Below are 72,089 nucleotides of genomic sequence, written 5' to 3' on the forward strand. Positions count from 1 at the left end.
TTCCAGCTGAAAATCTTGATTATGTCAAGAGTTTACCCATGATTGATTGATAAATTATCAATCACTCAACTAGGATAAACTGGCATACTTGATCAAAGTTTGCAACAGAATGAAAGAATGAATATTCGGTTCACAGACTCCAAGTTCAGGAGAAATGATTTGTCGTAGATGGTAGATAAATGTGGACGAGTGACGTTTGTCAATTGCAGAAGTGCTATTTTTATTTACACGTTACGTGTTTGCCTTATGTTCTGAAAAATGTAAAACGTTCAGAGGGTTGCATTAACCTTCAGTGATAACGATTTCGTTAGTGTGGCAGTGACGTAATTTCCTATTGAAGGATGTAACGGCAGTCCCTGGTGCAGCACCCTCACTGACTGTAGTCCCTGCAAAGTATCCGCTGCCATCGGGAACTGGATTACTCCACACAGGGTCGAACTCGTTCTCTGGTTTTACCGTCACCTTCACTATCGCTGTCCCCGTGTTGGCCTCCCCCTGGTCTGGTGTGTCAACTGCTGTGATGACCAGGGTGTACATGTAGCCTGATGATCCGACAGCTTCATAGTCCGTGAGAAGCTGAAGTCCGGACATCTTGAAGATACCTGCTCCACCATCTCCACTGGCAACCGTGACGTCATATAGAGCGTTGTTTCCTGTATCTCCGTCAGAGCACGTCAGATCAGCCAGCGATGTATCTGACATAAAAATATATTCACCAAAATTCACCAAGGTGGAAATAAAGCAATAGGGTTTGATTAAGTCAGTTTTCTTTTACACTGCAGATTGTGGTATTTCAGCTACATTTGAACGACCTGTGATACCTAGATGATCAAGACATATAATAATATTAAAAACATCTTCCCGCATCTCCTTCGATATGCATGGTAGGATACTACAGAGCTATCATTCCACTATGGGGCAATATTGAATAAATCTTAAAACCGTAAACCGATGATAACAGTTTGTTGTGTATCTGCCATACTGTAAGTATCACAAAAATACATTTCTACATACATAGAGAGGCGGTGGGGTAACCTAGTGGTTAAAGCATTCGCTCGTCATGCAGAAGACCCGGCTTCGATTCCCCACATGGGTACAATTAGTGAAGCCCATTTCTCGTGTTCCCCTCCGGGATATTGCTGGAATATAGCTAAAAACGGCGTAAAACCATACCAGCACTCGCACATACATAGATGATCCAACAGCCTGATGATTCGACAGCTTCATAGTCGGCAGGGGTAGAGTCCGTGGTATATCTCTCCTGCCCTCAAAACCCTACATTGGCTTCCAACTCGCTTCAGAATCGACTACAAAATCCTGCTCCTTGTTTTCAAGTGTCTAAACGGTCTAGCTCCAAAATACCTCTCGGATCTCCTTACACCATATCACCCAACTAGATCACTCCGCTCAAGGGACCAGTCTCTCCTTGAAATACCACAAACTAGAACTAAGTCATATGGGGACAGGTCTGCTCCTTGTTTTCCAGTGTCTAAACGGTCTAGCTCCAAAATACCTCTCGGATCTCCTTACACCATATCACCCAACTAGATCACTCCGCTCAAGGGACCAGTCTCTCCTTGAAATACCACAAACTAGAACTAAGTCATATGGGGACAGGTCTTTCTCTAGAGCAGGACCCTTCCTCTGGAACCATTTACCATCCATCCTTCGTTCCGAAACAGAACTGTCCAATTTTAAAAGTGGACTCAAGACGCACCTATTCACCTCTGCACATGGATAAAGTGGACTCAGATAGCGTTTTTGAGCAATTAGATTGATAAAAAGCGCTTTACAAATATTTGTATGTATGTATGTATGTGTACTTGACAGTAAAACCAGACGTACCCATTAATTATATTTAGCAATGACATAACTTATAACCCCTAGTGGCGTCATCTTATTCTTGTCAGGTGTATCCTGTTCGTAAGGAATATCCCATGTCGAAGGTATATTCTTCACAAATGCCTGCACTTTTAATTTGTGATTGTACACATTTCATACAAGATGCAAAATACTAATTTAGGGAAATATGCAGAATTGTGTAAATTAATACGAAACTAGTACTTATATTTCAGTGATTCTAACCTACAGCCTTTGTATTTGTAGCCTGATGACGGAACTATGCTAAAACACTTTAAATTGCATACTTTTGCAAAATGACCTCAAACGGATTAAGGTTGTGCTCTGCGTTTGAGCATGACAAACACAATGTCGTAGTTTATTCACTGTTTTTCAAAAATCTAGGAGCAAAAAGTCATAAACAACATCATCATGTGTTTTCATTTTCATTTCATCTGTGTATTAACAGTAGGGCACTGAAAACCCACAATGCAATGTACGCCCGCAAGAGCAAAGGTTTGAAATGCTTTGGAAACACCTGTAATCCATGTTTCAAATGTTTCTATTCTTTAATAAGTTGAAAATAACCTCCTCCGCTGTCAGAAAGGAATGACATGCCCGTATTCCCAAGGCTTGTATTTCAGAGGATGTCAATACTGGGTATTCTTTGCACTGACGTTATGCACATGTATTACATTTTCAGTCAAGACATCGAAGCAGCTGGTTATAAAATTCACATACTGACTGAAAAGGCTACGTATACCTCCTGCAGTGTTTTCTGTGATTTCCACTGTATACACGGAAGGGCTGAAGACCGGAGGAAGGTCGTTGATGTCCTCCACTGTGATGGAGAAGGCTTGTGTTGCCGTGAGTCCTGACGAGTCAGTGACTGTCACAGACAGGTCAAGCTGAGTCAGTCCAGTCTCCAGATCAACGTTCTGGGAAACTGTCAGCCCACCAGTACTGGAGTCTATACGGATGTACGACGCGTGGGTCCCTGAAATATATAACCTTGCAAATATTCAAGTGAAAATATTCATGTAACCATTCGTATAATATGCATGAAAGATTAACCAAATGTAAAGATAGATTATAAAATACAAAATGTTTCAATTTGGTTTTTACTGTAGATGCAATGTAGCAATGTTGTCTGATTATTGTGCCCACGATCGGTACAGTAGTGTTATCAGTGTCGTAACATTCATACTTTGCAAAATTGTGATGATTGACATACACTGACGAGTACAAAAAATATACACCCTAAAATATTACAAACGTTATCAAGCTAGGCAGATCTGTTGTGAGAAGAAGAATGGAGGAGGAATTTATTCAGTATAAAGGCCACAGACTCAAGTACAACAACGAGAATGCAAGAGATATGTATAAAGGTTGCTTTAGTTCGCAATATATGTAAAACATATACAGTACAACCAGAAATTATTGAGAATTTAAGATTGTAATTTTTATATCTTTTCCCTCATTACTCACGTATTAAATGTGAATATTAGCAGAACATAACTCCAGATTCAAAGACAGGGGAACAGTTAGTATTTTGTCAAGTCACCATGGGCAGCAATGCAGGCTTCAAGGCGAAGGGGCATACTACTGATCAAAGAAGTTAGAAAGTCGTGATCCATGCTGTCCCAATATCGGACCACCTCTTCTTTCATTTCAGCAATATTTGTCATATTTTTCTTATTGACACGTTCCTTCATAAGTCCCCAAAATGGGCTTCACACATTGTACCTATGTTGGGAATCGATCCCAGGTCTTCGGCGTGACGAGCCGACGCTTTAACCACTAAGCTACCCCACCACCCCTAACGATTCATAAACACACGAGTATAGTACAGTACGAATCGTACAGGGAGCCTGTATGACAGACATTTCGCTTTTCCTATTGCTCAAAGTGGAATCAGTGTTGGAGGAGGATCGAGACTGGTTGTTTAATGGCGTTGACCTTTTGTATATTATAGTTATGGCAAGGGTTTTGTTGGTGTCTTGATGAGAAAGAGATGGGTGAACTACTAGTAATTAATATACATGTATATTGACAGAGACTGCCTCATACTGGCCTCAGTATCAGAGGGAACCAGCATCTTTTCTGGCCTGGTCACATTTGCTGTTCTCGGGGTGATGGCACAGAAAATGGGTGTTCCCATTGCAAAGGTAGTTTCATCAGGTAGGGGAATTTTTCATTGTTTTTAAAGGCAATCACATTATTATATTTGTACAATCGCAGTATAAGATAGCAGAAAATCTTGAAGAACAATCAAGAAAAGGGTTTTTCAGAGGATAGTAGGTTGTTGTCCTTTGAGGTAATTAGCTACGATTTACAAGCGGGCAAGACCCAACAAACCAACCAACCAACCAACCAACCAACCAACACCCTCCCCCAACACAACACAACACAACACAACACACACACACACGGCTCTAGTTGATGTGTGCAGAAATGGCGAATTTCAGGTCGAGTTTGTTGACAGATGTCACCATCACTATTTGATAATTCTTCATAGACACATGCTCATGATGTAGGCAAAATCGGTCAATCGAGCATTGGTATGGGTATGGAATGGGTTTTACCGCTTTTTATTTGTATCAATATTTTAATACATTTGATGTTTCTGTTGAAGGTCCAGGTTTAGGATTTGTAACCTATCCAGAATCTCTGGCAAAACTTCCGCTTCCTCAGCTGTGGTCATTCCTGTTCTTCCTGATGCTGCTAATGGTTGGTTTGGATTCGCAGGTACTAATCTAAGTGCTCAACTGAGCACCTCTCAGTGAACTTGACCTTCACTGACGTCTACCGCATAAAGACAAGTTCACCCGTTTCGCAACCATCTGATTTGTTGAAGGTTTGCATTTCACAATGTCAAAACAAAACAAATGAAAAAATATGAGACAACAAAACCAGTCGCTTTGGACCTTACAGATGAGGTCTCAGACTCATGTTGTAACAGAATGAGTTATATTCACACATTATTGAAAATTAGTCTTCAGAGAGAAAGCACATATATCTATAGCATAGTAACATTTTGAACTACATATATCCTAGACTGTTTTCAAGTGGAATCCTGAAAACCCTGATGTATAATGTAGAATCTCTAATGGTAAAACACCTGTCGTAAAAGCTGAGGCAAAACATATTACATACACGAATCTTTGGCGATTTAATAAAAACCATCAAATGCATCCCCACGGAAAGCCCATGTATATGCCTCCTACATACATCGAAGATATGGACAAAAGCTTTTGATACTTGTGAGACCTTTAAAATACGATATATTCATTGACGTTTGCGTAATTGTCCGGTTTTCGATCATGTCACCATATTTCTATGATGAACCTTTATGTATTATAGAGTAGGGGGTGTTGATACTAAACCGGGGCCTAGTTTATCGATTTTCTGACCCGCAGTGGGGGCCTGTGTCCCGGTCGTATGTTCAACGTGATTCGTGAATGTTCTCCAGTGGATAAAGAATGTTCTAGACTCTCTTTCAATCTATATAAAGGCTGGCTGTTGATTTGAGACAGGACTAACACACGAAATTACACATGGACTTTTTATATCACTGGAGTTGTGTACATCTTTCTGCCGTCTTCTGCCTACCGTGGTTGTCTGTCTGTCAACATCGTCAAGACAGATTGTCTACTGACATTGTAAACTACCTTCAGTTAGAATATCCGCTCTCGTTGTAAATGCCAAGACTCTGGTGAGTTAATATTTCATATTTGAGACCCATTACTTTAGATTTGTGACTCAATTGCATTGTACTAGAAATCTGTATTGACTATTGTGATTCATTGTAGCTTGCTCATTGGTTGTTCAGTATATTATTGAATATTTTAGACTTGTCTGTGTTATACTTTGCTGGTTCAAAGAGGACTCTTAAACCTTTTTGTCACGGCAAATTGTTAACCGTAACAACCTTTACTTTAAAAAGACTAGTATAAATATAGGGGCGTTGGGGTAGCCTAGTGGTTAAAGCGTTGGCTCGTCACGCCGAAGACCCGGGTTCGAATCCCCACATGGGCACAATGTGTGAAGCCCATTTCTGGTGTACCCCGTCGTGATGTTGCTGGAATATTGCTAAAAGCGGCGTAAAACCAAACTCAGCCAGTCAGTCAGTAGTATAAATATAAAGGCTGGAACCATATGGACTTAATATGTATATGGTCATAACATAACGAGGTGAATGCATGCTTCATTCAGGGGCAAAACAAATGAGCAGGGACGATGAGATGATGACTGGCAAAGCACTATCGTCACCAGTAAAGATCCTCTTGGCCTTTGTGACACCGGCAATCTTGATGGTAGGTAATACAGTTTAGAGGAGTCATGATAACAGTTCCGGCATCTCGGTAGTGCCTTCAACACTGTGTATGACATTTTTTCTCTTTGTATTAATCCAAGAAAGGTGTAATTATGAATTTACCAAGGAGAAGAAAATCTGCCGAAACTGTCGCCGCTGGGCGTTAAAGACAAAATAGCTGAGAAAAGCGTATGAATGGATCACTCAGAATCAAGACACCGGGTGTTGCGAGAAAGAGTACAACTGTTCAAAATATTCTAAACAATGCACCACAAGACAACTATAACCACACTGAATGTAGTGTTTGTATCTTTGTTTCAGACAGTTTTCATCCTGACACTAAACAACTACCAGCCACCGACCTACGGCAACTACGAGTTTCCCAGCTACGCCAGTACAATAGGCTGGTGTGTGGCCGTCATCTCCACCCTCCCTCTCCCGGTCTACATGGTACTGGGTGTCAAGAAACACATGGCAATCCATTCTCTAAAGAAGGTAATATATGATTTCATGTTTGCGGACCGAAGGATGATATACATTATCGGGCTATTCTCCTAAGAGATAGCCAGTAGTATTTTCATTTATTATTACATGTTATACGAATGAGTGAGTATGGTATTACGGTGCTTTTAGCAATATTCCAGCAATATCACGCTGTAACCATGTCGGAATCGAACCCGGTTCGTGACGAGCGAACGCTTTAACCACTAGGCTACACTAACGCCCCCAAAGTGAAGTGTGAAGAAAGTTATGATTGTCGTAAGAAAAGGCATCTAATCGGGCAAGTGGTCGGTCACACGCGAGTCCGATACCATGGATAGTTCCTCACGTTGTAACCATGTGGGGATCGAACCCGGTTCTTTGGCGAGTCGAACCAACGCTGTAAGCCCTAGGCTACATCACTGCCCCATATGTTATACGAGACCATGACGAACATATAATCTGTGGAACGACATTCTATGTGAGATATTCTATGTTGGAGTTACTTTGCGTGTGTGATTACGGCCACCAATAGAAATCTTAAATGGTATATATCATGTCATAAATGGTATATATCATAGATAGATGATAATAAATATTTTGGATATATCAATCTTCCAGCTGGTTACAAATATTTTCAAATCTAAAAGATCGGAAGTATATGAGATCTGGAGCTTTGACATCTCTGTTCACGAGGTATTGTTTGAGGCGTCAGTGGAATGGAATGTCCCGTTGGGCAAGGACACATGTACAAATGCGGTGAAACTTCAAAAGAAATTTGGTAACTTTAAATCTCAATCTTTTAAAACTTATTTTAGAAGTAGCGAGGGAATCGAAAACTGATGACTGCCAAACTACAGGCAAAGTTGAAATATGGATGCCTATGGGTAGCAGAATGCTTACAGTCTTTGCTCGGCACACCAAAAATAGGGATTTGCTGAAAGCAGCGTATCACTCCTTACAGTTTCGATATTGCCCAAAAGTCATTTTAGTCCACCTTTAAGTCCATCTCTTGGTGTCCACAGAGATGAACATATGTAAATATAGTTTTATGATCATATGTTTCGAATTAGTGGATGAAAAATTACTTGCATTTGGGAAATAAAATAAAGTTATGTACGGGACGAGCAACTGCTGCATCCATTGACCTCAACCTCAGCCTCTAATTAATGCACATTTGTTCACCTTGCAGAGTATAAAGCTGGCCTTGAGGCCTGCTAAGGACTGGGGTCCAGCAAATGCCACATACACGATGAATCAGCGCACAGAAATACCTTCGCTCAAGGATAACGTCATGGACATGTTTAAATAATTAGACCTGAACTTACCTAAACAGTGTAATAGTTCACTGAATGATGACATACCAAGGGCGTGCGTGCGTGTGCGTGCGTGTGCGCGGCGTGCGCGGGCGTGCGTAACCTGACATTGCATCGTTTTGACGGTATTCCTGAACCATAGATACTTATTGATATATTTTGATGGAGGTAATGATAAAAATTGCATTAAACAGCCATGAAGGCATAACTGTCAGTTATATTTGTGCGTGTATGTGTTATAATGAATATGTTCGTACGTGTTAAATACCATGTGATAAGGTGATTATGATTATGAATCAGAACGTATAACGTGATTGATGTTGAATTCATAGTGCAATTCATAGTCCTAACGTGACTATTCCATTATTCCATTACACTGATTTTATGTGCGCTTTCCGCCATAATGCGTATTTCACACACGGAAAATCAGAGCACCGACCAAGCTTATTGCAACGTATCGATTAACAAGTTGAAAATAAAACATTATCCTGAATCGGTCCTTACAGCAGCTAGCTGTGAAACCAACAATCAACGAACCAATGGGATGTAATTAACAATTTATTCTTAAAGTTCACAAATTAGCATGAAGGCATCACAATGACAGTACAAAATAGCGTAGCCATACAAATTCAAAGGTAATATAATCCAAGCACACTGAGTATAGTTACAAAGACAATGGTGGTAATATTCACCTCTCCGTAACAGTAATTCAACTGTTAAGAAGTTAGGTCTAGGCAGAATATCGTAGGGTAGAGAGTGATCACACAAAATGCTGGCCTTCTTATGAATGGATATCCTCTTATGTACACACAAATAAGATTCTAGAAATTGCTACTACGACACATAAGGTTGTAGTACCCTATAGCAGCTTCCAGAACTTTCTGTCTAAATCTAGCACACAACAGCTATAATATTATATACATTTAATTGAGAGTAGCAAAAATAACATAAGGGTATGCATGAGACTGTTTAACAACAACCATGGATATTTGTGATTAATACAGTTACAACTGGAAGAAGCCAATTGTACGTGAAGGGGAAATTTGACATTGTTCCTATTGGGTAACATTTCAACCTTTGTTATAGCCATGATGTAACTTGCCTGTTCATTATGTTCTGTTGTGTATAACGTCTATTTAAAGGATATGTTTGTGAATTGTAAATATGGCATCTTTCCTATCCCGTAACAGTCTAACGTTTACTGTTATATTCCTGTTCATAATGTTCTGTCGTTTTATATAAATTGTGTGGTATAAATGTAACATGAATTTGCTTCATATTGATATATTATTATTATTATTATTTTTACATTAACACACGGTCATGCTTAAATGTGTAATCTTGGCTGCTTGAATAAACGTTTCATCCTGTACTCTGTCTTCCATCGTAATCGACTGACTGACTGACTGACTGAGTATGGTTTTACGCCGCTTTTAGCAATATTCCAGCAACATCACGGCGGGGGACACCAGAAATGGGCTTCACACATTGTACCCATGTGGGGATTCGAACCCGGCCTTCGGCGTGACGAGCCAACGCTTTAACCATTAGGCTATTCCCACCGCCCCCATCGTAATCGAGGGGAGAGAGACTTTGAGATCATGTTCAGATCATGCCACTCAGTGTGAGTGACTGTCCGGTGGGTGTGTTAACACGATTTTAACTGTATTCTATTTTATTCCACGTTATTACTCAGTGTTTGAGTAAAGGCCAAAGTGGTGCAGGTCTCAGACGTGTACCACTAGGGTGAAAGGGCACAAGGACTGACTGACTGACTGAGTTTGGTTTTACGCCGCTTTTAACAATATTCCAGCAACATCACGGCGGGGAACACCAGAAATGGGCTTCACACATTGTACCCATGTGGGGATTCGAACCCGGGTCTTCGGCGTGACGAGCCAACGCTTTAACCACTAGGCTACCCCACCGCCCGAAAGGCACAAGGAAGGGTATAATGCTGACAAACCAAGAAGCAGTCAGGGCTAACTGGGATTCGATCCCCAAAAGATAGGTTTCTGGGACACCCAAGGGACTGAAACGATCCCCGTACCTCCTCGTTTTTACGTGGTTATAAAAAGGGTTCAATGCTTTCATTTAGACAGCTATTTAGATTTTCAGCTTAAAGACAAATGTTATTTTACAACTGCTGTTGCAAAACGTTATGTTGTATCATGCTTCTGGATGTGCTCTGAACGTGATGCTTGGGTTTGTGGTATGGTCTGCTGTTGTATAGCTGTGATGAAGAGTGAGTGAGTGAGTGAGTTTAGTTTTACGCCGCACTCAGCAATATTCCAGCTATATGGCGGCGGTCTGTAAATAATCGAGTCTTGACCAGACAATCCAGTGAGCATCGATCCTGTGATGAAAAATTTGAGTTGGTTAAAACAATACCAGCTAAAAAGGACATCCGTTGATCTAGTGAAACATCCAGTGATTAGGACTAGGGGCGATGTAACTAGTTGCTTGGATATGTGCGCTATATAAATATCCTGTATTAATACATAATTTATAACAGAGCAGGTGTTCAGTTGAACCCTACTTTTTATACTGGAATGGGGCCAACTTTCTGAGGCGTCCCAATTTGCTGGTCAGTTGTGATATATACCAAGGCCAAATGTCGGGTTTCGCTCAGACTATGAACTTCCGGTTGTCGGCACCATATCAGTTAAACGATTTTTGCGACCTTTGGTAAAAGATTTCTTGCAATTATTGAAACGTTCTTTTCGCTGTATGTAGTGTGTGTATGTGTTGAATGATGTACATATTACATAAATATATAGAGTGAGTGAGTTTGGTTTTACGCTGCTTTTAGCAATACTCCAGCAATACCACGGCGGGGGGCAGTAGAAATGGGCTTCGAACCCAGGTTTTCGACGTGACGAGCGAACGGTTTAACCACTAGGCTACCATAACGTCCCTCATGAAGAAAAGTGCAGTGTATATTGATATGAGTGTTGAATGTAAATCTCTTCCTAAATCAACAGTCAAATAGGTGTGTTAATGGCTGTAATTTGATATACATTCTTAATCAAATGGGACTAGGGGCGGTGGGATAGCCTAGTGGTTTAAGCATTTAAGCAGTATTGGCAATACTACAGCAATATCACCAGACAATGGACTTCACACATTGCATCCTTAAGGGAATCGAACCCGACCTTCAGCGTAAAGAACGATCGCTTTAACCACCCCTTGTCCATACGGATATATCATGTAATACTATGACAGTTTGAAATATGAATATGGTAACTAGCAGCTAGCATGGTGGTATGAACGTATCGCAATATCAAATCACACATACCGTAATAGTTAAATATTTATCCCGTCAAAATGATTTCTATTTCAGACTGTCTGAATGTGCATGTTTATATGATCCGGAATAATATATAAATCGAAATTGTTTTTAAGTTCGTCAAATAAGTGTTTTTCTCAAAATGACAAAATTACAAAATAACTTAACCTCAAATTAGCATCAGCTATCAAGCCGAAATATATGATAAACATATTTGGCATTTTTCCGATAGTAAAAAACTGTTATTTAAATGAGAACATTCGCGATAATAGCACAACCATGTTTTTAGCCTTTGAGTGTGTTATAGAAATCATATTACGAAAGCTTACTTTAATACTGACTGAACCCGAAATAAGTACTATGAATAACCACATATATTGATATATATATATATGTATATAGAATATTATCAACAATGTGTACATACATCATACAAGTCAGCTGTTGAAATATCTTCGTACAACATGTAGCGTTATCTAATATAGCAGGTATTACTACTATAGGTGGCAGTGAAATCATCATGTTTATAAATGTCTCATGCATTATTACATTTCATGAACACAACTTTCATATCATTTACATTGCAGAGGAGGTGTTACAGTAATAAATATCTCAACACTCACCATTCACTAAGATGTACGTACCTTATGGCTGACCCCAGGCTTCAGATTATGCAGCCGCGTTGACTTCGCACAACATATGATCGTGAAACATAGTGAAAGGTGTAGAGAAGTATTTATAATTACATTTCCTAAAATTGGTCGAAGCGCACGTACAATCTCCATAACAAGCCCGCAAGATAGTCAGAAATACACTCAGTTGGACCCCATTCGTCACCACTCGCCCCTATCCGTAACCTCCAAGAAGACTCGTCCCCCACGCGATACTTGTTATGTGCGAAAATACGACAAACCAACCAGAACGCGCGTAAATGAGCGCGGTGCTTAGATAAAAATAGTCCTGAGTACTTAAATCGTTTATGGCATTATGTCATTGTTTAAAAAATCATGAAAAACATATATCGAGTAATATATACAGTAGCGGTACGAGATCAAGTCCAACAAAAGACTCTGTAAAGTTTCATTTATGAAATAAAGCTTTTGTCAGGCCCTTATCTCTCTCCGCTTTTGTATATACCAGGTTCAAACCCCCAGTTAACTTCCTGGTCACTATGACCGCGAACCAAAACTTTCCTGATCACGTGACACTATGATAAGCTCTATGTCGTGTTGACCTCGAGGAAACAGTTTAATGTGAATCGCCTATGATCTCTTTGGTGTTCATAATGAAGGCTTGCCGGACTTTTTTTGTACCCCTTGTTCTATGTACTTTTTCTCGTCTTCGCTGATAGCAGACTTACGAGACTTGGACCGGATTTCTTGTTTCATCCTATGGTACTTGTCGAGTTCAGAGAGGACTCAAACGAAACTCCTCCTCGGAGACTTTGCTGTCAGTGAGTGCGGTGGAGATGTGCTCACTTACCGTGTTCAGCTTTGCTTCGGCCAGAACCCTGTTCTTGTCGTGCTTCAACGCTTTACACATGCAGTCTGTGGGATGCAAACTTAAACACCAACCCCGCCACCCCTACCACCCCAGCTGTTATTTCGATGCCTAGCACTATGGGTGCGGCTACGATGGTTGTCATAAGGGATGTATCAACCCCATCCACGACATTGAAAGCCCCACGGTACTTCTTACATAATGGGGGCGGTGGGGTAGCCCTAGTGGTTAAAGCGTTCGCTCCTCACGCCGAAGACCGGGTTCGATTCCCCACATGGGTACAATGTGTGAAGCCCATTTCTGGTGTCCCCGCCGTGATATTGCTGGAATATTGCTAAAAGCCGCGTAAAACCATACTCACTCACTCACTCTTACATAATGTTGCCCGTCTGTCACGGTCTTGTTCTAATTGGCGTTTTATGTCACATAACTGTCTCAAAGCGGAACCCGTCTACGGTTTCCAGTGTCCTCGCTACTTCCTCTACGACTGGGTACAGCCCCATCCTGTGTGCATATAATATATCTTATGAGATATGTTCTAATTCGGCTTCATTTAATAGGTGATCAATGTACTTTGAGGCTTATAAGGCTTAGATTCTCGTATAGGAAGATACGGGAAAGGTCAATAGGTAACTCTCTGGTCTATACTAACCCACGGAGTCTATTGAGGGGAGCAGTGGGAGGTCCCACCCCAATTGTAATGACGATACGGCAACGTGTGGGGATTCGTATTACAGTGTCGTCCCAATGTACTGTCACCCCAGGTAAAGTTGCAGGCCTGAACTCCTTCATAGCGCCCCCAAGAGCGACTTCTATGATGAGTGTCGAGCCTGGTGCCATAGTCATAAAGGCCTGATAGGGTAACTTTAAACATCAATCCTGCCAACCCTACCACCCCAGCTGTTATTTTGCCCAGCACTCATAGGTGTGCGGCCACGATGGTGCCTGCCGCACTATAAGGGTCAGCGTCCACGATGCTTATGCTATAACTTTTAATTGTGTTTCCTATAGATCACCTGTTCCGCCCCTAAAGTCTCGTGCTGGGAAATCTGGTGAGAGTTTCTTAATGGGTAAATCTGCGGATTACTACTAAGATTCCCTTGTAAGTGCAAAGGTGGCTATGAAGGCGGGAATGTTGTCCGACCCCCATCACAATACCAGAAGCAGGATAGTACTGGTTAGTCACATGCAGGTGATCACGGGTTGACTGTTGAATGATGTACATTACATAAATATATAGAGGAGGAGTTTTGGTTTTTACGCTTTCGTTTTTAGCAATACTCCAGCAATACCACGGCGGGGGCAGTAGAAATGGGCTTCGAACCCAGGTTTTCGACGTGACGAGGCGAACGGTTTAACCACTAGGCTACCATAACGTCCCTCATGAAGAAAAGTGCAGTGTATGGCTGATATGAGTATTGAATGTAAATCTCTTTCCTAAATCAACAGTCAAATAGGTGTGTTAATGGCTGTAATTTGATATACATTCTTAATCCAAATAGGACTAGGGGCGGTGGGATAGCCTAGTGGTTTAAGCATTTAAGCAGTTTTGGCAATACTACAACAATATCACCAGAGAATGGACTTCACACATTGCATCCTTAAAGGGAATCGAACCCGACCTTCAGCGTAAGAACGATCGCTTTAACCACCCCTTGTCCATACGGATATATCATGTAATACTATGACAGTTTGAAATATGAATATGGTAACTAGCAGCTAGCATGGTGGTATGAACGTATCGCAATATCAAATCACACATACCGTAATAGTTAAATATTTACCCTGTCAAAATGATTTCTATTTCAGACTGTCTGAATGTGCATGTTTATATGATCCGGAATAATATATTAATCGAAATTGTGTTTAAGTTCGTCAAATAAGTGTTTTTCTCTAAAATTACAAAATGTACACCTTAACCCCAAATTAGCATCAGCTATCAAGCCGAAATATATGATAAACATATTTGGTATTTTCCGATAGTATAAAACTGTTATTTAAATGAGAACATTCGCGATAATAGCACAACCATGTATTTTAGCCTTTGAGTGTGTTATAGTAATCATACAAAAGATTACTTTAATGCTGACTGAACCCTAAATAAGTACTATGAATACCACTACGTATATATATGTGTATATAATATTATCAACAATGTGTACATACATCATACAAGCAAGTGTACATACATCATCTTCGTACATCATGTAGCGTTATCTAATATAGCAGGTATTATTACTATAGGTGATAACATCATGCTGTTTATTAATGTCTCATATATTATTACAATCATGAACACTACTTCGCATCATTTACATTTACATTTACATTGGAGGAGGTGTTACGGAGTGAGTAAGAAATATCTCAACACCCCCCATTCACTTAGAAGTGCATACCTTATGGCTGACCCCAGGATTCAGATTATGATCCTGAAACATACTGAAAGGCGCTCAAGGTGTATGCTTGTGTAGAGAAGTATTTCACTGATTACGTTGTAACATGACCCTGAACCTGTACTATAACGAACCACGTCATCTTCCACTTTACTTTTCTCTAATAGCTTCTCCTGTAACAATGAAGTTCCATGTACTTTGACACGTATCCATGTTGCATTCGAGGAGTGTTTCGTACGTCCCGAGTAACATAATCTAGATTGTGAAAATTGCGGATTTGGATTATACAGTTTACAGTAATGATAGCTATGGCAAGTACTGGGCCTTCCTGGTTGTTACTGAGCTGCGCCTCACCACTGGATTGTAAACCCATAAAGATAACAATCTAAAAGTCAGAATATTTTTCCTCCTCGTTAATTCATTTCCTCAATGGGTGATAAACAAAGGCAGTGTTCAGGGAAACAGACCCACGTTGACCATTGCACATACTGAATCAGTAGCTGTCCACATTGTACGTGAGTTTGTGGAGTTAATTTTCTAATTACTATTTCCTAATTTACTATCTAACTTTATATTTATCTGTTTTGATTATCACATGAGTAATTAATCTGAGTACATCTAGGAATCCCAAATCTCAGACCAGTTCCCATTCTAGGAATAGTGCGAGATTAATGTATCAAACATGTTATATGAGTGATAACGGGGATAGTTATAACTATGGAATACTGTAAGGGACATTCTCGCGGTCTCGCATTCTCGCCATCTCGACCTTTGGAAACAAGCTAAAAATGCCAAAAGTGCGAGGATGCGAGATCGCGAGATTTGGCCAAAATCTCGCGTTCTCGCGTTCTCGCGATCTCGCATTCTCGTGTTTTTGGTACATAGCACTTTTTGTCAAACGTCGACAACGCGAGAATGCGACATTTGTACATGCTGTCAAATCTCGCAATCTCGCAATCTCGACTTGTCAAATAAGGCCACAAAACACGAGAAATCGAAAGAAAGGGAAAATGGAACAATGCAACATTTCATTTTCTCGCGTTCTCGCGATCTCGCGTTTTAAACACTTAAATCGTTATTGCATGCGTAATATCATAAAGGTCAGGCGCACGCGCATCTTAGTAGTGCTATGGTCATGCTTCCTTCATGCTTTTCATTTCCCCAAGTAGCATTTAGCAAACTTATATCACATTGCTTGAGAATGCTATGTAATTTACATACACGATGTGTAGGGTAGTGTATATAAAGTCCGCTCCTCCGTTGTTACAATTTCCTATGTACTTAAAATTCTCCAACGTGTTAAATTTTTATTTAACAAACGAAATTAATGAATATGAATGTCAATAAAAGTGAAAACATGAAAAGTGTCCGGAAACTGTAAAAATATTAACGTCAGTGAGTGATAAAATAGTGCATAAAGCCGCAACAATTTGCAGCTACACCGTCAGTTATAGAAATAATCACACACCAGGTGAGTTTCTCCATGATGATGCGATATCATATACGGCTAGCATATTCATTCAAACAAAATTCTAACCGACCAATTTGTAGCAGTCGGCTAAAATGAGCGTGTCTGATGTTTTCCTCGACACCATATTCACTAGTTTTAGGACATAAAATATTAATTGATAGATTTTCTTCCGCTCCTGCCAGACTACAAAACACTCTGTTTTGCATGATTAATTCGTCTCCAAGTCCCCAAAAAATAGAAATGCATTTGTACCAATAATATTTGTGTTCCTGTGGCAGCCATGATATAGTGGAGCTTCAATGTGTTATTAACCACAGACTACGGGTTATGAGTGACATATCTGTTTATTTCCATATCGTGGTGGAAGAAGTACAACCTGTAATAACAATAATATACACGATATACACAACATAAAATCACATCTGATGAACATGTCATCATAATAAATAGAGTGCATAAATGTGCCTATCAACAATCATATACAGGTATTACGCGATGCAATATCACAGGTAACTTACGTGATCACGTTTATGGTGATATACAAAATGAGTGTTGACATAAAGGCTTATAATAATACACGGTATAATAATGAAATGAGACAATAGATTCTATACAAAGAAACCTGTCCTGTAGATTTGACACGAGAGTGTGTCTGCACATCCGGCAGCCGAACAGTCAACGCATGCAATAATCCCATATAAGTACCTCACACTGATCAAATGTAATCTTTGTCAAGTACATACAATATACACGATAGATGAGATATATCAATCTTACATGATACAGAAAATAGTTACCAAACAAGAACTACTAGCCAGCATATTGACTACACATATAGAAAACAAACCATAAGCACATTCATACAAGTTAAATGGTATACTGTGTATTGACTTTTATTTTGTCATCATGGGCATATTTATACCTATTTTGTGTGTAATGATTAATATTAGGGTTTAATTTACTATGTATGTAACAATTAAAATGTATAATAACTAACCTTTGATTCTGACCAAACAGTGACCCAGAGAACTGAACATGAAACACAAAGAGACCCGTAAAGGTCCGGGTTAGAATGTATCTTCAGTAACCCATGCTTGTCGTGAGAGGCGACTAACGGGATCGTGTGGTCAGGCTCACTGACTTGGTTGACACATGTCATCGGTTACCAATCTCGCAGATCGATGCTCATGCTGTTGATCACTGGATTGTCTGGTCCAGACTCCGTTATTTACAGACCGCCGCCATATGGCTGGAATATTGCTGAGTGCGGCGTAAAACTAAACTCACTCACTCACTCACTAAAACACAAAGACAAGAGGCAGCTGAACTGACAACTAATTGCAACTTAAATACATAATATCCTCATATAAGATAATGATAATTTGTTATTCATTTACGTACACAATATACAACCACTCGCGCGGTGGGCCAGCTGGTTAAAGCGCCGGCTAGTCATCCAGCTAGGTTGAGGTGTCGGGATCGAGCCCATCTGTGACCGGGTGTAAAAACCTTGTAGTCAAATTTGTGTGCAGACTCTTTCTGTGTTGTCACAACCCCTAGTGTACAGTACACAACCCTGTGCACTTAAAAGAACCCACGAATCCGTTGGTATATGACAAGATGAGGTGGCCACATGAATACGTGCGAACACTTAGTTGCGGGTACATCAACGTGCAGTCAACTACGACAAAGTACTGTGTCCCAGTCCACCCAGCTGTGAATGGGTACCTCGTCAGGATGAGAAAGTCACAATATACTCGGTGCGCCTAGAGGCAGCAGAGTTATATACTCCCAAAGGAGTTGAGATTGATAATACTATGTGCCGTTGAGATTGACATCAATGATCGAGGAAAAATATACCAGCGCCTTGAGCAAGCAAGGACTAGTTGCGTGCATATGTGCGATATATAAATATAAATTATATAGTATGACCAGAAAGTATTGAGAATTTTAGGAATATGTTTAATTGGATATCTAGTATAAACAACCTTGACCAGCTATCAAGTGCTTGGTTTCATTGAAGAGAGACTACTCCGTTAATCCTTTTTCATTAGTTTGTGAAGAGTTATCCCCTTTTGTTTACTTGCTAGCAGACGACATTTTCAGTGATCCTCAGTATGGATGATTTAGAGAAGAGGAAGTTGATTTTAGAGTATTATAACAAGGATATCAGATCAGCTTAAGTGGTTTCAAGTAGAACAGGCATCCCTTTGTCCACTGTTTATCGTGTTTTGAAAAAATGTTGCAAGTGGATATGGCATTGAGCACCAGGGGAGGCGCAGGAGTGGCCCAGAAAATTGACTGTCGGTGACAGGAGGCGGCTTGGTATTCTTGTTTCTAAAACAAACGAAAGGACCCTAGAAAACTTAAGGCTGGATATGATTGATAGAGCAACTGTGGCTGTCTGTAAGGAGACAATTAGAACTGAGCTGCATGCAATGGGTTGGCAGAAAAGACGAGGAATTCCATCTACGGTCATGAAACCTGAACAAAAGTAGGGAAGGTTGAACTGGTGCTTACAGCATAGAAATTTTAACTGGGACAATGTGATTTTCTCAGATGAAAGTTCTGTGTGGCTGTTTCCTAATACACTGAAATTCTGGACCAAACAAACTGAAAAACCTTTGTATCAGCGCCCAAAGTATAGTCGAAATTTAACATGTGGGGTGACATATCTGTGTTATGGGCAACGCCCTCTGTGTATTTGAAGGGAATATGAACAGTGAGCGGTGCACAGATATTCTCGAGGGACATTTACTTCCATCTGCTCACGTGTACTATGGAAATTTTGGATTATCCAGCAGGACAACGACCCAAAACATCATTCAAAGCATTCACAGGCCTGGTTTCCGGACCCAAAATATGACATTATTAGATTGGCCAAGCTATAGCCCTGACCTAAATCCAATTTTTTTTACATAGAACTGTATGGGCAATTGGTACAAAAGCACGAGAACGCAAGATCGCGAGATCGCGAGATTTGTCAAGTGTCGCAATCTCGCGTTCTCGTGTTTTTGAAAATCGTGATATGTATCTGCTGCGCCATCCGCATGCCCAATTGATGGTATAAGTATAGATTGATGAACAAAGATGAAATCTTTTTTACTTGATAATATTCCCATCTTCATTATGATGATAAGAAATGAAAACATTTGCAGTTTACCATCTACCAGTGGTAAAAATGTTAGGACTGAAAAATACCGAAGTCAATGTACGTCTTTATATTTCGTTTTATAATCCTAATTAGTTTATTATCATATTTTTATGCATTTTGAAACTTATTAAGAAGCGCACGATCTGCTTATACTTATAGTGAATATATAACATGACTGGAATATCTAGACATTGTATAGATTGCCAACGTGAATCATATTTCACACACACACACACGCCCGAAGTGCGACCTAGTGTATGTTGCATCATTACCAAACCGAAACATGAGTCTCATCAATCAATTCAGACAATGACCTACTTTTCATCCGATCCGAATTTTCTCTTGTGAAAGTAAAGTAAAATGACACTACACACAACTATGGTTACACTAAATTCCAATTTCTTGTTTCATAAGAAAAGGGTATTTACAAATTAATTTCAATTTTAAAGTTTTAAAAAGTCGTATTTCTATATTTTATGTCGAGGTTTAGGCAGCATGTCGTTAACTGAGACGTCACAGACTGTCCCTGTTTAAAGTAAAGGATAAAACACGACTCCGAGGTTTTGGTAGCAAATGTAAATCCACAGATTCGGGATAATCCCTCGAGTCGACATTTGCTACCAAAACCGAGGAGGAGTGTTTTATCCAACTTATGAACCGTCTTGAATGTAAAACACAAATATGTAATATTTTCAATTTGTGCAATTGTTTTGTGTACATGTACTGAGCAGAACATTGATTGAAGAGCCCGCAAATGATGGAACAGTCGGCAATGCACGCGCTACCCGTGTCCTGCACGTGCGCTGCCCACAGTACCCGTTTTGTGAGGAACACATGGTTCATACTGACAAATAATCTCATTCTTCACAGCGATCCTTCGATCCTTCGTAGCCTAGTGGATAAATCCGCCAAGCAAGAGAGCGAAAGAGTGCGGGTTCCAAATCAGTTATCGCCACTAAATATTGGAAATTTTCATAATGTGATATTTTACGATGAGTGATAGCAAGACAAAGTTGTATCAATCATTAATAAGGGTCATTTCAAAACCTCATATCATGTTAAATAACGACCATTCAAAACCCAGATTATGAAATGGTCGAAATTTGACATGATTATGCGGTTTCGAAACGTGTTCTTCAAAACCTAAGTTTAGAAATGATCAGTGCAAAGTCACAGCAGAGGTCTACCTGATTCTGGAAGGAACCTACTTTACTACAGACAAAATCAGATAGGTTTATAAGAGGTTGTACAATGATTCACAATTCATCTGACTGACCGGTTACACCTGTTATGTGTTCTTTGCACATATTGACTTTATTTTTGTAACAAACAATGTGATTGATATAATATCAAGTCCGTACCAGACTTTTCTAGCGGCCGAGCCTCGTTTTGAGATTTCCACGATTTCCAGATTTCCGCACGCTGTACGACAGAGCACGCTGCACGACGTGTTTGCAATGATTAGAAGGAGCGTAGTGTTTCAATATACAAGTGATTAGATGTATAAAAATTATACTGATTAATATCATGTGTCCAGTCGAATGAGTTGGTTTCAAAATTCTGAACTGGTTATTGTACTAAGTTGTGCAGTAGGACGGAATCCAGTCAGCAGGAAATGAGACTGTTGTGTAATCAATGTTTTGATTTGCTTCATTCCGAAAAAAATGATTCTGTTGAATGCTACAACAAATGAATAAAAGCAAAAAAAATAAATAAATAAATAAATAAATAAAAGCATAATACATACATTGAAATTAAAATTGACTAAAGTTACAGCAACAATGCCAGGTTATTACCATGTTCTATCAATATCCAGATAAAGTGACTATATGCCATTCACCTGCAGCTGACAAAGAATCCTGTTCCATGTCATGTATCTTTTAACAGTCTATTATGCGAAAAAGCGATATATCGTTTTAGGTTTTTCACATTGGTATATAGTGTCATTGGTCACCCATGATAGAACACCTGGCAACTAATTGCATGATGTCCGCCATTCTTTTTAAAAAAATAATTTAGTTAGCCAATAATGAGCAATCAGTCAACTTATTGGCGGTTAATCTTTTGAAGGAAGGACGTTGTTTTTACACAGGCAGTTTAAGACAAGGTGCATTCAGTATAGATTATCTCATAAAGCGTGAGAGATCGCAGATCCAAATCGTGGTGATCGCAAGAGATATCCATGATCGTGAGGTATCTTGATAATCGTGGCAAAATATTAAACATGTTTAATATTTTGCTACGATCATGCCGATAGTTTTAGCTATCGCTTCAGAACGCGGTACTGCGTAGTAGAGTATAGAAAGAATCGTGTAAGAGCGTGAGAAAGCGTGGATTACATCGTAATAACGAGTACCAGATGTTAGTCCCATTGTCCCACGATTCTACTAAGATCTATTGTGATTCTATAAAGATCTTTTACGATCTATTATGATTCTATTAAGATCTTCTACTCTATGTCACGTTGTACACAATCTATATCGCTCTAACTTTTGTTACGATTCAATGCATTTCTATGAACTTTTTAACACGCTGTACTACGAATAGCGTTCACGATCTATCACGATCTATTACGCTCCCTTGTGCTGCGACACGTTCTTCTGCGTTTGGTGTGCTTTCCTATAAATTGTGTCACGCTTCTAGAAAAAAATTCATTGTGATTTCATAAATAAAGCTTTTGCCAGGCCCTCTCTCCGCTAGTGTGCATACCACTTTTTGCTCGCCCCCCAAACTTCCTGGTCACTATGACCGCGAATCGGCACTTTCCTGGTCACGCGGCCTATGACTTAAGCCAACACTTCCTGGCCACGTGCACTATTGTGATCACTCGACAGGGAGGTAAGTGTTGTTTGTCCTAGCAATAAATTTTCACATCAATAAACTATATAATGTTGATCTCAGCGAAACAATTTAATGTGAATCTCCTATGATTTCTTTGGTTTTCGTAATGAAAGCTTGTTGGGCTTGTTGTATCCCTTGTTCTATGTACTTTTTTTCTCGTCTTCACTGATGGCAGTGCTTTTACGAGACTTGGACCGAATCTCTTGTTTCATTCTGTGATATTTTGCGAGTTCAGAGAGGACCAAACGAAATTCTTCCTCTGAGATTTTACTGTCAGTGAGTGCAGTGGAAATACGGTCGTTTATTGTGTTTAACTTTGCTTCGGCTAGAATTCTAATTTCGTCGTGTTTCAATGCTTTACGATGTAATCTGCGGGATGCAAACTTAAACACCAACCCCACCAACCCTGACACCCCAGCTGTTATTTCAATGCCCAGCACTATGGGTGCGGCTACGATGGTGGTCAACAAAGCGACACCTACTGCTCCTAATCCCATGCTGGTTGCCATAAGGGTGGTATCAGCCCCATCCACGAAATTGAAAGCTTTATGGTATTTCTTGTACAATGCTGCCCGTGTGTCTCGATCTTGTTCTAGTTGATGTTTTATGTCGCATAACTGTCTCAAACGAAACCCGTCTTCGGTTTCCATTGCTTTTGCTACTTCTTCTACGACTGGGTACAGCCCCATCCTGTGTGTATAATATATTTTATAAGATATTTTTTAATTGGGTTTCATTTTATTTTTGATGAGTATATTTGAAGCTTATAACGTTTATATAATCGTACAGGAAAATATGTGAGACTCTAAGTAAATCTTGGTTCACACGAAAGCTATAGAGGGTTATGAAGAGGGATATAACTCTCAGTAAGGGTTTCCGATCCCAGTTGTATGATGATATGGCAACGATAGTACCAGGGTCTACTTTCCAAGTGTATTGCCAACCCAGGTAAAAGTTGTCGTTCTGAACCATCACGAACCTCTCCGAGAAAGATTTCTATTACGAGTGTGGAGTTTGGCCTTATAGCCATAAGGTCTGATTGGTAATTGGGGAAGTCGACCCTTAAATGCGAATCCCCGTTTGAATCTAACATGCTGCCCAGGCAATCTGGTACTCGTATAACTTTTACATCACCAGAATCCGGAATGAAAGACCCGAGAATGATACCGTTGTTCGTAATCTCGGAGACGTAATCATTGTATTTAAACGAGATATGAGGTGCGGTGAGGGTCACGTTGATCAACCATTCGGGTTCTTTAAAGTCTGCAAACGACACCCGCTCGTACACGTTGTCTTTCAAATGTAGGACGTACAATGTGTTTTCAATGGGCAGATCGAACCCCTCCGTGTCTCCTAAATCACCGAGTGTGACGTTGGGATGATGATTGTTCATCGTCTATATAAAAATGTTATAAAATAGTTTCCAATTGTTTTTCTGATAATTTCTCAGGTGTGCACTTCAACCCCATGAAATGTATGTTGTCGGGTAGGAAAATTTTGGTGAGTGATTTCGTGTCTTCCACGGTAACGGTGACTCCCTGCAGACTGGTGTGGGAATCGACGTTCACCCGCACGTAAACAGAACAAAAGTGAAATTGATGTTGTTTGGTCTACCGGAGTTTGATTCCTTTCATGACTTCAACTTCGCCCTGCGATGGTTCACCGAGCTAGACTTGGATGACCAGCGAGGAATTCGTTGGTAGACTTTCCAGGATGTTGACCACGCCGTCAAATTCAGATACCACCTGCAACCCCACGTTTTGCTCCCCTGGTTTACTCGATAGCATGTGGGCTGCCATACTCGAGAGTGGGATGATGATAACACTGCGCCTATGCGTCGGGACGTAAGCCACGAGCAGGGTTCCGTTGTTCACGACATTGTTTAGGTACTGGTCTTTGTTTTCCGTGAACACGTAGGGAGAGCCGAGCGTGATGTTGAGAAACCAGTCGACTCGAGATTGTGTTAAAATCCATTTGTTGTCGTCGGTGAAAACGAGTGTATACTGCTTGTTTCGAACGACGACCGTGGTCTCGACGTCGTTTAAGTCGAACAGCTTGCCGCCGAACGCTGGATATATCATCCATTCATCCTCGTCATTGCGGACTAGGTGGTACCGAGTTTCAAGTCTCACATAAAATACATATGGCAAAGAGGACAACATCCAAATATATATGTATATAGCTTTAGTGATGTTTTGCAAGGTTCTATATGACATGAAAGACAGTATTGCAAACATATACACACACGTGCACACATACATTTATACATATACATACATATGCACATACATACACGCATGTATACATATATATAAATATAACATCATGAGATTACAACAATTATATAGATACATAAGATGTCATTAAAGTTTCTGTGGTGGGAACATGAAATTGGAGGGGTAAGGTTGAATAGTATGGTTGTAGTGAGTAGGGTCTGGAGGTCTCAGCTGATATTATAAGTAGAATTTAATGTTTAGCACATAGTAAGGTATATAAATGTTTCCATTTCCTTGTAAATACTGTTTTTCAGTTGCAAGGCATACAGTTTACCGTCTATTCCTGGTTCGTCGAATTCTAAACAATGCACCACAAGACAACTATAACCACAGTGAATGTAGTGTTTGTATCTATGTTTCAGACAGTTTTCATCCTGACACTAAACAACTACCAGCCACCGACCTACGGCAACTACGAGTTTCCCAGCTACGCCAGTACAATAGGCTGGTGAGTGGCCGTCATCTCGTACTGGCTGTCAGGAAACACATGGCAATCCATTCTCTAAAGAAGCTAATGTATGATTTCATGTTTGCGGACCGAAGGATGATATAAATTATCGGGCTATTCTCCTAAGAGATAGCCAGTAGGATTTTCATTTATTATTATATGTTATACAAGTGAGTGAGTATGGTATTACGGTGCTTTTAGCAATATTCCAGCAATATCACGCTGTAACCATGTGGGGAATCGAACCCGGTTCGTGACGAGCGAACGCTTTAACCACTAGGCTACACTAACGCCCCCAAAGTGAAGTGTGAAGAAAGTTATGATTGTCGTAAGAAAAGGCATCTAATCGGGCAAGTGGTCGGCCACGCACGAGTCCGATACCATGGATAGTTCTTCACGTTTTAACCATGTGGAGGATCGAACCCGGTTCTTTGGCGAGTCGAACGAACGCTGTAAGCCCTAGGCTACCTCACTTCTCCCACATAACACTGTTACACTCAATAACAACAAAACACATTAATGATCAATACTGGGACACGCTGCTAGGTGTGCACGGCCGAGTTTATTTCCATGTCGCATTCAAATTCAGTTTACACAGACAAATATTTCACCCAGACTAGGTACGATACATGTTAAACTTAGCAGTCCGTTGTTGAAGCCCGAAACGTAAAACCAGAGATAAACCTTCATGAAGAAAAACTCTGGAACCGTGTTCCCTCAACGTATGCAACAGCAACCTGTACTGGAGGGTCTACAGCAGACTATGTTCACCTTAGATATAAGGTACCTTACATGTGTTGGAATAAACCTTACAAAACATTCATATTTTGATAATGTAAATAAACAGGACAATGTGATAACATCACCATTACTTATAAATAGAGTCCATGTTTAATAAATACTCCTCTCTGTTACAGCAGTATAATGACTCTTCAACCAACAGTAAAACACCAATCTTTAAAGTAACTGTATTATAATGGCTAGTAGTATATAGAATGGGGGGTTCTGTGACAGGCCGACTAAGAGTGTCATTATATACCAATTCCGCTTCGAGCAGAGACACCATTCAATGCACAGCCCATGCACCTCTACAATTTCAAGCAGAGACACCATTCGATGTACAACGCAAACCCCTGGCATGCACCTCTACGATTTCGAGCAGAGACACCATTCGATGTACAGCAGAGACACCATTCGATGTACACCACATCACCGCAGTTTTCTCCACACGAGCCTCCCCAAGCATTCATAGAAGTCCTGGACGGGGAGCACAGTCGGCTCTGCAGCGGGCAATACGCTGCCGGCAGACGCCTCGCTAGTGGCTGCGTCTGTGCTGGGGGTCGACGCTTTCCCTCCAGGGGCTGTATTCCATATTTTGCGTAGTCGATTGGAACCGATGCCCGAATCGTTGTCTCGTTTCTTGTGCTGGGACTTTTCCACGCATCTTGCGAATCTCCTCCACTTGGTATTGTGATAGTTGTCGTTTTGGGGGCATTTGGTTGTACTATATATCTACAGTTGCAACAAATTGTCTATATGGGAATCTAGGGCACACTAGACATACTGGGGCACACTAGACAGAACCTAGAAGTTTGCTTGTTTTGCTAAGTATTTGCTAAGCATTTGCTAAGCATTGCTAAGCATTTGCTAAGTATTGCTAAGCATTGCTAAGCATTTGATAAGCATTGCTAGGAGTTTCCTGGGAAAGGTTGGGATTCCTTGGGAGGATTGGGATTCCTGGGAGGATTGGGATTACTGGGAGAGGATTGGGATTCCTGGGAGAGGATTGGGATCCCCATATAGGTATATAGGAAGTATGGGTATATATATGCCCAGGAAAAACAACCATGCCACCAAAAAAGAGATTTACCTTCGGATAAGATCCAAGAAATACGCTCCCTTCGAGGGGTGCTCCCAGCAAGCGAGGTCAAAAAGCGCTTCGGTATTGGGTCCACAAGACTCTACGACATATGGAGAGATCAGATCGAGGAAACCATCGAAGAACCAGAAGTATCGTTGCCAGGCGACAACCAACAAGTATCGTTGCCGGTCGACGAACCACAAAAGGTGACTCGGGATAGATCGAAAGTAACAATACCTGGTAGTACGTTACCAACCATCCAGGACTTCTACGATCGCCTGGGGAGTCTCGAGACTCGTGTGGAGCAAACCGCGAATACATCGTCGACTACCACGAATTTGTTGGTTGACATCCTGTCGAGGTTGGACAAGGATGATGACAATGACGAAGTCCTGGAAGAAATAGAAGAGGAACAAGAAGACACCCGTCTGGGTATCCAGAAGGTGCGGGAGATGGTAGAATCAGCCCAAAAGTTAACCTATGTTTCGATAGCTGCCGTATTACTCTGGAAGGTCATCCACAAGACCTGGAAGCATAGCAAAACCAGTTTCCCAGCAACACCCAAGCCCCAAACCCGGACCCCTTTCGCATGTAGTAACATTCATTTAGACATTTGATTTCGCATAAGGTATACACCATGTGGCCCGTGGGAACCCATTATTGCAAATGGGTATTGCTCGGCAAAGCCGACAACCTCGCGATAAGCGCTGTATGACTGAATATTGCCACTCGCATGCCCACTGTGTGAGAAAGGGTCATGTCAATTATGTTATGCAAAGTATGCGGCATAGGGTCAAAAGGACATTATGGGCTGTGCAAAGACCATGGGAGGGACGTAGTTGAAACCAACTTATTCACGATAAGAAGAAAGACTACCTCAACGAGCGTAACCGGCTGCTCAGGGCCGAAAGTTTAAAGGGCGCTTCATATTTTTTGAAGGTTGACGGGATTATCTGCACATTGAAAATGCCCTATTAGACATGTGGCTCCGCATATGGTATACACCATGACTACTGTCATCGAACTCAAAGCTCTCGCCAAAAGTCGTGGACTGGCGGGTTATTCCCGCCTTAGGAAACCCCAACTGCTCACCTTGCTCGATATGAAATATACCAAGCCCCTACCGTGCGAGACCTCAAACTCCGTGCTAAAGAGCGCGGATTGAAGGGTTATTCCCGCATGAGAAGAGCCGAGCTGATCACCTTGCTGGAAGACACCAGGCCAGTCGAGTTGAGATTTGTGCAGGCAGACGCGCCCGTGGGTAAGTATCTCGGGGTTGGATAATGGCGGTTGATTCCAATATCGATACCGGTACAGTCAAACCCCCATCGCTAGTAAACTCCCGCGAAGAACTAGGCGACTTGAAAAGCATCAAGTACCAACTAGCGATGAAAATGGAGCTCAAAACAGAATACGGACGGCAGTACTGAGTACGTTGCACCTTATTTCAGAGGCAAACAGGAAGCCCTAACCCAACCAGAATTGATTGAATCCTCCATCGACGCATCGTTGCAGAAAATACAAGAGTCGTTGGAGAGATATACCCATATGGGCTCTGGATGGGTGGTAGACAAAATCAACACCGTTTATCTCGACATAGCGAACTACATGCCGCTCAAAGGTGGGTCGCACATACCGGTGCCCAAGCATTTCAAGGCTAAAAGGCCCTCGTTAACCCCAAAACCCAAAGGCGACGATGTTAGCGATTACTGCAATGCGGTGGTGGCGGTCATAGCTGCTACGCATGAACCAAGCGGGCAATCCGGGCAGGCGTTCCAGCTATCCATCGATCGAAGAATCGGGTTCGACTTCACGGGTGTAGAGCGGCAACACCCATCTCCTACTGAAGCAATTCGAAAAGCAGAACAAGGTGGCGTCAGCGTGTTCGGCCCGCGAAGGCGACAAAACCATCGTGCATAGGATAAGCCCTGTGGGTGATAAAACCGTCGCGTAGAACCAATATATTCCTCATCGAAAAGGCGGCCAGTATCACTACGGCAATAAAAATCTGAGCGGCTGTTGCCGCGATCAATCGATGCACAGAGAAAAGAAACACTTCTGCGAGCGATGTCTGCGGTTTTATGCGAGCCGACCTGCTGCAAAAAGCACACCAGGGGATTGCCTAGGTGTAGGAGAGGCGGCGATCGAATTGACATGCCTAAGGAAGGCGACAACATCTTGAAATTCACCAACCACAAACATCAGATGCCTGTGCCTTACATGATCTACGCAGACTTTGAAGCCCTCATCAAGCGGATTCGACCACGGCGTGCCCAACACTGAGCAAAGTTTTACGTGCAAGACCCAAGAACACCAAGCCTGCGGGTTCGGGTGCGTGGTAGATCGATCACGATGGACAGGCGAAGCGCTCCAGTCATCTACCGAGGTCCTAAGCGGCGGCGAGCGATTCCTGATGTGTTTGCAACAGGAAGAGAAAATCATCAGGAAAAGGCTGTACACGCTGCCCCATGCGCATGCGCCCGAAGGACCAAAGTCGTCCACAAAGCGTGCTGAGAATTGCCACATATGTCAGGGGGCGCTGAATGGGGATGTTGTGAGAGATCACTGCCACATCACCGGCGGTACCGAGGTGCCGCCCATAGCGCGTGCAATCTCCAGCTTAGAATCAACCCTAAAACAATCAACATCCCGTGGTCTTCCACAATCTGAGAGAATACGATGCCCACCTGATCATGCAGGCCATCTCGAAGGTGGGACGGTGATATCAAGTGCATCCCCAACAACATGGAAAAATACATCTCGTTCTCGCTCAACGGTCTGAGATTCATTGACAGAAGCTCAGTTCCTCCTGTCATCGCTCGATAGTTTGGTCAAGGCCAATGACACCTTCCCCATCACTGATCGGCACACCAGCGCCGAGACTCGGCCCCTGCTGATGAGGAAGGGTGTGTACCTATCTGAGTACATGGATGATTGGTCTAAGTTCGATGAGACCCGATTACCTCCCATCGACCGGTTTTACAGCAACCTGACCGAATCCCATATCTCCCAGGGCGATTACGACCGCGCGCGCAGAGCGTGTGGGAGAAACTGGGATGTAAGAATCTGGGTGACTACCACGACCTGTACTTGAGAGCGGACGTGCTCCTGCTAGCCCGATGTGTTGAGGCGTTTAGGAGGGCGTGTTTGAAACAGTATCAACTCGACCCTGCATGGTACTACACCAGCCCGGTCTATCGTGGGATGCGCTGCTGAAGAAAACGGAGTTAAGCTGGAATTGCTCACGGATTACGACATGCACCTGTTCATCGAGAAAGGCTTACGAGGTGGGATTTCCATGGCGCCAAGCGATGCGCATAAGAGCCAACAATACGTGCGTGGAAGGCTACGACTCTAGCAAACCCACCAATCATCTCTCCTCTACCTAGGCGCCAACAACCTGTGCGGCTGGGCTATGAGTCAGTCTCTGCCTACGGGTGGGTTTGAGTGGTTGGACGATGAGATCGATATCACGAGCATCGCGCCGGATTCGGGGAAGGGTTACATCCTCGAAGTGGATCTGGAGTATCGAGGCATTGCCGCGCTGCTCACAACAGCTACCCGCTGGCCCCGAGCGGTTGATGGTCTGCGAGACTGGATGTCCGACTATCAGCGGGACTTGTTGGGTGAGAACACCCTGGCTCGGGTGGAAAAACTCGTCCCGAACTTGATGAACAAGACCAAGTATGTCGTGCACTATCGCAACCTGCAGCTGTACCTATCGTTGGGTATGAAACTGACCAAAATTCATAGGGTGCTGAAGTTTGACCAAAGTCCTTGGATGGAGCCCTACATCAGAATGAACACGGACCTGCGAAAGCTGGCCACCAGTGACTTCGAGAAGAACTTGTATAAGCTCATGAACAACTTCGGTGTTTGGTAAGGCGATGGAGAACCTGAGAAAGCGGGTGGCCGGTCAAACTCGTGCGATCGCAGCAGGAGGAAAAACTCAGGAAACTGATCGCTAGCCCGGCCTTCAACCGAAGCAAGCTATTCGATAGCGACTTGGCGGGCTGCACATGAACAAAAGTCACATCAAGCTCAACCGACCCGTCTCGTGGGGATGAGCATTCTCGACCTGTCCAAACATCTCATGTATGATTTCTACTACAACCGGCTCAAGAAGCAATACGGTGATCGATGTGGGCTGCTGTACACGGACACAGATTCCTTGTTGCTAGATATACACACCGAGGATGTGTATGAGGACATGGCAAAACACATACACCTGTACGACACCAGCGATTACCCCAAGGACCATGCCCTACACAACACGATCAACAAAAAGGTCCTTGGCAAGATGAAGGACGAATGCGCGGGCACACCCATCGCCCGAATACGTCGGCTTGAGGGCCTAAGATGTACTCCATCTTGAAAGCTGACAAAGGGTGAGATCCGAAAGGCAAAGGGGTCAAGAAATACGTGGTGAAACAACACATCAAGCGCGTCCTCTTCAAACAAGCTCTGTTCAAGAATAAGACGTTCAAACACCGAATGAATGCGTTGAGAAGCGACAAACACAACATCTACGGCATCACCCTCAACAAGACGTCGCTGTCGCCCATGGACACCAAACGGTGGATCGGACTTACGCGTACGGGCACACGCTCATAAACCACTGAGTGGTGAAATTAGTGCTCTTAGTTGGCCTGGGCTGTGCATTGAATGGTGTCTCTGCTCGAAGCGGAATTGGTATATAATGACACTCTTAGTCGGCCTGTCACAGAATCCCCATTCTATGACTGGGAACTTAGCATCCGGCACCGTCTGCGGCTTGGGGACGTATTGCAGTCCTCGTTCCCGCCTGGGGTTGCCGAAACTCATGGTACCCTATAGGGGTCTGGGATGTGCATCGAATGGTGTCTCTGCTCGAAATCGTTAATTTATACTGGGGCTGGAAGCGGAATAGATATATAATGACGCTCTTAATCGGCCTGTCACAGAACCCCCATTCTATATACTACTTGGCTCTTCAGCCTCAAAGGGATATACAAATAGAGATTAATATATCGGTCATTATATCTGACGTCAGTTATTATAAAGGCTCTTCAGCCAACAACATATATAAAACACCATACGCTAAGATGCATGAATAGAAGTATTATAACGGCTCTTCAGCCTAACAGTATATACAAACATTGTATTTGCTTCATTTCAATATATGAATAGAAGTATTATAACGGCATTTCAGCCTAACATATATACAAATATATTGTAACTCCGTCATTTCAAATTATGAATAGAGGTATTATAACGGCTCCTCAGCCCAACAATTCTACACTACATCAATGTACAAATCAGTTCATTCCAATATACAAATTTGTGAGTATTATCATGGCTCTCCAGCCGGGATGCAGCCATATAAAATGCACACCTAATATGTCTCCTGAGAGTAACCAACACCTGCAACATATGAACATAGTTTCATTATGAATGCATAACTATAGGGGAAAAACATAAATAATCTTTACAGTAAGCTTTACGTTAGAGTCCATCATAAAGCGGCCGTGGTGTACTTTCAGCGAGAATGACCAATTCAAATTGAGTAACCCTTATATATCCTTAACAGCGCCACCCCACGGGGCAAGTAACTCTCGTTACACAACGCTAGGAGAAAACAATTTCCTACTAATTCATCCTTCAAACGTAGGAAATATAATTTCTCCCACATAACACTGTTACACTCAATAACAACAAAACACATTCATGATCAACATTGGGACACGCTGCTAGGTGTGCACGGCGAGATTACAAAGAAAGTCAGAGACTGAGCGACAGAGACACCTTGATCCTGTTTTCCAGTTTATCTTTGACATAACCGCCCTTAGCCTTTTCACTGCGCCATCGACCATGGCGTTTGAACATACGATCTGGTATACCGTTATTAGCTGCAGCAGTAGCGCCTCCACTACGAAGACTGTGCAGACCATACCGTGTAATGTTACTAACAAACGGTGTCAAAGCCTCCAAAAATATGTCTCGCAACCTAGTATAAGACATAGGTTTGTTGCTTCTACTCAGCTCATACCGTCCCGCATACTTTGTAACATTTCTAAATATGTACACATCTGACTGAGGATTAATAGAAGCAGCCTGTAAATACCTCTCAAAACATTCAACCGGACAAAGTTTTGTACCTGTTCTCCCAATCACAAGCCAAGCACCATCTCGGTAAACATCAGTTTTGGACTTTTCAATAAACAATACCATATGAGAATTGTAAAACACAATATCTGAACGTGTTATATTTAGTAGTTCCTCGGATCTCAGGAATCCTGCGTAAGCTAGTAAACACATAGTTATTGTCCGTAAATTGTACAAACATGGATCTACAATTTTCGAATCGAATAAAGAATTCAAAATTTCAACAGTTACCGGCTCTTTTTTCCCAACTGACCTAGCTAACTTCCTCTTAGCTGCCTCCCAAACATTTTTCACTAGCATACTGTCTGTCGGACTTACCAGCCCAATAACCGTATGAGCATGCCTTAAGCTATAAAAAGCATTTACAACTGGCGAAATAGATTCACTTTGGTGCACAATCGGCAACAGGTATATGGCACAATGCAACGGTGCAATAGGCAATACATCAGGCATGCTACTACTCTTCGCCCATCTTTTCCTTGCAGCATAACCATAACGGTACTTGCTCACAGTTGACTGAGCTCTGGACTGACACAACAGGTCCGGTAACCCAGCAGCAAGTTCAGCCACCTCATCAGGCAAAGACGACAGATCACGCTGGTAAGCATGATGAAATGCATCTGCAAAACAAAATTATACAGAATCAACGAAAATCAATCAACAGTGCAATCATATTAGAATGCAAATTTTGTTCACCAAATAATCCTCCCTTAATCCTGCTGGGTAGATATGATTCTTTCAACGTAGGTAGATACACGTAAGACTTAACCTCAGGCATGAAAACAGCATTTTTCCAAAGTAAAGAGCAAAAACAAGCCGATTTCTACTCTGGAACGACTAAAGTTCCCACTGCATGACATTCCGCCATGTGTTTCAAAACTCGAGGTATAAGACAAATCGGGGGTACTATCCAACTCATGGTCTCTCTCCATGTGACTTTGAATGCATCTACAGCAGGACATCCTTGGTTACTGTAGCGGGAGTTAAACTGTTCCAGCTTAGCATTATAGTAAGATGCAAACCTATCCACATGATGTGGACCCCATAACTTGTCAATACTCCCGAACACAACGCTTGCAATACCCAAGTCATCATAGTCCACAGGTCGACTGAGGTAATCTGCCTGCAAATTACAATTACGAGGAAGCCACTGAATACTCAGATCTATATTATGCTTAAGACATACGTCAAAGATGTCCATAGCTATGGACTGCAAGTGAGATTTCATGCTGCCTTTGTCTACAATGCTGACGACATTTTGATTGTCTGTAAACCATTTAACCTTACGGCGATCGAGAGAAGAAACCAAAGTCACGAGCACCATATACACCGCCTTCAGTTCTGTCCAAGTAGAACTCTGTCTTGCTTCTTCCTGATTCCACTGCCCATGGGAAATTACACAATCAACGTCAACACCGAATCCACCAAAACCACTGTCACTGGCGTCTGAGTAAACAATCCTCTTAACCAAGCTCGTCTCAATAAGAGATCTAGACTGGGCAACACTTCCAGGAGATAAAGAGATCTTATTCTCCCAAGGCCACGTTTTGGCTACATCGATGCTCAACGACCTAGTCATTAGCTGAGCTACTGGTCCGATAGCTGGTTTCATAGATACTACCTGACCCACCACACTCGCAACAGATCTCACAGCAATACGTTTAGGATGTAGCCTTAATATATGCAAGATAGTTTGTTTCAACTTATCTATCTTTCTCTGAGGAATGCTCATAGTTAACACGTAGTGTCGAGTCCAAACCTTAACCATTCAATGGATTGAGATGGATGCCAGAGTGACTTCTCTACTTTGGGGACAAACCCTGAAGATACGAGATCGGTTTTAATGACTGCACCTTGTGATAAAGCTAAATACTCTGAAGCACCGGACTTAATTCCATCGTCCAAAAACGTAACAATTTTGTGTCCATCAGCACGCCACTTCTTCACTAGCTGACGTGTAACCTTAGTGAATACGTAAGGAGCTGAAGTCAGACCAAACGGTAAAACTAAGAATTTGTAATAGCATATATCACCACCAGTATTACGCTATGCAAATCCAAGATAATCAGCATGAGGGTAGAATATATCGATGTGGTGGTATGCAGAATGTATGTCAAATTTGATTAACCAATCACCCTTGTTCACATATGTTAAGAATGTGGTCCAATCCTCGTACTTCACGCTAGACTTGTAAACAAACTTGTTAACCCTGGAGAGATCAAGGATCAATCGTTTCTTCCCTGAAGACTGTTTGGACACAGACAGTGGACTGACTACTCTGGGGACCGTAACACACTTGCTGATGAGATGTTTCTTGAGAAGCTCGTCAATAGCCGTCGTAACAAAAGTAGAATGCGTAAGGGCTGATTTATTGTTTTCCTTGCTCAAATTCAAAGTAATCGTCCGTTAAGTTAGAATCAACAGAATACTTAACTGCCAAGTCCTTTTCTACTGCTTTACTGGGTTGTGGTTGAACTCCCAATTCCACCTGCCGACGTGGCTCCAGCTCCGCTGGCGGTGTATGGACAGTCTCTTCTAAAGTGTGTAAATTCTCCACACGCAAAACATGCTCCGCTTCTCTGGCTTCTGCCACGAAAAAGATGTGAGGACGTGGACTGGACAGGATGCACAGAAGAAGCAGAATGAGCACTTGAAGCAGGCTGCACGGGCTGGAGAAACGTAGATGATCTCCATAAAGCCCTATTGGCCGAATAAGGAGCTTGCCTAGCACGCTTTTGTCTGAGTTTCTTGACAGCTTTATTGTCTGCTCGCATGATTTTCTTATCATCGTCAGAATCGTCTGCCAACTCATTGCTGACGTACTGCCGGACGGTTTCCACCCCCCGTCTGAAGAATCCACTATCTTAATAAGTTTATTTCTTCTCGTCAACCTGTCGAGCTCTTCAGACAGTAACATCTCAGCGTCTTCCAAACGTGAAGTACTCAACGCAGTGAGCACCTTTTTAAGAGATGTAATGGATTCTTCGTTAAAGTTATACTGAATTTTATCACCCTCACGAGACCAGACATAGTCTTTTTCAGCTTTCAGCTTCTTAAGATCAAGTGTAGTTTTAGCAATACTCCAGCAATACCAGGGCGGGGGACAGCAGAAATGGGCGTGACGAGCGAACGGTTTAACCACTAGGCTACCTCAACGTCCCTCAAAAAGAAAAGTGCAGTGTATAGCTGATATGAGTGTTGAATGTAATTCGCTTTCCTAAATCAACAGTCAAATAGGTGTGTTAATGGCTGTAATTTGATATACATTCTTAATCAAATAGGACTAGGGGCGGTGGGATAGCCTAGTGGTTTAAGCATCTAAGCAGTATTGGCAATACTACTACGTAATATCACCAGACAATGGACTTCATACATTGCGTCCTTAAGGGAATCGAACCCGGACCTTCACCGTAAAGAAGGATCGCTTTAACCACCCCTTGTCCATACGGGTATATTCATATAATACTATGACAGTTTGAAATATGAATATGGTAACTAGCAGTCAGCATGGTGGTATGAAAGTATGCAATATCAAATCACACATACCGTAATAGTTAAATATATTTACCCCGTCAAAGTGATTTCTATTTCAGACTGTCTGAATGTGCATGTTTATACGATCCGGAATAATATATTCATCGATATTGATTTAAGTTCGTCGAAAAAGTGTTTTTCCCAAAATGACAAAATGTAAAACTTACTCCCAAATTACCATCAGCTATCAAGCCGAAATATATGATGAACATATTTGGTATTTTCCCGATAGTATAAAACTGTTATTTAAATGAGAACATTCGCGATAATAGCACAACCATGTATTTAGCCGTTGAGTGTGTTATAGTAATCATACTAAACGCTTACTTTAATGCTGACTGAACCCTAAATAAGTACTATGAATAACAACGTACATATATGTGTATAAAATATCATCAACAATGTGTACATACATCATACAAGTCAGCTGTTGAAATATCTTCGTACAACATGTAGCGTTCCCTAATATAGCAGGTATTATTACTATAGGTAGCAGTGATAACATCATGTTTATTAATGTCTCATACATTATTACATTTCATGAACACTACTTCATATCATTTACATTTACATTGGAAAGGAGGTGTTACAGGTGAGTAATATCTCAACACTCACCATTCACTTAGAAGTGCATACCTTATGGCTGACCCCAGGATTCAGATTATGCAGACGCGTTGACTTCGCACAACGTATGATCCTGAAACATACTGAAAGGCGCTCAGGTGTATGCTGGTGTAGAGAAGTATTTCAGTGACTAAGTTGTAACATAACCCCTGAACCACTTTTACTTTTCTCTAATAGCTTCTCCTGTAACAATGAAAGCTCCATGTACTTTGACACGCATCCATGTTGCATTCGAGTGTTTCGTACGTCCCGAGTAACATAATCTATGTTGTGGCAAGAAACACATTAGTCTGGTACACTCTCACCAAAGTTTATTTCCGTTTTCGTTATGTCTATCGTTGTTGTAGCGTTGCATTAAGTACATACGTTGTATCGTTGTATACAAAACAGTTGAGAGGTTCAGAGAAACTATAAAGGAGAAACAAAAGACTTGTTTATTATACAATCCAAACCTGAACCTAATAAAGTGTACAAATATTCAAAATCCATTTTTTCTACATAAGCAATTACAATTGTAATTGAATCAAATATGTTTTCTCTTAACTCGTTTTGGACATAGAAGCAACATAAATTCAAGAAATAACTCACATCTGTGTTCTGCCATAACTCAATGTGTGATGCTGTCAACGTGGAGGCCTTCTGTCTGACTGAGCCCATGTGCTTCTGTTCATGTGATCAGATTTGAACTGCACCTCACCACTGGATTGTAAACCCATAAAGATAATAATCTATTTAAAAGTCAGAAGATTTTCATCCTTGTTAATTCATTGTACATCTAGGAATCCCAAATCTCAGACCAGTTCCCAATCTAGGAATAGTGCGAGATTAATGTATCAAACATGTTATATGAGTGATAATGGGGATAGTTATAACCCACAAATGCGGTCTCTGAGATGAAAATAACTTCAGTCCACCGTGAAAATTTCCCGCAACACTGCAGCTGACATTGCAGTCTCCAGCAAATGAGGTGAGGTGAAATTGGGTTTAACGTCGTGCTTGAGAATATTTCGCTCATATGACGACGTGCGTGCGTGTGTGTGTATGTGTATGTGCGGCTGCTTGTACTAGCCCAGACTTATGCTGGTTTTATAGTGCTAGCCCACTGAGATACCACGCCGCAGTGAAGCATGAATACCCCACTCAGACACATTATACTGACTCCGAGCCGACCAGTCCTTGTTGTACCTATTAATACCGAGCGCCAGGCAGGGACCAACAAGTACCATATTTTAACGTCTTTTGGTATGACGCGGTCGGGGATCGAACCCGCGACCTTCCGCTCTCCGGGCGGACGCTCTAACCACTACACCACGAAGGCTGACTCCAGCAAATGAGTGAGTGGGTTTAGTTTTACGCCGCTTTTAGCATTAGTCCAGCAATATCACGGCGGGGGACACAAGTAATGGGCTTCACACATTGTGCACATGTGGGAAATCGAACCCGGGTCTTCGGGCTACCATCGTATCATACCAGGTACCCAATTTACTGCTGGGTGGACAGAGCCAATTTTCAACAAACTCACTTGCCTAGACTGAGACCACACGTATCACATGTGCTTCGTTGTGGGGCAGGACTGAAGTCCCGGAAACTCTCTACCGCCTCCAGTCCGACATCATGACAAACCACCCCCCAACCCCCATTTATTAAAAGTTATATACCCAGTTGAATGAATTGGTCTCAAAATTCCGAACTGGTTATTGTACTAAGCTGCGCAATAGGATGGAACCCAGTCAGCAGGAAAACGAGACTGTTGTGTAGTCAATGTTTTGACTTGGTCCCCCGTATTATCGTACAGTACGACTTAACCCTGATGTTACATGCGTTCGATATAAATACGAAGGACTATCAAAACGTTTTGAGCCTAAAATACTTCTGGTATATGCATGATACAAATAACTGTATGATACTGGAGCTTGGTTTATATCATCCATATAAACGTAATATTGACATGCATACATCTAACCACATGTACCCCTATCGGAACGGCAGAAATGGATAAGCTTCAGTACAGAGCAGTCATATAGTATTTAGTCCTCGAGGGCCACCCGGCGAAGGACATTAAAGAGCGATTGACAGCATTATGAGTACCCCATGGGACTCAGTACTAAGCTTAACGTTTATGAGAATGGTATAAACCATTCTTTAATATCATACAGGTTTGTTTCATGCACATATAGTCTATCGTTCAGAGTATACTTCATACACTATGGTTTTGTTTACCGTTCATATAGAGTTCTTAAGATTATCAAACGTGTTTTGTTTCTTTTTCAGTGCATTGTCACTGTAAATGGAAAAACTTGACACAAAGCGGATCTGTCTTCTTTCTAATTGGTTCATCCGCAATATGGCCGTACTGGTTGGAGCACTCGTTATTAAAATTGGGAGCCAGAAACAGAGCGGAACAGGATCGGAATGGAAGTTATCACTGGATAAGGTATTTAGACATATTAACCATAAAAAAAACAATTATCAGCTCCTGTATTGCACATAGATTAAAAGCTACTTCAGATGAACTTATTCACTGTAATCAAACTGGTTTTATACCAGGTAGGACTATTAGCGAAAATACAAGACTGCTATATGACATTATGTTTGAAACAAAACAACAAAACATTCCTGGTTTTCTAATTCTGATTCATTTTGAAAAAGCATTTGACACTGTTTCTAAAGATTTTATCAACCCACTTTTACATAAATTTGAATTTGGTCCTGAAGTGATAAGGCGGATAATATATTGACTTTTGAAACAACATCTTGTGTTATCCAGCATGGTAATCTCTCTGAATTTTTTGCTAATGAACGAGGATGTAGACAGGGAGACCCACTTTCCCGTTACATTTTTCTTTTCGTAGCTGAGATTCTTCTTTGTATGATAAGAAACAATGAAAACATTAAATGTATTGTTGTCCATGATGATAAGTATAAGCTGGATCAATACGCTGGTGATACTAAACTATTTCTTGATGGAACCGAGGATAGTTTATATCTTGCTATTGACACAATTAATGCATTTTATAAAATGTCAGGTCTGAAAAGCAATTTAGAAGTGAGGTGAGGTGAGGTGAGGTGAAATTGGGTTTAACGTCGTGCTTGAGAATATTTTGCTCATATGACGACGTGCATGCGTGTGTATGTGTATGTGCGGCTGCTTGTACTAGCCCAGACTGAAGCTGGTTTTATAGTGCTAGCCCACTGAGATACCATGCCGCAGTGAAGCAGTGAATACCCCACTCAGACACATGATACTGACTCCGAGCCGACCAGTCCTTGTTGTACCCATTAATGCCGAGCGCCAGGCAGGGACCAACAAGTACCATATTTTAACATCTTTTGGTATGACGCGGTAGGGGATCGAACCCGAGACCGTCCACTCTCTGGGCGGACGCTCTAACCACTACACCACTGAGGCGGTCAATCAATTTAGACTGGATTGGATCAAAAGCTAAATCTACTAATAAAATATGTAATGACCTGAAAATTGAATGGGTGGCTGGTGAATTTGATGTACTAGGTATTAAATTTACGCCAGATCTGGAACAACTATGGGTAATCAACACCAGAAAGAGACTGGAAGAAATTAATAGACTCTTAGCATCTTGGAGAAAAAGACATTTAACACTTTCAGTGTGTGGAACAGAATAGCAATCCCAACGACTCCTTTGCCTGGATGAAGTCGGCTGGTCTTAAATGTGAAACTGAGGGCTTCTTTTTTGCTGCTCGGGACCAGTCACTTCCCACTCGTAATCGCCAAAATGTGATTCTTAAAGAAAATATCAATATGAAATGTCTATTATGTAATGAATTTACAGAGACTGTCCAACACCTTGTCAGTGGATGCCCTTCTTTGGCACAAACAGCATATCTTAAACGACATGATGGCATGGCTCGTTGCTTTTACTACCGTCTCCGCCATGTCTGTGGCTTTGACTCCGAGGTCCATCCATGGTATGACCCTGAACATGTCCAGGGCCTCATGGAAAATGATGCTTTCAAAGTTCTGTGGAATAGGCCCATATACAGCCTCAGAAAAAATCCCCATTGTTCACGGTGCCCTTGGTTTGGTACCACATGATATCTTGGCGCAGATCAAGAGAGTGCCCGGGTTCTCCATCGGGAGCACAGTCCTTCTGACACTCTGGGTCTCCGGAAAGTTCTTGGTGGGTTCGACTAGGCAGTGTTACCTGGGAGAAGTCCCATTCGCTGTTTGGGCTGCGTGTAGAGTGGGCGAGGGCCCTGAGCAGATGATGAGCCTCACCAGCCTGACTGTGCCAGGATCACCCGAACCCTCTGTGCTGCATTTTCATCTTTAATCTGTAAAGCAATAATGAAAAATAATAATAATGTAAGGGCCTGATGATGTACGCCTCTTCGTGGTGGACCTAGAATAAACGTACATCACCCAGTTAGGGCTGAGACCCCGAAGCTGGTTTTCTTACTGGGTTACAATTAGGCAAGAAGAAATCAATCTTTCAGTCAGCCTTCTTCCGGTTGTCAAACCAACCACACTGGAGATGGGACTTGCCCCAGGGGAAGGCACAGAACACAATCAAGAATATCTTGGTCAAACCATCTAAAAACCACACTACTTAAGTGTGCATAAGTAGAGTGCTCAAGTGGCAGCAGACCCAAAACTTCTGATGGACGTCCGTGTCAACCTCTCTCCTCTTCCTGATTCTTGTGGCATAGAGCCAATTGGCCCCGAATTTTCTTCTTGTTCATCTACTGCAGATCTTTCTGAGAACCCTGTTTACATTTTGTTCAGTTCTATTTATCAGAAAATTTGTGATTTACCTTGAGAGAAACGGAGGCCAACTAAACAACTAAATGTGTATTTTCCCCAAAATGAAATTGCTTTACTAAATGAGGCGATTTCCCTAAAATTTTCTGCGGACTGTTCGTTATATGAAGTGAATTGTTGTGTCTATGCTGCCGCTCGAACTATGGAGGAACTTCACACAGTTTCAAAAGAAAATCCATCTGATGAAAACAACAAAAGACCAAGGAAAAACCGTTTCTTGTAAAACTTAATGAAACAAGAAGAAATATTTCCTGGATTGAGCTGTGCCTTGAAATAAGATCATCAGGGGAATCCCATGTCTAAAAGGCAAAAGGCAATTTGGAAGAAATTAAAATTACAATACAAGACAACGAAAGAAAAGGTTCTTCTCCAGATTGTCGATTCGCTTAAGGCAAAATTAAAGGTTTGGACTGAAAGAAAGAAAAAATGGGAAAAGAAGAACAAGTTTATCAAACAAAATAAACTTTTTAGAAATAATGAAAAACACTTCTACAGGCAACTTAAAACAAATGGTGATGGTGAGCATGATAAACGGCCTCCCATGGATGCCAATGAAAGGTTCTGGAAACAGTTGTGGTCTGTGCCCGGCGACTATAACCTTGAGGCACCATGGGTCAATGATTATGACCATGCAATGCATGACAAAGTAACTAGGTCGTTTGTCTGTTACATCTCACCAGATTGCCTGAAAAGTGGCATCAAAAAGTCCAAATCTAATATAGCTCCAGGCCTGATATGCATTCGAAACCGGTACTGGAAACTATTCCCCTGTGTCCAAACACCATTACTCCACTGTTTCAATTCTCTCGTGGACACAGGTGATGTTCCTCCATGGTTCTGCAAAGGTCGCACAATACTCCTTCATAAAAATGGAGACTTGACTGATCCCAAAAACTTCCGCCCTATCACATGTTTGAATACACAATACAAATTATTCACAGTTTGACCAACCTCGTGTCATCATACTGCTTTGCTAATGATATAATTTATAGAGAGCAGAAGGGAGCAAGAAAGGGATGTTGGGGGTGCAAGGACCAACTTATTGTACAGAAAATGATTTTGGAAGAGGCCTAAACTTATCACCGCAACCTCTCCATGTGCTGGATCGACTACAAAAGAGCATACCAATATGAAAGACCAGGTTCTCCTTGTCGAGTCCTTGTCTACTGATATTGGCATGACATTTGGACTCGACAAGTGGAATACTCTTCATTTGAAACGTCGCAAGGTGGTTACTGGTGGATCGGTAAGGTTACAGGGGGGAGGAGTTATTGAGCATCTTGTGGAAGATCAGGCCTACACCTATCTTGGAATGGAAGTTCGAGACAAGCTCCAGAGTGGCCAAATTCAAGACAAACTTCGGGCCTAGTACAAATCTCGCTTAAAGAAAATCTGGAGCTCAGAGCCACCAATACTTTTGCTGTACCAGTCCTTTCCTATTCCTTTGGAGTAGTTGATTGGACAAAACAAGCCATCCAGAGTCTTGACCGCCTGACCAGAAGGATCATGTCTGATAACAGAGCCCACCACCACCCTCGTTCCTCTCGTAACCGTTTATATATGCCAATCAATTCTGGAGGTCGGGGTTTGATTAATGTGGAGGCTCTTCATGATAGAATTTTACTTTTGCACATATTTATTTATCGGATAATCCTCTGGTAATGTATGTCAAGACTCATGACGAAAGCAAGGAATTCCACAGCTATTTAAGCGTGCCAAGGTTGTTTGACAGAATCTGACATTTGATGATGATTTTGCTGATGGCGTTGTACTGCTGGACGGTACAGCAATGGGAATAAACCAGGTGAAGTTATTCACCAAGTCTGCCCAGAGTCGGTCTTTTGTGGAGAGGTCTTCTGAGAAGCCAGTGCATCGTGTGTACATACAGTGTGTGGAACAGAATAGCAATCCCAACGACTCCTTCGCCTTGGTGAAGTCGGCTGGTCTTAAATGTGAAACTGAAGGCTTCCTTTTCGCTGCTCAGGACCAGTCACTTCCCACTCGTAATCGCCAAAATGTGATTCTTAAAGAAAATATCAATATGAAATGTTGACTATATAATGAATTTACAGAGACCGTCCAACACCTTGTCAGTGGATGTCCTTCCTTTGCACAACATCATATCTGAAAAGACATGATGGCATGGCTCGTTGCCTTTTACTATCGCCTCCGCCATGTCTGTGGCTTTGACTCCGAGGTCCATCCATGGTATGACCCTGAACATGTCCAGGGCCTCATGGAAAATGATGCTTTTACACTTTTGTGGAATAGGCCTATATACAGCCTCAGGAGAATTCAAGCCAACAAACCTGATCTTGTCCTTTTTGATAAAGCCAATGAATTTATTGATATCATTGAATTTTCTGTCCCTTTTGACAGCAACGTGATTGGAAAGATTCAGGAAAAGCATGATAAATGTGCGGACCTCGCCTTTATAATGTCTCGCTTGCATCCCAAGTACACTGTCGTCAGGCTCCCCATTGTTCTCGGTGCCCTTGGTTTGGTACCTCCTGATCTCTTGGTGCAGGAGAGTGCCCGGGTTCTCCATCGGGAGCACAGCCCTTCTGACACTCTGGGTAATGCAGAAAGCAGCAGTGTTGGGGAGTCTACATATTCTCCGGAAAGTTCTTGGTTGGGTTCAACTAGGCAGTGTTTCCTGGGAGAAGTCCCATTCGCTGTTTGGGCTGCGTGTAGATGGGGCAAGGGCCCTGAGCAGATGATGAGCCTCACCAGCCTGACTGTGCCAGGATCACCCGAACCCTCTGTGCTGCATTTTCATCATTAATCTTTAAAACATAATAATAAATGGATATTTCTTGTGCGCCATAGTCCAGAGCATGCTCAAAGCGCTACATATATAAAAGAGTCACTAGAGTTCATGAGGAAGATATGACAGTTCGTCAAAATGACCATGAGAATATTTCGCAGTTATAGGTTGTAGACTTTTTTGAAGAGGAAGGTTTTGAGTCCCGATTTGAATGCTTCTAAGGATCAAGGATTTTTGATGGGAGTAGGAAGACCGTTCCACAGGATTGGTGCTGCATATTTGAATGACCTATGGTCAAAGTGTTTGAGATGAATTTGGGGAACTGAGAGAAGATCTTGATTCTGGGAGCGGAGAGAACGGGCAGGCATATATGTTGACAACACCTCAGAGCGGTATGGAGGAGCTAGGCCGTGTCTGCAGCGGAAAACAAGAGTGAGGATCTTGAACTGAATTCTGGCTTCAACCGGCAGCCATTGCATGTTGGATGTTTTAGTGACAACTCTGGCGGCGGCATTTTGAAGTTTTTGAAGTCTGAAGAGAAGATCATTGGAGATTCCAAACAGTAGGCTATTGCAATAGTCAATCCTGGAGAGAACAAGTGACTGTGTAAGAACTTTAGCTATATCTGTGGTTACAAGATGGTGGATGTTACCAATAGAGTGGTGATGGAAGTAGCCTACTCTACAGAGATGGTTCACATGTTGCTCCATGGTGAGACAAGGATCAAGATAAACACCTAGGTTCTTTATACTGGATGAAAGTGGGAGATATGAGTTGGCTACTGTGATGTCCGTCGAGTTTATCCTTTTCAGACGTTAGGGTGTGCCAATCAACATAGCCTCAGTCTAAAATCCTAGCAATCTCCAAACCAGTTCATATTTTCAATTCCTTGCCCAAGCTACCAGCAGAATTTATTACTTCGCTTGTAAAACTATTTTTTAAATTCATTTGGAACGATAAAAATGATAAAATAAAGAGAAGTGTAATAAAAAATAGATATGAAGAAGGAGAATTGAGAATGATTGATACAAATAGATTTATTGATGCTTTGAATTTATCCACTTTAAGACTTTATTTTAAAAAACAGTGAAAACAAAATCCATGCAATATACCTTGGATTAATCTTATATAGATTACTATCAATAGAATCTTTAAAAGAAAGTTTTAGGTATTTACTGAACATATTACCTGAATCATGGACACATACTTTAAAGCACTGCCATTCTATCCTAGTCAGGAATTTGAATATTAAACAATGCCAGATACATTTAGTGAAAGCATTACAAGGCTGCAGGATTTTGTATGATACACTTATTTGCAATGATAAATACCCAAACATTTGTGATAAATGGCAGCTTTTATTTCCTGAAACTGACTTTGATTGGAAAAATGTATTTACAGTATATAGACAGGGATTACAAGATACAAAGCTTATAGACTTTCAATATAGATTTCTACAAGGTATTATTTATACAAAAAGGAATTGGTCAAAATGAAAAAAGTTGATAACAGTTTGTGTTGTTTTTGAAATAATGTAAATGAGAGTGTGTGTCATGTATACTGGGGATGCCAGGAGACACAGACCTTCTGGATAAACCTACAAACTTGGCTTAACAACCTTTTTCCTCAACCAAATCAAACTTACTTACAATAGTTCAAAGACTTGCATTCTCACATCACCATTCTCACATCACCAAACACACCCACACTCTTTCCCCTACACACACAAGCACCTACATCATACCTCACCATTCACATATACTCACATACATTCACATCACAACTCACATTAACCCTCAAAATATCACAACACTACAAATGACTTTTTAAAGAAACAAACAATTCATATCATTACATTATATACATGAACGATGGAAGAATTAAACAAATTCATTGAAAGCACAAATCAATAATTATTGTATACTGTACAAATCACTGTCGATGTTGTTATCACCACATGTGGGATTTTCAGACAGTTCAGTTCTGTAGTGGTAGGTTAGGGGTCCTTCCCCTGCATGTAAATCTTTACACACTTCGGCGGCATGTCACTCTGATCCCTGCTGATCAGACGGTACAGCCTTACTGGCGGGGCACGTCACTCTCCCCAGACACACAGATGTCAGTTCACATCACAGGCGGCATTGTCAGGATCGATCCATCACGATCGGCGGGACAGCCTTACGGGGTGTAACACCTACCCCGGACACTGGATACAAAAGGTACACCATGTACTTGGTGACTTTACACATACACGATATATACATTTCACACACACATGATGTGTTTACAGGGCTGTTTTACAGTCACTTGATACACAATACTACCACTATACATTACACATGAATGCTGACTGAATATTATTACGCCAGTATATTAGCTTAGGGACATTCCCAAATGCTTTCATATAAATCACAATTCCATCCTATTACTAACCTCAACAATACTATTACATATATTTCACCTAAGTTAAGGTTACATATTTTAAGGTGAAATGCCATCAAATCTCAATACATGGAAATGGAAACTGGAACTGGAAACTGAGGCTTACGTATACATATACAAACAATTCATTGACCTATTCTCACTAAGACATAGCATAAAATCATAATACTCACACCAGTTGAATATACAGGAAAAACAGCCAACCTGACACACACATACACTGTCCAACTGGTTGCCAACTGACAACTTTCAAATCAGTCCTTATATACCACCCAAGTTGCTTGATTGACCCCAAGCTTACTACCCAGATACATACAATGGTCTCTCAAACTGCACACCTCCAACACAAACAGTCGCTCACCGCTTACATCACTGCTCTTGCTCGCAAGTCCTCACCCCAAACCTGTCCCACCTCCAATATATGATAAAAACAGACATTACACTACTTGTGATCCTGACACATACTTATCGTCTGTTGTGTAGGTGTACCAAAACTTGGTGATGAATGATATTTCGACCACAGAGCATTGTGAGTGTATTTATATATCACGAGCACAAGCTTGGCAATATTACCCGTTAATATCAAATAGTCTTTGACCGAATTCGATGCTTGTAGTGACTTTAACCAAGAAATGTGTATTGAAAAGATTTCGGAAAGCATACCTGCCAATTATCACGCATTTGGCTTTAGACGCACGCTTTTCTTACTCATGTGATGCTCTCACAACAAACTGATCAAATCTCACTCCAGACTGGGTTCATGTGAAAAAGTAAAATACATATCTGTTAAAAATAATACAAATAGGCCTGATTACATCGTTTTCTGTGAATTTTCTGAGAATGGTCAATTATGCGTTGGCTTGGTCGCAGTCCAAATTAAGTTTTTTTTTTATCTATTAGGCTTGAAAACTCTGAGAAAGTACCAAATACGAACCATGCACGATAACTATTTTTATTATGTAATCAAGTTATATCCAGTTTTCCAAAGCAATCATAAAACGGACTTGGCATAGACTGAAGCTATATTAAGCATGAAACTAAATGTCAGAATTTGTTCACTTGTGGGCTTATAACTTCTATTTTCACTGTCTTATATTTTCATTACAACCGAATATACGAATGTACCATCTCTATCTGCTCATACTTATCACATTCCGCTCTCGCAGGATAAATGCTACGGCGGAATAGTCATGAGATTGTCGTTGATAGACAGTGTTTTGGTGCCATTAGTCACCTATACTCTATTCAATAGCGGAACAATCCTATCAAGCATATGATGATGATACTGGGAACGACCATCCAGATTTGCAGTTTCTCAATCTGCTGATACCAGTTGCACATTTCTCTGGCCTTGACTTTGACAGAGGAACCACAGGTATGTCATCATCTATTATACGTTGCATATAATTCAGTACATTAATTCAGTTAGTTATGTGCGTGTATGTTTAACCGACATAAGGAACAAATCAGAATATGTATATCCAACCTCCAAGTATATTTACGTATGCATTATCTAATACGGAACTGTTTCAAACGCGATTTTGAACCAGGTCATGAAAAACAGTGAATGAATGACTTTACTTTTACGTCGGTTTTAGCAATATCTCAGCAGGAATTGACAACGTTGAGGGACTTGGCCAACACAGATGGTTCCGACAGAAAGCTTCTGTTCTATGGAGTAATATGGTGGCTGATTAGGGCCATCACTTTCTCGCTTTCTCGCTTTCTCGCTCTATCGCTTTCTCGCTTTCTCGCTTTCTCGCTCTATCGCTTTCTCGCTTTCTCGCTCTATCGCTTTCTCGCCTTGATATATCGCTTTCTCGCTCTATCGCTTTCTCGCTTTCTCGCTCTATCGCTTTCTCGCTATATCGCTTTTCTCGCTCTTCGCCTTGGTATATCGCTTTCTCGCTTTCTTGCTCTATCGCTTTCTCGCTTTATCGCTTGCTCGCGTAATGGTATCGCTTTCTCGTCTCGTGCTATCGCTTTCTCGTCTCGTGTTATCGCTTTCTCGTCTCGCGTTATCGCTTTCTCGTCTCGCGCTATCGCTTTCTCGTCTCGTGTTATCGCTTTCTCGTCTCGTGCTATCGCTTTCTCGTCTCGTGTTATCGCTTTCTCGTCTCGTGATATCGCTTTCTCGCTTTCTCGCCTCCGAATTTTAAGGCGAGAAAGCGATGGCCCTAATCAGCCACCATAGAGTAACGAGAACGGCTCCATCACAGTACCAGCAGCAGGAGTGTACCTGTCTTGAGACCGCCTCCGTGGTGTAGTGGTTAGAGCGTCAGCCCGGAGAGCGGAAGGTCGCGGTTTCGATCCCCGACCGCGTCATACCAACAAGTAAATATGGTACCTGTTGGTCCCTGCCTGGCGCTCGGCATTTAATGGGTACAACAAGGACTGGTCTGCTCGGAGTCAGTATAATGTGTCTGAGTGGGGTATTCATGCTTCACTGCGGCATGGTATCTCAGTGGGCTAGCACTATAAAACCAGCTTAAGTCTGGGCTAGTACAAGCAGCCGCACATACACATACACATACACACGCATGCACGTCGTCATGTGAGCGAAATATTCTCAAGCACGACGTAAAACCCAATTTCACCTCACCTCACCTGTCATGATGTCTACAATGTTAAGATCTCACGCTGAGCAGGTCTATCTTGATGTCCGTGTATTTCAGAGCCAGCCGGTCTTCTCACAGCAATGAGGAATTGCTGAACCTGACCAAACCAAATGGCTTTGAAATATACTGAACCACAAAAGAAATGTCGCACTGATAGAGGGTTTCTTAAAGCACACACTTTAATTCACTCTAATTAACAATCAAAACGGAGGACTGAGTTCAAACGTGACAAGTATGGTTAACACATTTTCGGGAAACACATTTAGAGTTCACACAAACAAAATCACCAAAAATTGTACCAGTAAGATACCCCAAAGTCGTGTGTGGCCTCTATAGGCATCGATCAAATCGTTGCATCGTCTGTACATGGAATGAATTAGCCGGTCGATGAAGGTCATACGCACTTGGGTCCATACTCTGCGAAAAGCCTTATCGAGTCAAGCCGTAGTTGTCGGCCATTCAATCTTCTTTGAATCTCGTCCCAAAGATGTTCTACTGGACTTAAATTCGGACTGAGTGCAAGATTTTGTAGGGTTTGGATGCCATGCTATTTTAGGAAGTCTAATGTTGCTCTGGCAGTGTGGGCACGACTGTTGTCTTGCTGGAAGATGTGATTTCTGTAACGGCCAAAATGTGGTACAACGTGGGGGTCTTATGACTTGGTCAATGTAGCGAGCAGCTATCATGTCATTCTGGACCACGATTCTGGAACACCACGGTGTCAACTAACTGGTTCAGACCGATTGCACCCCACACTATGATGCATGGACCACGCCGAGAGTCTCTTTCAACAATACACTCATTGGAAAACATTCACCACACCCTCGCCATCGACTGTCGAAACACAATATCGGCTTTCATGAGATAACAGCAGAGTTCTCCATTGTCCAAATCGCCAATTTCGATGCTGAGTTGCCCATTTTGGTCCGTTTGGGCGGCGATGAGCGGTGAGGACAGGACTACGATATGATCCCTGACAGTTTCTTCCGCGCAAACGCCCACGCACTGTATCGGCACTGATGGGTTATGAGTCCCAATGGTCTGCCGTGCTGTTTCCCTCGCTTTGGGGAAGCGATCCTGCAGATGGTTGCGCACAATCTGTCAGTCTTGTCGTTGTGATGTTACTGAAGGTTGCCCACTGCGTGGACGGTATTGAATGCTGTTAGTGACCTGATACCACCCCTGCTGTCCTAACATGAACATTAAAATGATTGGCTACCCTCCGTGCAGTCTTGACAACTTGCAACGACTTGGTTCCTCTGATCTCTTGTAAGACGTGGCATGGCAGTTGTGTCAAAACAAAAATGATTTCAGGCGAGTTTGGGACCCGCTTTCATTGGTAGACGTGTCACGACATGCACGTGCATTTTCATTTTTACGAATGTCATTCAGAACCTTTTACCATGTCTGCCTTTTTCGGTGCGTTTGGTCGATATGCTTTTTCATCAGAAAACATACTGATGTTGGTAATAACTGTCAATTTGGATTGAAAAACACAGCTTAAGAAAACGGCACAATCATAATAAACACACCACCTTGCAAGAACAAAATTTTGCATGTGGTTTTGAAAAGCGACGTTTCTTTTGTGGTTCAGTATATATACATATATGTTCACAAATTTAGAACATGTATAATTTACATATTCCAGGTAAGAATATGACCATACTTCGAAACTGGGCCAACCCTGATGGTTCTGACAGAAAGCTCCTGTACAATGGAATGAGTTACGAGAACGGCTCCATCACAGTACCAGCAGCAGGAGTGTACCACATCACAAGTCACGTCAAGTTCTACATCGAGGACAACAGGAAGGATGACAAGTCACTCCAGACATTCCGGCACCAGGTTGTCCGCTACAGCGCCTCCAGCATGACACAGGTCGTGTTGTTTGAGAATGCCGTGACTGAGTGTAAAGAGGGTATCAACGACGGAGCTGACCTGGAGTACCCGAGTGATGCTGGTGGACTGGCTCAGTTGGATGCTGGAGATCAGGTGATGGTGAAAGTATCACACTTACAGCCGCTGAAGCATGATCGTGACTGGCACTATTTTAATGTGAATATATTATAGATCATTATATTTGTAATGTCATCATAGTCAAGTTTCTTAGTTACTGTGATCGATATCTTGTTTTGAACAACGCGTCATAGCTTTCTTTTAACACGTATTTCTTGTTAGGAACTACATCATAGAACTACAGTACAACCAGAAATTATTGAGAACTTAAAGATTGTAAATTCTTTTATATTTTTCACTCATTACTCACGTATTAAATGTGAATATTAGCAGAACATAACTCCAGATTCAAAGACAGGTGAACAGTTAGTATTTTGTCAAGTCACCATGGGCACCATGCAGGCTTCAATGCGGCAGGGCACACCACACAAAATGACCAAATTTACTAACGTCAGGAAATACTCGTTTCATCCGGCGGCCATATGAATAACGTTTGAAATCTACGTATCATCTGGCCGTCAGATTTACACACGTTTAAAGGGGTGTTAAAATAAACCAACATTCAACTCTGCATTTACATGTATTTCACAGGTGTGTAAATCTGGCCATTGTTTTCATGTGTTTCCTAACATGTGTAACATATGTAAATGCTGTGATTGTAGGACATGCATTTCAATACCCTTGAAATCTCTTATGATCAGAGTTAGGTTTGTCATATATTTAGTACATGCGTAAATGGTTGGAAATGGTTAAGTATAGTGTTACATGATTAGCACTACTTTAACATGTATTTCAATGGTTCTGTAATGTAACTGTCACATAGGGTTCGTTAGTGCGTCCGACCACGCCGTAATGTACTGAGATAATTAGAAACACATGGTGAAGTGATGCCTATGACTGAGCACCACTAATAACGTGCATGTCTTTCTTGACATACCCATGTGTCTGTTTAAAAGGTTCAAATATCGGGTCTATGGGCCAGAGCGATATGTATGTTAGGGAGTGTGTGTGTGCGTGCGTGCGTGCGTGCGTGCGTGCGAGGGAGAGGGTGTGGCATGGGGTAGGCCTAGGGTGGGGTGGCGGCGGTGGGTCGGTGTTGGGGTACTGATAAGTCTTTCTGACCAGTAGGTAATATCGTTTATACTTTTTGTAATGGAAATTAAATAACAGTTTATATAGCTGACCTAAGGTACTTTTCTTATATATGCTATACAAGGAGACACTGCTAATTACAATAAAACACAGACAGATGTGTTCACACAGACATGAACCGGTAGGTCCCTAATTTTAGTGCTCACTTGTATGAGTTATCCGACTGATCATAACTGAACACATTTCCTTATCTATACTTTCATAAAAGATGATTACAATGTATTAATGATTCCCGGTTTCACATGCAACGTAAAACACAACTTTGCAGATTCTGATACCTTTCGGTATGGACTTACCGAAACAAATCATCAAAAATGCAAATTCAACTTATAAAGTTGAAAAATAACGCGATGAAAAAAACCGTGCGAAATCGGAGTTCAAACGATTCACTAATTTTCCCCCGACTTTTCCGGGGAAAACTGGTTTCAACAGCTGGGCTGCGCTCATAGCACGTGCGCAGTGAAATAGGTTCGCGCAACTTGGAAGCGGGCTGTCCGGTGAATACTCGGTGAAGGCTTTGGTGTGAGCTATTTTCCTAATGTTTTCATGATATCTCACAGGCGCGAGATTTTTATATGTTATGACAGTAAATAAACTGTTTATATAATTTCATTTGTTTAATTCACCACACGTTTTTCTTACCGAGTCACTTTCTCAGTTCGATACTTAAAAGCAATGTCATTATTTAGCGTTGACAGAATTTCTAACTGTGATATAGATATGTCGTTGTCACAGACAAAACTCAATGTCTTGTTTTATTGGTTTATGCCCGGACTGTCGACAACAAGAAATAATCCGTCCAAAATACTTGTCGACAGTCCGGGAAAAGGGAGGTGATGTTCTACATGAGTGACTTCACTCCCAGTGTTCTCGAATTAACAAACTAATTAAAACAGAGTGTGATATATATAGTAGACAATATATTTATTCAGTCAATATAACAACATGCATGTATCATGTCACATAATATAGCATATTTGTTCATATATTTCATAAAGCTCACACAATATATTTGTGTGTGTGTTTTATATAAATAAGTAATTTCTGCAGGTGTATAAGTAATAAATATATAAAAGATGAGTCCAGTTATTTCTTCTTGCCAAAACACCTTTAATCTGAATGTTCAGCCAAGATGAAGAGATCTGACACATGGTCTGTGTAATGCAAGTCAGAAAGTCTGTCGGCAAGAAGGTCGGCCTTCAAGGATCGAATCCTTGCGTCGATGATTCGGTAGCGACGTCTACGGACGGGATCTCTCTGCTGTCCTTGGATCTGATGAATTTTTACTTCAGTAGATGACTGTTCTTTTTGTAGCATTCGCACAACCTCAAATACATTGGGATGTGTCTTCATAGCATACTTGTTGATTTTGTTGTGCCAACCTTCCAAATTATTGTTAGTTCTGTGTCCATCATTTTCAAAATGATTCCAAGTTGACAGTGTCCATGGACCTTCTACCCAGTTGGTAGTAACGTAATCCATCAGCTGTGTCGCCTTTTCACCTAGTGGTGCGTCTGCAATGGCATCAAGCCAGACATCTTCAACTTTATCCAGAGGCACTAAAGGTAGAGCTGCAGCTCGACGCACTAGTCTTTTCACATTGTTGTCTGACTTGTACTCTGAAGCAAGGCCTACTTTCTGTGTGCGACCTCTGCTTCTGTTGACTCTGTACTTGAATCCATTGTGGTAAAGATTCTGACCTCTATGAATGTTGTCAACCAATGTAACCCGCACCATAGCATTTGCCATTTTGACAGTGGTAACAAAATATTCATGATCTATTATATATACCCACATGCGAAATGTTTACAACAGCATTTCGATAATCCTTCTACTCCCAATATCACAAAATAATTTGTAAGCTCTCCGTTTCTCATGTTGTTGCATGTTAAACTCCAAAATGGTAATCCTTCCACTCGCATAACGTAAAATAATAATCTGTTTTTGCAACCTTAATTCTCTTGCAAATTGTTAAAACGACATTCTCTTTAATCTACTTAATTCATTTACTCATGATACGAGCATAGCTGTAGCCGCCATGGCCACTTACAACCACTAAGCAAACATTCTCTTTCATTAATTACCACCGTCACGGTATGTTGACCACGCGATGTCGACATTCCGGGTTTTTTGTTTTGTCGACAGTTAGGGACATCCTATTTTTCATTTGTCGACAGATCGGGCTGACACCGTTTTATTGACACCTGTGTGTCTGCCTGCCTGTCTGCTAATGACAATATTCAATACACAACTGCGATCACTGACCACATGCAATTTGAACTTACCACCAATCAGGCTATACACCATAAACAAAACGCATTGATTTATGGCCCGAGTTCGGTCTCTGTCACATTATTAATTACACAGACAGGCAGGTGTGATACTTGAACACATGACATGTTATGATGTCTGTTGATTGCAAAATGTTATACACAAAAAATGAGCATGTATTTACAAAACCCAACATCTCTATATATACACACACAATGAGGGCATCGGCAAATGAACCAGCCGTTACACTTGCGTGCACACCCACCCGCTCTGACTGGGTTCGGTATCCCGGCTGCTTCGTTTATGGGGAAGTAAACCCAAGTACACAATATTCAACTTTTGATTTGCGATTGTACGCTTATAATTTTGTTTATATGTTTTTTCAAAACCAGCAATGTATATTATATGTCATGAATAAGTGATAATTGTGTTTTAATTATGTTTGATTTTTTGGTTGCATGTGACCTTTAACCTAGATTTCGATATCCTCCGAATGTACATTTGATGGAAAATATACATTCAGCACGAGACAAGGACGAATGTTTATATATAATTAAAAAAATGTAACAGCACTAGTATCCATTTTGTCTTTTGTCTTCTTCCCGTCAGAACTAGATTAACAACTAGTCTCTGATATGAATATATTTTACAGAAAAAAGTTCATAGTAAAAAAAATATATAATATAATGAAAAGGAGCCCTGAGACATTCTCCTAAAGCTGTGGAAATCTAGACTTGCCACATGTTGTAGACTTGCGTGGGCTTGGATATATTTGCTTCAGGGTCTGTATGACAGACGACGTCCCAACATACGCTCAGTCACATGTGTCTTCAGGTCATGGAGAATCAGTTGTTAGAGGCCCGCACTGCAATTCTCGTGCGTTTGCCAGGCGCGTAGCAAGCCATTTTTTTCGTGTAAACCCTATGGGCTGCAAAGATTTATATTATAGGTGGTATTGAGGGCTTGCCCAACTTTCATTTTTTATGAGACTTGAAGAGTTATCGTTTGACGTTTGATGATTTCAATAGCTTCAAAATATTGTCGAAATTGAAATGTGAGTTCCTCATATACAAATATGTTTGGACATAGTTTACACATGTCTGCTGCATCGATACAATACCATACATCGAGTATTTGGTGTTTTTTCTAAAATAATTGATAAACAAATGAAACATAAACAATATTGCATTTCAGTGATGATTCACATATAAACATGACTGTAACAAAACATCCTCATACATGTCGATGGAAAAACAATCATCACTGAAAGTTATGATGTCAAGAATAACCTGATTACTGGAGGAGAACTTGCGTCGCTAGTTTTCTCGATAATCTGAACACATGTATGTAGCGTGAAGAAAGTGTTTGCCCTACCTGTAACAACGATGTCCCGTGTCTATAAAAGGGATATAATGTGGGGATGAATGACATGTACTTTTATCTTATCGTTTATGATGATACATACTGCGATCTTTCACAATAATCCCTCTGGCTATCAGATTGAGGGTACGTTTTAAACATAACCGGTATTTCTATTACTGTATTTAATGAACATGCGAGGTCTGCGTCTGTGTCAGACTAAAGGCCCACAAGATGTTTAGTAGCACTGGGGCGTAATAGCCATAGATCTTCTCCAAACAAGGGAATATGTATCTTGTGAGAATGACTTCTCCGACAGGGAAATTTACAGCAATGCGACATCACAATTACTTACGTGATATTTACTCGCAATCTGAGTTATGGATCGTCAATTTAAACAGGACAATATTGACGAATTTCACATAAGGCACAGAGATCCAACATGCCTATGATATACTCAGAGAACGCACCCGCCTGAGCTATCCGGTCATAATCGCTACACGATAAAAACAAATTTTCATTTCATGTCTCACAGAATATATAATTTGATATGGCATTGTTTGTTATCGTATACTTTTGCGTTAGTGAAACAAATGTGGATAACTTTAAGTTTATGTATGGCGTTATTTCACATGCAGTGCAATAATATTCAAATTATGTACTGCCACAAAATATTTTACAGTAGTAATGCGCGAGCTGAACAGACTTAAGAAATTACGAGTTGGTTCCTGTAGCATATTTGGCTGTGCTCCAAGAAAGACAAAGTGCTATTCTATTGGGACAGCTAGGGACACTTACGAGGACAAAGGGGCAACGCATCGCCCTTTGTTAACCACTGAACCTTTTAATCCCCCGAAACATGCACCTCACAAGATTTGCCAACACCACAGACAAGGCGTAACTGATACTGGTAGCAAGAACGAGTGCAGCTTGATAAGGCGTGTGAGCTTGCGTAATACTGCTTTCTTTGTCAGGCTCTTTTGGTGATAAGAATATTGAGGTCATGTGAACGTTGATTTCAAACGTACTAAAATGTGTGAAAATGAAATTACATGAACCAAGTAATTCACATGATGGAAACATATGATCATCTTGCTTGAGTACAGGTAAGATGAAGGTGTATAAACCGTTCATATACATACCCCTGAAATCCGGTATGATACATAAATATCTAAGGTGTGTAAATATTTACATGTTTCCCCACCTAAGTAAATTCACATGTTTCCAACCCGAGGAAACTTACAACGAAATCGGAAATTTCAGCACCCATTGAAATTCAAAGGAATGCAGTGGAAATACTGTATGATCATGTATTTACCGGGGTATCTGTTTTGCAATTCATGTTTGGACATCCCTGACAATCCGGTCAGGGCATACATGAACGAGGTGCTTGTGCATACAAAAATGTACGATGAGCATATGTTTCAAAGGTATAGATTCATATGAAATATATGCCCGAAGTTAGGAAATATCTGAAAACATACGTAAATCCGGTCATGGCATGTATTTTCTACTGTATTTACGTTTATTTCAATGGTTTACTATCCGGCTTTTGGACCTGTGGCGTATTACTGATCAAAGAAGTTAGAAAGTCGTGGTCCATGCTGTCCTAATATCGGACCACCTCTTCTTTCATTTCAGCAATATATGTCAGATTATTCGTGGAGCGGAGGGTCGCGGGTTCGATCCCCGGCCTCCCGCGTCATACCAAAATACGTTCAAATATGGTATTTGTTGTTCCCTGCCTGGCGCTCAGTATTAATGGGTCGGCTCAGAGTCAGTATATTGGAGTATGCATGCTTAACTGCGGCATGGTATCTCAGTGAGCTAGCACTATAAAACCAGCTTAAGTCTGGGCTGGTACAAGCACCCACACATACACACGCATGCATGTCGTCATATGAGCGAAGAATATATATTTATAGAGATTGTGCTATTAGGCCACCTATTAAATTTATGTTAATACTACATAACATCATGTACATGTTCTGTGTACCATAAAAATATTGTAAATATCATGCAAATACAACATGCATCCACTAATTGCTGTTGCGTAATTCCGTTTGTCGTTTCCTCTATCAATTGTAATGTGTCATTCGTGTAGTTACTTAACCTTGATCACCTGTGTGTTTATTTCCAATGAGGAAGTCTTCCTCGTGTAGCGAGATTACAAATAGATTACATTTAAATGTATTCATGTGTAGCAGTTGTTCCTAAGTATTTACCAGTTGAGATATTTGTCAAAACCTAATAGAAGCGTATTACTACATCTCAGCAATAATCGCCTGTATCACGCCACCAACCCGCTTGCAGCTATTATAGGCGGAGGAATTTAACAGTTTCGTATGCGCATTAGTTACCTTTAAAACAGATGAATGTCTTGCTGAAAAAAACTTTTTAATACACAATATCTAAATTTCATGATGAAATGTCACTTGATCCCGCTCGCTTTTAGAGAATAAAACCTTGTTAAACCAAACCATAAGATTGTGTGTCAATTAGATTTCGCTTCCAATTTTTAACATTTCCAAAGAGCGAGAGATGAATTGTCAGTGGTGCCGATACACAAACTTCGTGTATTCTTACACAATCTGGGCGGTGGGGTAGCCTAGTGGTTAAAGCGTTCGCCCGTCACGCCAGAGACATGGGTTCGATAGCCCACATGGATACAATGTGTGAAGCCCATCCCTGGTGTCCGTCGCCGTGATATTGCTGGAATATTGATAAAGCGGCGTAACACTAAACTCACTCTCTTAAGTAAGCACTGTCATGCTATATAAACAGTCATTATTGGACACAGCAATGGCCATTACTTAACATATGTATGACTGACTGACTGACTGACTATGGTTTTACGCCGTTTTTAGCAATATTCCAGCAATATCACGGCGGGGGACACCAGAAATGTGCTTCACAAATTGTACCCATGTGGGGAATCGAACCCGGGCCTTCGGCGTAACGAGCGAACGCTTTAACCACTAGGCTACCCCACCGCCCCTTACATATGTATGACATCAGGTAACTCAAATATTAGTAATAATAATAAGAGGTTCCGATTCTCCAGACTTCTACCTTAGTGTCAAAGTGTCACTCGGAGAATATGAAATTACACAATGTACATAGCGGTACAATGTACAATGTAAATAACTCCAAAACGGTAAAAGAAATATAAAAAGAAGTACATTTTGAATTAAAATAAAAGCGACAGATTATTAGAGATCGCTTTCATTCATATACAACTAGCACACAATAAGAACCATAATTATATTCAATCAAGAGGGGCGTTAAGGTGTTGTATAACATGAAAAACATTGGATTACTGTTTTACGTGATTCATGGTTCAAGTGTGTGGATTGAAGGCAGAACAGATCGTTAGTACCTGAAGCTAGCATGTGTTAACAAAATGTCTTGTGCCTTGTACCTGTGAAGGTCCGAGTTAGAATGTGCCTTCAGTAACCCATGCTTGTCGTAAGAGGCGACTAACGGGATCGGGTGGTCAGGCTCGCTGACTTGGTTGACACATGTCATCGGTTCCCCATTGCGAAGATCGATGCTCAGGCTGTTGTTCACTGGATTGTCTGGCCCAGACTCGATTATTTACAGTCCGCCGCCATTAAGCTGGAATATTGCTGAGTGCGGCGTACAACTAAACTCACTCACTCTTGTGCCTTAAGATCCGGGTTAACATTGGTCTGCAGCAACCCATACTTGTCCTAAGAAACGACTGACGGAATCGGATGGTCAGGATCACTGTCTTGGTTGGCACGTACATCGATGTTCATGAAACATTACAGCCGAACATATCTATATGTATAAACATAACTCTTCAAAATTACATACAATACCTGATGAGAAATCCTTTCAGTGGTTGAATGCACTATTTCACACCACACTTCTCCAAAGATGAATAATGCATTTCTCTCAATAATATTGACTATCAGCCCTCAGAGAAGATACCATATAATATATTCCCAAAAGAATTACGTATTCATGTTACAATATTACGTTCGAATGAATTAATGCAACGTCGCATTAAATCGACTCTCGTGACCTCAACCGGCCGAACTTTATTTCAAGCGAACCCCATAGAGATGTCCCTTGGAGAGCTCTTTACGGATATCCTACGCACAACTTCATTCGTGACCAACTCGTGTTATTCCGGGACAAGCCGAATAGCAACTTTGAGGTTATGTAAAGGGGCGAGTATACAACGAAACAACTTGTGACATTCGTAACTACTCGTCCCTTTCCGTAACCTGAAAGTAGACTCGTGCCCCTCTTGAAGCCATTTTATTGAACGTGGCTCTGTCTGAGCGCAAAAGCGCAGAGAGAAAGAAATAGTCTAGTCGCCGAACTATTTTCAAGGGCATGTAACTCTAGTTTACTTGGAAAGCACACACGGCATCACGCCAAGGAAATTATCTCAAAGGGTATGTTTAACGTGTTTAACTACTTTTCTACGGCATAATGTTAATATATCCTGATTATAAAAATTCAGGAAACCCAGGAGGGCTATGCAATAATTAGAATATACTTGAAGTGTCTGGGAAAAAATTATGCAAGCCCAAATGAAAAATATTTCAAAGACCTATTTTAACCCAATTTCTTCTCTACATACGCGCATCGTGATTGGTTGGGGGAATATTTCTCCCGGACATGGCTACGAGTGGGGTACGAGTCTACCTTCAGGTTACGGAAAGGGACGAGTAGTTACGAATGAACTTGTGATTGAAACCAGTTCGGCAAACACCGACACATCCGCGTGCGACAGTTTTCGATGTACAGAGCAATTGTTTACATTCCATATATGGCAAGTGTTCCCTGTTTGGAAGCTGTTCGCATCGAAGTTTCAGTTATCGATTTAAGGCAAGTCGTGATGCTGATACTAAAACCTATTTATAAGGAAGTAACGTCTTATATTATATACATGTACATTCACTTTGTAGGATGGGATAGAAACGATAGACCCATATCTGCGTGTGATTAAGGCTTGATAAAGAATGGTTTGGAGACGATCTTCCATTGTGTCGCTACTTCAGTTTTTCCTGAAACAAAACAAGAACAACAGGCATAACATAAAAGATAGATCTTGAGATAGGAATTCGCGTTCAACAGTTTATCCTCTTAACAGTCACTGCAATTCTGGACGTTCTCTTGCACTAATGTTGATAAATACTCTGTACGCATTCGTGAAGTGCAACATGTGCAAAACATTTCATCTCCTCGCTGACTTTCGATGACCCATTCATATGACTTTCACAGCTATATATTTTGCCCTTTGCACCAAATGACTATTTTTTAGGAAACTTAAGACTGGATATTCTTTTGCACGGACGTTTAATATTTACATGTATGAATAACTATCGTGTCGTTGTGATATCATGTGGAGTGTCTTTTAAAAGAAAACGGTTGTATATATGTTGTACTGGTGGGAAGATTGTTGTAAGACACGGCCCAATAACATGACGACGGTAGGTCTTGAATACACAGAGTAGCATAAACTTACATCTTGCATATGGAATACTTCATCGGCAGTCTGGGGTCGCTCAAACCGGTTAGGAAGAGGTGACACTGAAAACATCCCACAGAATTGTACACGATATAATTGTGGCCGAGATGATTTTTTATTTGTTTTGCAAATATTTTAGAAATATGTTTTAGGCCATTAAGTGCCTGTACTAGCTATAACACGTATACAGAAAGTAACAATAGATTTACCCCAGCAATTATATAACTCTTAGCTTCACCATAGCCACTGTCACTCTAATGACGAGCGCATTGCATTGTCTGCCTTGCCCCATATCCTTATTATGTAAGTCTCCTTGCCTACAGTTCAACTTTATTTCATCAAGGAGTTGTCAGATACGACTCTTACAAGTCAGAGGTCTTACACATGTAATGCTGAGCAAAAAAGTTTTGCTTTTTGTGGACCGAGTGGCTGTGGACCTCACTTCTATTTATGTATATATAAGGTCAGTTTGTGTTTTGCTTTCATATTTATGTATTTATATATATGTCTGTATAGACCATTCTTAGCCAATATGCATGACCTCGAGGTCAAATCGAAAGCGAGGCTTAGATAGGCTAACCTTGAAAATGGCGACCTCGAAAAGGAGAGAATACTGTTGTGTGCCGTTGTGTCGGAGTGATGCCCGGAAGGATTTTACCGTGTCCTTTCACCACATTCCTAAGGATAAGATCGTAAGAAGGCAATGGTTGACAAAAATACGGAGAGATCCTGGAAAATTATTCACAGTAAGTACATGTATATGTAATAATTAGACACGGCATAGTCTAGATCTGTCGTGAAATATATGCAAACTGTTCACTATCCAAGGTAATGATTACATCTATCAAGTCAAATCCATTAAAAGCAATATCGTCTCTAAGCTGACGTTTGTTATGTCAGCATAAGTTTATACAGGTAAATGTGGAGAAATGCCGAAATCGGAATGCAACAATTATTTAGCGGTTAGCAAGTAAGTAGAAAAGTTCAATCCGTGTTCAGTGACTGCATGTAGGTGGTTGGGCAGTTTCAGTGTTTAAATGGCACATGATATTTTTTAAAGCTACATTTAATGGACATTTGAATGAATTATATGAATTTGTGAAACCTTTTTTTTTATAACTAAGTACATTGTCTGCATGTCTACGACAGTCAATATTTCACCAATATATTTCTTTGTTTACGATATAGATCTATTCTATTCATAGGTAACCACAAACACAGTTTTGTGTAGCAAACATTTCATGAAAGATGACTTCAAGTGGACACCCAACAGGAAGACGTTGAAGTCGGGTGCTGTCCCCTCAGTGTTTGAATGGACTGTGGATAGTGGAAGTACTGCCAGGAAATTACCCTCAAGGAGACACTTATGCCATGAAGGCAAGGGAATTTTATTTGTAAATATTTTGTGTCACTGAAATACGATTTGTTGCAAATCAAAGTAACATTTCAAGTATATGCAGGACACTTATTTGCAGTTAGAAAGAATTCAAATAAATACTTTTAAAATTACTGCATACTGACCAGGGCCCCTACTCTCGAAAGGATCCTAGCCCTAGGATAACTTTCCTCCTAGGGTCTGGGATAGGTGTCCTCCCTTATTCTCGAAAAATATCCTAGCGTAAGGATATCCTAACTTAGGACAAATACTAGGATAGGTTGTGACTTGTCCTAAGTCTATCTTAGTGGAAGTCAACATGGTATGGTTCTTGTTTGTTCACCAATTTTGACGTTGTCAAACAAAATAACTCGCCTAAATTATATTTGAATTTACAACAGCACACAGTGTATACGTTATCAATGTATCGGTAATGAATATACACACTTGTTGCAATGCACATATTCTTAGATCTACAAAAGAGAAATCTGTTCAGTTCTTACCTATTCTCGGCCTTTTTAATCACAACTTTACTGTCACATTGCCGTGAAATTTCAATGTCAAGGCCAACTTGATAGGGGAAGTAACTCCTGTTTATTTCCTAAGTGATATTTAGGGTAATCCCCGACTTAATTAATGTTTTTCTATCTCACCTTCTGAAGAACTCGCTATCCTAGCTAGGATCGGAAGCTCAATTTAGGACAGAGACAGGATCGTTTCGAGAATGGGTCTTATCCTAACAGTAGGATGCCCTAACAGGACACTCTAGTTACAATAACTGAAATATAATTAGTGTTTAAAAATGCATTTCAGATGCTTCTGAGTCAGAGACCCTTTCACCAACTGAGGATCCTCCCACACGGAATGCACCACAGTCACCATCTCAGATACAGTAAGAATGATCATATTAAATTAATTTTTCCATTTGACGTGGTTTTGATGTATTGAATACAACTGATTTTTACCTACCTACTACGGTATTAACATATAAGAATATTGATTGCCCATATTGTCGAAAGTATTAAATGATGTTAGCCTCCATTCCTTGACATATATTAGTAATTACAGAGATATATTTATTGCTGTTAGTGGGGTCAAGGAACTAAGTGATGCTTTACAATGTTTATATTACAGTGGAGCAGAGAAGTAATATTAGTGATGCTTCATAGTGTGTATGTTACAGTGGAGCAGAGCCTGATACAGTGGCCTTGGACCCCCAGTCCTACATAGAGCAACTCCATGAGAAATTACTGGAACAGGAGAAGCAACTGAAGGAAAAGGATATAAAGATAGAAGAACTGAACAGAAAACTTGATCTTGAAAAGTTTGGTGTTTCAAAATTCATGTATGATGATAAATTGATAGAACATTATACAGGATTTCCATCATTTCAAATATTGCAAGCATTGTTTGATTTTGTCAAACCTACAGCTTCAAATATGAGGAGTATGTATTACAAAGGTGAATCCTGTCTACCAAAACCTAACCATTCTCACTCTATTCCATTATTTGATGAGTTGTTTATGTATCTTGTGAGAAATAAGCTAGGTTCCAGTGAAATCGATTTATCTGTTCGGTTCAATTGTCATGTCTCTACTATAAGTAGAAGGGCTTTGACTTGGTGCAATTATCTCTATTTTGTTTTGGGTAACATTAATATTTGGCCCTCTGCTGATGTTGTTCTGGAAAATATGCCTGAAGACTTCAGATTGTTGTACCCTAGAACTCGAGTTATTACAGACTGCACGGAAATGTATACTGAGAGACCCTCCTCTGTACATTTAGGTTCCCAAATGTATTCACATTACAAGAGTTGCAATACATGGAAGGGCCTGGTTGGTATTGCTCCTCATGGTGCATTAACCTTTGTATCTGCCATGTTCTCAGGCTGTATGTCTGACATTGAAATCACAAAACTAAGTGGACTCTTGGAATTACTTGAGCCAGGGGATGTCATCATGGGTGACAAGGGTTTTCTTATTGGGAAGCTTTTGGAAGGAACTGGTGTGTCAATAAACACTCCTCATTTCTTGAGTTCTGCTGGTCAATTTGAGCAAACTGAAATTGAAGAAAATCAACAAATTTCAAGCCATAGGATCCACATTGAAAGGCATATCAAACGAGTAAAAGAGTTCCATCTACTCAATGGCACAGTCCCCTTATCAATGGCAGGCTCAATCAATCACCTATGGACTGTAGTAAACTTACTAACTCTGTTTAGAAGACCCCTCATAGCCAAATGAGATGCACATTGCTTAGCACAATACAGCTCTTAGTCCTGAACATAGACTAACGCTTAGTCCTCAGTATATATATTTTTGATAGTAACAAAAAAAAAAGAAACATTTAAATTGAAAAGGAGCCCCAGTGAGATGGGATATTCATGTTTCATTGAAAAAATAATTTATTGCATAGCACTCTATGATGGAACAAGGCAATATTCTATAAATTACATACATAAACACTGTAGATACAAAGATACAAAAATACAGAGATAATTTCATATATCAACGATATACATAATAACAATTTCACAATGGTTGTACACAGAATTCATTTATAACTGTTGATATGATGACATATTTTGGAAATTGTGTCTGGATATCTGTTTGTGAATTTTTTTCATTTTTGACAGAGTGTAGCAAATTCTTGATCATGATTAAGCATTGTTTGTATAAGTGGTTTTCTTTCTTTAATATACTTCATACAAGACATTAGAGGGTTTTGCTTGTCTTCTAAGCCATTACACATTTTGCAGAGATGTTGAGACCAGTTTCAATTTTGAGCTTATGATTACTTAACCATAGTTTTGAGAAATGTGATGTATGAGCTTTGTTTTTACATTGAAATACTAGTTGATCATTCTTGAGTATTATAGATGACTTGACTACTCTGTATGTTCTTAATTTGGTATTTGATGTATGAGAATCACTTAATGAATGCTTGATCATGTCTTCCCATTTGGACTGGAGTTTATTCATGGTAGATAAATTTCATTTATTCATGTTCAGTATTACAAAAGTTTGCTTTATTTTATTAACTTTATGAACCCAGGCTATATTGAGTTGACAGAGACTGATATTTGCTTCTAAGGTATCTTTAAGGATGATATTTGTTGTGTTATCTACATGGAACTTGTAATCATTTATTTTTTGATCAGTGGTACTAGTAACCGGTATACGCTTAGTTCTGTGCAACAGGCCCAGATAGTGGTTTCTTGCCCACTCCTAACAGTGATTTACAAAACTGAAGCTGTAGTTTTTCTGGGAACAGTGTGTCAATATTTGTTGACATAGTAAAATCTAAACCCAAACTTCACAACTGTATAACTGTATTGGATCTATGGGGATAATTTTATTGTTAGTTTTACTGGAATACCATCATGACAGACCGATGTTCATAATTCTCTGATAAACACCTGTGCATTTCCTAGTTGTATTCTGAGGTATGTGTATGTCATGTATCGGGACAGCAGTGGCAGGATAGCTAAATTAACGGTCCCTGTGGAGGTGTTAAGGAGGACTCCCTGAGCACGCATGCGCACCAGTAGCGAACAGCATGGCGACCATGTGCTCTCATGTGTACACACACAAACGTGAATAAAACAGTTCTACTCCCCGTTGAGTGTAATACTTGACATAATTGGCGACGAGGTGAACCTCTACAACCATCTCTACGATGTCTGACTGCAGTAAGTTTGGAGAATTTAACGCAGCTGTGGAAACCTGGACTTGTTACACCGAACGGCTCGAAGCACACTTCACGGCAAACAAGATTGACGACGCTGACATACGGAGGTCAATTCTCATCAGTTGTGTGGGACCAAAGACATATGGACTCATTCAGAATTTGATATCTCCTGCCAAGCCAAAGGATAAACCTTTTGAAGAACTTGTGGAAGTTGTTCAAACTCATCACGATCCACGACCGTCGGCTATTGTGCAGAGGTACAAATTCAACACATGCTTTCGTCAGCCAGGTCAGTCTATTTCTGAATATGTGGCAGAACTACGGCGCTTAGCCGAATATTGTGATTATGGGACAGAATTGGAGAAAATGTTGAGGGACAGGATAGTATGTGGTGTTGCTAATGATGCAATTCAGAAGAGACTTTTGTCTGAAGCAGGATTAAACTACAAACGTGCTTTAGAAAATGCTCAAGGTATGGAGATGGCAGCTAAGAATATTGTTGACATTCAGAATCCAGTAGGAAAGAAAGATCAAGCATCTGCAGACATAAACTTTGTAAAGAAGAAACAGTATTCAAAACCAAGAGACAATTCACACAAGTTCAATAGAAAGGACAGACCTCAACCTTCACATGATAAGGGGAAAGGACGCAAGTGCTTTAGGTGTGGAGACGACTCACATAACCCTGATCAATGCAAATATGTGGATGTGGAGTGCAGTTATTGTCACATCAAAGGACATATCAAACGTGCTTGTTTCAAACGTAAGCGGAGACAAGGCCACCAAGCAAATCTTCTCGAGAATGTCAATCAGTCAGACATAAGTGAAGCAGAAGAAGAATATGAACTTTACACCATAAGTGAACCAATGTCTCAACCAATCATGATAACAGTACATCTCAACGGTCAGTCCGTAACCATGCAATTTGACACAGGTGCAAGTATTTCCATCATGAGTCTTAAAACGTTCAAGAGCATTTGGAAGACAGAACAAGCCCCTCAGCTCAAAGAATGCTCATTAATCCTACGGGGTTACACAGGAAACATTGTGGACTTGATAGGATGTGCAGAGGTAAACATATCATTCCAGAACCAAACAGTTACATCACAACTCCTTGTAGCCAGAGGTGAGAGACCCAGTCTGTTCGGAAGAAATTGGATTCGACTGTTCAATGTGACACGTTTTGATGAACTGAACAATGTATCATCTTCTCCCCAGGACATCGAGGATGTGCTCCAGACATACTCACATTTTTTCCAGGAACAAGGGGGAATCAAGGGTATGGTTGGCAAGATATACATTCCACCAGTCGCAAAGCCAGTGTTTCTCAAAGCACGACCACTTCCTTATGCCATGAAGGAAAAGGTAGACAAAGAATTAAACCGACTCCTTGCAGAAGGAATTATAGAACCAGTACAACACTCGGAGAGGGCCACTCCGATAGTCCCTGTACTCAAGTCAGATCAAACAGTGAGACTCTGCGGAGACTACAAAGTCACAGTGAACCAAGCATGCAAGCCAGACCCATACCCAATTCCAAGGATCGAAGATCTGTACGCAAAACTTTCTGGAGGAAAATCGTTTACAAAGATAGACCTTCGTGGCGCCTTCCTCCAGCTTCCTATCGACGAGAAGTCGAAGGACTACACAACCATAAACACCCATAGAGGGTTATTCAGATTCAACAGATTGCCCTTTGGAATTTCATCCTCACCGGGCATATTCCAGCGCTGCATAGACAATCTCTTACAGAACATTCCTATGACTGGTGGTTACCGGGATGATATCATCATCTCAGGTCAGGATGATACCAAACACATAGAGAACCTCACCACTGTGTTGGAGAAACTTTCAACAGCAGGCGTAAGGATCAAGAAAGAAAAGTGTGTTTTCAAAGCTCCAGATGTTGTGTATTTAGGGCATAGAATCAGTGCTGAGGGCCTACACCCACTACCAGAGAAAGTGGATGCCATCAAAGATGCACCCGCTCCTACAAACATTACTGAACTTAAGTCATTTCTGGGTTTACTAAATTACTATGGGAAATTCTTGGAAAACCTATCAACGGTCCTAGCTCCTCTACACTACCTTCTGAAAAAGGACATTAAGTGGCATTGGGGAGCCAAACAGAACGATGCTTTCATAGAAGCAAAAAGACTTCTTAGCTCAGCAGAAGTCCTGGTGCACTTTGACAGTGAGAAAGAACTTATTCTTGCTACGGACGCATCACAGTACGGACTGGGTGCAGTCCTCTCTCACAAGATGCCTGATGGGTCCCAGCGACCTATATCATTTGCATCACGAACACTCAACCAGGCAGAAAAAGGGTACTCTCAAATCGAAAAAGAGGGACTCTCTGTCATATTTGGAATTAAAAGATTCCACCAGTATCTCTACGGGAGACACTTTCTCATCTCAAATGACCACAAACCCCTCCAGTTCCTGTTTGGAGAAAAGAAAGGCATTTCGGCTATGTCTTCTCCGCGTATCCAGAGGTGGGCAATAACCCTGTCTGCCTATAGCTACTCCTTCGTCTACACTCCAGGAAAGGATCTTGGTCATGCGAAGCCATGAGTAGGTTACCACTACACAATGCACCTTCCTCGGTTCCCACTCCTCCAGAAACGTTGAATCTACTAGAATTCTTGGATTCAACGCCAGTGACTGCAACAGACATAGCTGCATGGACGAACCATGATCCACTGCTTTCACGGGTGAGAAGATTCACCAACAGTGGATGGCCATCATCAGTGAATGACGATTCGATGAGACCATTCTTCTCACGACGAAATGAACTGAGTTCACACGGTGGTGTGATACTGTGGGGATAACGTGTTGTTGTACCTAAACAAGGTCGCGCACAGATACTTGAACTGTTACATGAGGGACATCCAGGAATGGTGAAAATGAAGATGTTTTCACGCCACTATGTATGGTGGCCAGGTATGGATCAGGAAATTGAAGGGAAGGTGAAGACCTGCGACACATGTCAGGTGAATGGGAAAGCCAACCCTCCGGTGAACATTCATCCGTGGGGAGTATCCCAGTGGCCCCTGGCAACGACTGCACATCGATTATGCCGGTCCTCTGATGGGAAAGATGTATCTGGTTATAGTTGATGCTCATTCAAAATGGATTGACGTACATGTGTCAAACTCAGCAACATCCGCAGCAACCATTCAGAAGCTTCAAGAAAGTTTCGCAATCTTTGGCCTCCCAAAGACTGTAGTATCAGACAATGGCACATGTTTTTCCAGTACTGAGTTCAAGATGTTCATGGACAAAAACGGAATCGAACACATCTTCACCCCTCCATACCATCCAGGATCAAATGGCCTTGCAGAGAGATCGGTTCAGACCCTGAAAGAGGGAATCAAGAAAATGAACGGCGGTACAGTAGAATCGAAGGTAACTCGGTTCCTATTCAGATACCGTACACTACCTCACTCCATCACTGGGAAGTCTCCTGCTGAGCTAATGATAGGGAGAAGAATGAGAACCAGTCTGGATTTGGTCCATCCTGATGAGGTCAGGAAAATTGTGCGACACCAGAGTAAACAAAAGGCCTATAAAGATGATCATGCACACACCAAGACCTTTCAAGTTGGTGATTTTGTCTATGTCACTAACTTTGGCAGTGGTCAGAGGTGGATCCCGGGAACTGTGCTGAAAATAGTCAGTCCCATCTGTAATGTTCATCTGGCTGATGGTCGCGAGGTACGGCGACACATGGATCACATGAAACAACGCTTTGAAGCACCAGAGCACAGATCTGAAGTGATTCCGGAGACAGTCACTCCTACTCAGCTGGACAACATGCAGGCAACTCCAACCAGCATGCCCACAACGCAGGATGAGGTGCCGATGACTAACTATGGCACTACAGTAAAGGGGACACAGTCATCGGAAAAACCAGAGACTGTCACTCTGTGGCGCTCTTGCCGAGTCCCTAAAGCTCCTGTGCGACTTGACTTGTAGACTGTAAAAATCAGTGTTCTGACATAGTTCTAGTCAAAAGACTTTTAAAGTTTTAGTTTCATTCAAATAAGCTTTATTGACACAAGAGACTTTAATTGAGTTGAAGTTAATTAATAATTTCAATTTATTGTATATCTCATATCTAAAGAAGGGAGAAATGTCATGTATCGGGACAGCAGTGGCAGGATAGCTAAATTAACGGTCCCTGTGGAGGTGTTAAGGAGGACTCCCCGAGCACGCATGCGCACCAGTAGCGAACAGCATGGCGACCATGTGCTCTCATGTGTACACACACAAACGTGAATAAAACAGTTATACTCCCCGTTGAGTGTAGTACTTGACATAATTGGCGACGAGGTGAACCTCTACAACCATCTCTACGATGTCTGACTGCAGTAAGTTTGGAGAATTTAACGCAGCTGTGGAAACCTGGACTTGTTACACCGAACGGCTCGAAGCACACTTCACGGCAAACAAGATTGACGACGCTGACATACGGAGGTCAATTCTCATCAGTTGTGTGGGACCAAAGACATATGGACTCATTCGGAATTTGATATCTCCTGCCAAGCCAAAGGATAAACCTTTTGAAGAACTTGTGGAAGTTGTTCAAACTCATCACGATCCACGACCGTCGGCTATTGTGCAGAGGTACAAATTCAACACATGCTTTCGTCAGCCAGGTCAGT

General features: G+C 41.3%; 2 protein-coding genes across 3 annotated transcripts; both read left to right on the forward strand.

Moving 5' to 3' along the window:
* The first annotated feature begins 2,736 nt into the window (after positions 1-2,736).
* Positions 2,737-8,431, forward strand: LOC124273637 (sodium- and chloride-dependent glycine transporter 1-like). The gene is made up of 6 exons (XM_046708915.1): positions 2,737-2,819; positions 3,896-4,020; positions 4,475-4,587; positions 6,055-6,155; positions 6,476-6,649; positions 7,827-8,431. Exons 4-6 carry the CDS (start codon positions 6,066-6,068, stop codon positions 7,944-7,946), a joined length of 384 nt encoding a protein of 127 aa, XP_046564871.1. The 5' UTR covers positions 2,737-2,819; positions 3,896-4,020; positions 4,475-4,587; positions 6,055-6,065; the 3' UTR covers positions 7,947-8,431.
* Positions 8,432-39,760: 31,329 nt separating this feature from the next.
* LOC124273561 lies at positions 39,761-68,022 on the forward strand. 2 transcript variants are annotated; one of them, XM_046708851.1, is made up of 6 exons: positions 39,761-39,919; positions 47,976-48,021; positions 48,745-48,867; positions 51,759-52,183; positions 56,769-56,778; positions 68,011-68,022. In XM_046708851.1, exons 1-4 carry the CDS (start codon positions 39,773-39,775, stop codon positions 52,178-52,180), a joined length of 738 nt encoding a protein of 245 aa, XP_046564807.1. In that variant the 5' UTR covers positions 39,761-39,772; the 3' UTR covers positions 52,181-52,183; positions 56,769-56,778; positions 68,011-68,022. The 2 variants fall into 2 exon arrangements, with proteins under 2 accessions (XP_046564807.1, XP_046564800.1); XM_046708844.1 differs by lacking the exons at positions 56,769-56,778; positions 68,011-68,022 and having other exon boundaries at positions 51,759-52,315.
* The last annotated feature ends 4,067 nt before the right edge of the window (positions 68,023-72,089 follow it).

This window comes from Haliotis rubra, unplaced genomic scaffold, assembly GCF_003918875.1.
Source record: "Haliotis rubra isolate DU_JTF1 unplaced genomic scaffold, ASM391887v1 Scf1035, whole genome shotgun sequence".
Taxonomy (NCBI): Eukaryota; Metazoa; Mollusca; class Gastropoda; order Lepetellida; family Haliotidae; genus Haliotis; species Haliotis rubra.

Coding starts and splice junctions, on each gene's coding strand:
- LOC124273637 (XM_046708915.1), top strand. CDS start 6,066: ATGAGCAGGGACGATGAGATGATGACTGGCAAAGCACTATCGTCACCA. Junction 6,156..6,475: donor TGACACCGGCAATCTTGATG/GTAGGTAATACA, acceptor TCTTTGTTTCAG/ACAGTTTTCATCCTGACACT. Junction 6,650..7,826: donor CAATCCATTCTCTAAAGAAG/GTAATATATGAT, acceptor TTCACCTTGCAG/AGTATAAAGCTGGCCTTGAG.
- LOC124273561 (XM_046708851.1), top strand. CDS start 39,773: ATGGAAAAACTTGACACAAAGCGGATCTGTCTTCTTTCTAATTGGTTC. Junction 39,920..47,975: donor GGAAGTTATCACTGGATAAG/GTATTTAGACAT, acceptor TCTGTTGTGTAG/GTGTACCAAAACTTGGTGAT. Junction 48,022..48,744: donor TATTTCGACCACAGAGCATT/GTGAGTGTATTT, acceptor TCTATTCAATAG/CGGAACAATCCTATCAAGCA.